The sequence below is a fragment of the Capsicum annuum genome, chromosome 3, assembly GCF_002878395.1.
Source record: "Capsicum annuum cultivar UCD-10X-F1 chromosome 3, UCD10Xv1.1, whole genome shotgun sequence".
Classification (NCBI taxonomy): domain Eukaryota; kingdom Viridiplantae; phylum Streptophyta; class Magnoliopsida; order Solanales; family Solanaceae; genus Capsicum; species Capsicum annuum.
The window spans coordinates 49,158,072-49,230,160 of NC_061113.1; the positions used below are offsets into that span (position 1 = coordinate 49,158,072).

General features: G+C 32.8%; 1 protein-coding gene and 1 pseudogene across 1 annotated transcript; one reads left to right on the forward strand and one right to left on the reverse strand.

Annotated features, from left to right (window-relative positions):
* The first annotated feature begins 32,914 nt into the window (after nucleotides 1-32,914).
* Nucleotides 32,915-37,599, forward strand: LOC124896652. The gene is made up of 5 exons (XM_047408289.1): nucleotides 32,915-33,076; nucleotides 33,293-33,352; nucleotides 33,506-33,790; nucleotides 33,908-34,268; nucleotides 37,325-37,599. The coding sequence occupies exons 1-5, from the start codon at nucleotides 32,915-32,917 to the stop codon at nucleotides 37,597-37,599; spliced, it is 1,143 nt and encodes a 380-aa protein (XP_047264245.1).
* An 8,521-nt stretch (nucleotides 37,600-46,120) lies between these two features.
* Nucleotides 46,121-46,206, reverse strand: LOC124897386 (annotated as a pseudogene).
* Nucleotides 46,207-72,089: the final 25,883 nt, after the last annotated feature.

Consider the following 72,089-nt stretch of genomic DNA (forward strand, 5'->3'; position numbering starts at 1 on the left):
TTCCCTTTGGCTTGGGTTATCTAAAGCCTTACTAATAATCACTTGTCTTACCATAAAGTTTGGAACTTCAAACACTCCATCTTGAGGCCAAGTATCTTCATTATATCCTTCTTCTTGTACCTCTTCCTCAACTTATTCTCCATCCTGGAACTTCTCATCATTCTCACCCTCTTCTAATCCCACATCTTCTCTAAGGTAATACACTTTCCCTTCCATAAAGATCACATTTATCTAGTTGGGATATTCATTTTCCTTATGTTCCCACCCTTGATATTTAAGGCATTAAAACCGTCTAGGATTAGGAGTAGGATGTTTGTTACCTTCACTTCTTGGTGGATAGTTTGGAGCGGTTTTCTCTACTGGCTTCTTATTATCGGACTTATAGTCTTTATTCTTGTTCCATCCTGAGGAAAGTTGAGCTACCTCTTGTTATTACCCTAAGAAGTTGTTGATAAGTACCTCTTCATTTTGTACACTACTCTTTCTTTGATTTCCCTTTCAATTTCCAAAGCCGCTTGGAATATGTCGTCTATGGACTCAAACTTGTGTATAGTCATGCATAAGAACATTTCTTTGTTCAACACAAAGCATATGATGTCGTGGTTTGCATTATTTCCTCGATGATCAAGCTTTGGAACTCATCATAATAAGCGATGACACTCTTGCTACCTTGCCTCAAGGTGTATAGCTTGGCAAAGAGCTCATGCCTATACCTCTTTGATAAATATCGTTGTCTCATGAACATCTTCAATGCATCCCATAGATGAGGTTGACCTTCATTCAACATATTTTTGAATCTCTTAACATAATCCCACCATATATTAGCATAACAATCAAAGTGGGCTATGGCATAGCAACTTTTCTTTTTCTCAGTGAGATCATTGACTTGGAAGATCCCTTCACAAGAGGATTCCCATGAGAGATAAGTTTTGGGATCGCTCTCTCCCTTGAAAGTCAGAATACTAACCTTGATGGAATTGATACCCACATCTCGATCTCGATTACCTTGTTGATTCCATTGATCATGACCATGGGGAAGGTTTCCCAAGTTTCCTCTACCATAAGGTATCATACTGAATCTTTCTCATCGACCTTCAAATCCTTTTTGATCTGTTGGTCTTCTTCTCATCTCTCCTACTATCATATTGCTTTACTGTAATCTCTATATTCCTCTTATTGTTTCTCCCTCTCTTTTTCCTTTATGTGGATAGTTTGGTTTTGGTTAAGTGGTGCTTGGGATGGAAGGACTTAATTTGTTGGGGATTGGGGCCTTTGTTTTTTAGGTTTTTCTTGTTGGGATTGATTAAATTAAGGTTAGGGTGGTCAAACGGGATTTTGGTTTTGTAGATAGGTGGTAGTTTGGTTAGTGGGATCTTGTGGTGGTCTTGGTGGGTTAAGCATTTGGTGAAGGGTTCCCGGGGAAATGGTAGCAGATGTATTTTAAGCATGCCCTCTTGAAGAAGCATGATAGTTGTGAGGAGTGGATAGGGTGAAGTTCAACTGACCTTTCATGTTATCTAGCATTCCGCCCATGGTACTCATACTTCCTTCCATCGATACCATGCAACTATCCATGGCATTAAGCTTCTCTATCATGGACGTTAACATAGAACCAAGGGCATTATTATCCATGGTTTGAGATCTTTTTCCTTCCATTGCCATTGTCCCTAAGAAAAGACACTAACAAAAACAATAAACAAGTTAGCATCAAAGAAAACAACCTCATAACTCTACACACCTTTGGATACCTTACATTTGGATTCACAAGTGTTGAATGTTGGTTTATACTCTGGTGCGAATTGAGGTGTAATATCTAATCTTTTCTAGAATGGATTTTTTTTTTGAATGACTCAAAGAAATCTTGTACAGACTTGAGCCAAGAAGTTACAATGATATAAAACGAAAAAAGTACTAAAAGAAGTGGGACGAAGAACAAATGGGCCCAAGAACTAATTCGCAACTAAGTATATGTATTACTAGTTGTTAATTAGCATTAGAATCAAGTAAAAAATGTTTAAGAATCAAGGAAATGAAACTAAGAGTCTAAAATGAGCTTACGGAACTTTGTCGAAGTGACTAAAGGAGCTACTGACCATCACTCTGGCCGTCAATCCTTAACCAGTAAGTGGTTGTGACTGCCTAGTTGTGATGGGAAGGCTGATTGGCCGTCAGGATGGTGATTAACCATCACTATGCTCGTCACCCAGCACCAGGTAAGAATTTTGTAAGGCCCTTGTTTCTTTGGGGAATATTCTTTGGGAATAAACAAGTACAACTCCATTTTCTTCAAGTCTTTTGGATCAAACTCTTGTTTTTGTAGATTCTTCGTCAACAAGTCATGAAGAATTTGAAGAACATTCAAATTTTTGACCCTCTATGAAACGAACTCAAAATCCAATAAAATTTGAACCCCAAACTCCTTTCAAGATCCCGGATGAACCCCACTAGTTTTAATAGCTCAAAACCCACCTAACACTTTTAGATTTTTAAACCCACTTGAATTTTCTTCCAACTTAAGCTTCAACAATGGAGGGTCACTCAAAACTTGTCGGATTAAGCTCAAATTTTAGATAACGACTCAAATAGTACTAGAGAACACTATTCTAGTACTAGAAACACAAAAGACACATAAATCAAAAACTCAAAATTTCAGCACAACCCAAAACATGGATAATTTTTTTTTGTGATATTTTCTAGATAACAAACCCAAGACTAGAATTGTGGGAACGATTCTAAACTTAAGTCTTATACCAAATGATGCAAGCCAAACTATGAAAATAAGAATTACACTACGGAAACTAAGGATAATAGATTAAAGATAAGAGATGGAAGATTGACATAATAAACTATTAAGAAATTAAGAATAATTTAGTGTTTCAAACCCAAAATCCTTAATCTAATAGAATCAGACACCAAATCTCTACGTGGACCAAGAGGGATTTGATACCCTCAAAACCCCTCTTTCAAAACAAGCATTCAATACAAGTTTCACCAAACACTCTCTCAAGAGAAATATCCATTCAATAATCAACAAATACTGATGAAAATAACCTAGAAGTTTCTATTTATAGTCTAACCAAGGACTAAAAGTGACCTAGACATTAAAAGAAACAAAACTCACGAACTGGACATGTTGTCTTCTACTGACGACCACAATGACGGTCAGTCACTAGGTTGACGGTCAGTCAAATTGGATGTTAACTTGAACCAGCAGGCTACTGCTTAGGGTTTCTTGGGACGACCACAGTGACAGCCAGTCACCTTGGTGACGGTCCGTCGCACCTCTAGTCATGCCAAACTTGTGAAGACCACCTTCTCCTTGTCATTATGGCCTCCCAAATCAATTCTCACCACATGGCATCTCTTGGTAGGCATCAACACGATGTCCAACACCTCTTTTTTTGTAAACATAGCTTACAATTCTTGTAATTCTTTGGCTTGGGTCAGAGTGAATGGCCTTGAGGGATTTTGGCTTGCATCACCCTACATAGGCAACACACCATATATTGTATCATAAGTCAACAATAATAAGAATATAATCCCCCACGCTGGCACAAAACACTAATAATTATCTCCAAATATAATTTTCATAGTTATTTTTCCAAACCCTATAGCATGTTTTCCTTATTTATTTACTACCCAGCCAATTCTGAAGAAAGTTAAGCCATAAACTACCTCAACGTATCAAAATCAAAGCCTAAAGTCCTTCGATATGGAGATTTTCCCTTCTGAATAGCTTCAGTATCAACTAGAATATATAAATATAACATCTATGCATTAAAATAAAGTTAATGATACTCATATTAACTATTTTTAAGGCAGGCACAAAATGAGTTTGAAAAATGAATTAAAATATAAATGGGTAAAACTGAAATTTTATTTTAAAAACACATTCTCAAGGTCATAGAATCTACAGTTGAAAAATCCATGTGACAGCGAGTTAAAAATGAGGTCCAAATTGAAGAAAAATCATTTTTAGGCTTAATCAGCAAAATCCTCAAAATCCCATGTTGAAATCAAGATAAAGAGTATTTTTTATGATATGATCAATGTAAAGTAATGAAAATATGATTTTGAACCTTATCCTATCTCAAATAGTGATGAAAACTCCAAAAACATCATCCAAACCTAAAGTTCAAAGGTTAGAAAATGAAGAAAACATGAAATTAGACTAAATATAGTAGCGATGGCCGCTTAAGTGGCTAAGTGATCACTTAAGCTGCCACCACTTAAGCGGTTGGGGGTCACTAAAGTGGCCATACCATGTACAACCGACTTTTGCTTAAGAGGTATAGAGCAGCTAAAGAGGATATGCTAAAGTGATGACTAGATGGTAAATCATCAACTACTTAAGAGGTCCCTTGGCCATTTAAGCAGCTGCACCGGATCCAACCACACCAACAACTTGCTTAGTTGCAAAGTTACCGATTGACTCCTCAAAATTCGTTTGGAACTCCACGAAAAGAAACCATATATGCTATTAGGCTATCTTTGATGTTTTGGACTCAATGAAAAGATTGAATTTTTGAAAAAAAAGATCATTTTCAATAAATTATTTCCTGGGAACCCTTTTTAGCAAAATTAACTAGTTTTCAAATGGCGGATTAAAATGTAAACTAAAGGTTTCGAACCCAAACCAACCCCACTACTTACTCAAATTTGATATTTTAGATCTAATAGAACTGTCTAAATCACCATCTAATATTCGAAATATCAAATATGGAGCAATGTCAAATTAATAACTTTTAAAGCCTCAAAGAGTCTCAAACTCCTTCAAATTAGTTTTGTATGTATTGGGGACTGTTCCAACCATCCCACATCCTAAAATATACATGTAGCAACTATCGAAAAGGACAAAGTAGTAAAATCACATAAAAATAAAAATTTCACAAATTAGGTTATTACACTAACTTTCGACTCGGGACCTAACCCCGACCCCGACCCAAGACCTGACCCTAACACTCTATCTGATACTCGACCCCAAATCATGACTCTCGACTCAAGACTTGACATGTGCCTCACCTTTAACGTGACTCCCAATTCGAGAATCTACCCAAATCTTGATCAAGGATCGACCTTAACCCTAACTCCTATTTCTCAACTCAAGAACTGACTTATGACTCTCGATTAGGGACCCGACTAAATTGCCTGACCTAATAACCAATCATGACTCTCGACTAGAGAGCTACCCGACTCCTAACTTTTGACCTTGGACCTAACCTCGACACTCAACCTATGATCAGACCATGAATCTTGACTTTGAATTCAATCTCGACTCTTGATCAAGGACATGACACAAACTTTTAACTCGGGACCTGAATCAAGGTTGGTGCTAGAAGACGAGTCCAAAGTTGGGGTCAGAGTCAGAGGTTGGGATTCTATTTGCAATTAGACCTTGATTTTTGTCTCGAGGTTGGATCCCCAGTTGGTGTTAGGAGCTATTCTCGAATTGGTTTCAAGGCATGATTGAGTTTAGGAGTCTGAACCTAGGTTAGGTATAGGAGTCGGGTCTCAACGAGGTCAGATCCTTATATTGTATCTTGAATTATCTTCGAGAGTTAGATGATGGGTTGGGACACGGGTGTTGGTGTCAGGAGTTATGCATCAAATTGAGTTCAGTAATGGGATCGCAAGTTGAGAATCGAGAGTTAGATTTAGGTTAGTCGTGAATCAGTACCCGAGACTTGAGTTATGTTGGAAAGTTCGGGTGTGAGGTTGAAAGAAAATTTTGAAAATATTTTGTTTACTTTCTGAAAGAAAGTCATTTCTTAAATTTGAGGAAAATAAGTTCAGTTGAAAAATATTTTATAAAACATTTAAGACAATCAAACATAAGAAAATTGTAAGACAATTTCTAGAAATTATTTTTGTCCATACTAAGCACACTATTTCAATTAAACCACAAATAATAATATTCCTTTCAAAATTTAACTAAATGTTTTCCTAAATAAATGTTTATTTTATCTAAATATACATATAATTTAATCAACTTTTCAAAATTATCCACCGAAGAATGCTTTGTCCGAAAAAAATGCTTAATATGTTTCGTATAGCATTTGTGTCCTGAATAAACATATCAAAGTTTAGGCAGATAATATATATATATATATATAAGTATTTTCCAATTACCACACACCCTCACCTTTTTTTGGAAAATGTATTGGAGAAATACACAACATACCCATCAGTATATTCCTACAAAGTGGGATCTAGGCAATCCAAATCACTATCTCAAAGGTGAGATAGAGAGGTTGTTTCTGATATAGATTTCTGGCTCAAAAAAAAATAATCTATCGAAGGTATGGTATAGGAACAAGAAACAATAGGTATTAGAACAACAAATAATGAAATGAACAAAAACATCACAAAGTAATATGATACATGATTCATCTGAAATAACAAACATCACTAGCACTCTAAAATAAGTCTAGCACTATGATTGCTAGCTAGCACAGCTACCAAAACAAAGCACTCTTACCTACTAACAAGGATGCACTCTTTTCTACTATCCTTCTACTATAATTCACATCCTCCACTTATTTCTATATAGGGTCATGTCCTCAATAAGCTGAAGCTACTCCATGTTATGTGTAATAACATCCCTCCAATATTTTTTTGTCTACCTCTACCTTACTTGAATTCATCCATTGTCAACCTCTCACACCTCTACATTGGGGCATCTATGTTGCTTCTCATTACATGTACGAATCATCTCAACCTTATTTCCTATATCTCGACTTCCACCAGAGCCAGTCTCATCTTATCTCAAATAACATTATTTCTAATACTATCTTTCCTAGTAAATTCATAACTCCATCGTAGCATCCTCATCTCCGTCACCTTCATCTTTTGAATATGAGAGTTCTTGATTGGCTAGCACTCTGTCCCATATAATATAGTTGGTCTAACCGCTACTTTGTTGAACTTGCCTTTAAGTTTAAGGGGCAGATTCTCATCACACAATACTTTGGATACGAGTCTTTATTTCACCCACCCTTCACCAATGCAATGAATGTCATCTTCATCAATCTCACCATTTCCCTGGATCATCATAAACCTAAGATATTTGAAATTGCCCCTCTTTTGGATGGCCTGATTGTGCGGATAACTTGGGTAACTTAAATAGATCCATTATAGCCCTAATGGATCTATTTTTAGTTGTGCGTGGATATTTCTAAACTTCTCTAAACATTTTTATTTTTAATGTATTTATTTTAATTTTATTAATGTTCATATCTTGGGGGGTGATTAGATGGTATTTGATTAAATGTTTTACTGTAATATTCTTTAGTTTTTTCTCTTAGTCTTTGTAATTCTTGTATATTATTTTAGAGGTATTCTAAATATTCTATATCTTTTATTCTAAAATATTCAATTAAATTCTCTTTCATAAGTATTTCTGTTAATCTTATTTCTTCCATATCTTGTCTCCAATATTTTAAATACTCATAGTCTATCATTTTATCCTAAAGTAGTTGTGATACTGCAAATTTCTTTATAATAATTTATTCTAATGGTAATATATCTGATATTAAATTCTAGGTTATCTATTTCGTTAATTATCCTTTCTTTTTCATCTATGAATAATTCCATGTCTAAATCATATTCTAAACTGTCTTTTAATTCTAGTTGTTTTATGGTTTTATTTATCCAAATTAATCTTTCTTTTAATTGTTCTCTTCCTTTTCTAAGCTGATTTCTATAATTAATTTCTTCGTATAGCCAACTTTGTTTTTCTCTAACTCTTTGAATATATTCTAGCATTTTTAATCTGTATAATATCCATCTGAATAATAACTATCTGAATTATTTCTACCATAGAAATCTATATTTTCTAATTCTTCTTCTATCCAATTAGTACTTAGTAAGTCATCTTCATAATCAAATATTTTTCCCATATTATTTTATTTATGACTTCTAATTCTAACTCTTTTATGATATATAAAACTAGTATCTTAGTTTTAGCAGATATATATCTTGTCATATTATCCATATTATGCTTCAGTTTCTACGAATAACTTGGATAACTTGGAATTAGATTCTAGTAATTAATTGCTTTATCATAGTATTTATTAGTTGTTTGTTTTAATCTTAATAATTTCTCTATATTTTCACTAAGGACTTCTATATATTTTATATCTTTAGTTCTCATATATTCTTCTAAATTTGTTTTCATTAGTTTTTCTATTAATTGTATATTTTTCATATCCATTTTCCAATACTCTAAATATAAATAATTTATCATTGTTGATGTGTAGGTTTGGTATGTAAGTGTTTGTAAGAATAAGTAGGTAGGTGAGGTATGTAATTTATTCTAGTCATAAAATATTTATCAAATATTTTTTTCAATATGATTTTTCTTATATCTACAATTTCTATATCCTTAAGTACATACAAAACAAGTATTTTAAATTTATCTACCATTTCATCAGATAAATAAATATTCATTTTTCATATGATGCTTTTTTAAAATATTCCCTTCAATCATACACATAACAAAATATGATCATTTTAGATTACTATATACTAGATTATTCTTAAATAACTTGTTCTTCGGTCACTATTAGCATGGTAATCTGGATACTTTTCCCTTAAACAGTGCCTCTACTCTGGCTACTCCCCTATCATGGCTTTCTTGCCTCACCGGTTTTACCTTTAGGATGGCATAGTTCTTAGAGATTTTTCTCCTTTTCCACTTTTCTAATAAACTTCTTAACATGCTATTTTTCAAATAATTCTACAATAAAGTAACTATCATGAACTTATTTTATCATATCATGATTGTCAGGAATTTATGAATTTAGCTATTCATAATCTTAAATAAATATACCTATTCTGGTAGGTTTGATAATTCTGGGCTTTGTTTATCCATAGTTTTTCCTTGGAAATATATCTGTTTTTTTATTAAATATTCAAAAGTTTTTTATTTACAAAAGGAGGGTTGCTTTCAACACATGAAAGTCTTGCCTCAAACTGAGCAAATGCTCTACTATTTATAATCCTAAAGGAAATGCGTAAACTTTTTACATCTTTACATCTGTCCTAATATAACTTTACACATTACCTATATACTATTTTTAGTAAAAAAACTAATAAAAACCAATAATGGTCCTATGTCTTTACATTTAATGGCAAGTGCCAAAAGTCAAAAGCCTATCCTAAAATAGTAAAGCTAAATATTCACATGATTTACGTATTACATATTTCACAAAGTTAGCTTTTTCTTCATATGTCACTTTCTTCACTTTGATGTTTTTGTCTCCTTATTTTTCCATTATTGCTCGATCTTCTTATCTTTTTGTCGTGTATCTTCCAGCTGTTGTCCTTATCTTCTTGCTATTATAGCATCATATCTGGGATAAAGTTATGTCTGCCACTACATCTGCTGCATATGTGGTCATCGTATCTTTGGCCAACCTATTTACAGAATTGATCCTTAGCTTCTTCTGAAATAATTCCTTTCATAATAGATCTTGTAAATAGTAATTCTTCTGGTTTTAGGATCGTTATGACCCATCTTCTTATCTCTTCTCTATCATTTTCTCTAATATTTTTACAAGTAGAGTAAACCAATAATTAATTTCTGTTATAGTAAATCCAAACTGGGTTTTGATTTATATAATTATTTGCTAACTCAGTCAATATACTGCTAAGTCCAATAACTCTCTTGTTTTGGTAGAAGTCCGGTATTTGATTTTTGGTTATCTCTTCTTGTTCGCATATTTCTTCAGGGATAATATAGTCTCGTGTCATTCCTATCTTGACAACAGTAATTGTCTGTTTTATTTCATCAAACAATATTTCTGCTGGTGCTGAGTAGAAACGGACATAGAATAACTATCCCTTTATAATCCATAAATTTTTTGTGAATATCTGGAATTTTTGTTAACTCTTCTCCAGTAATTGTGTAACCTGTAGATAATAGTTCATAATAGTAACATGGAGAAATTAAGTTTGCACTGGTGCCAGGCAAAGCAATAAATTTGTTATAGTTCTGACATTTTTGTGTAGTATATCCTTGGTTTTGTTTTACTAATTCTTCACTCTGGATAGGTTTTGTATTTAACAATTTTTGTAAGGTATAAATATTATCAATATATGTATGAGTGAACAGTTATAATTCAACTTTTGTTGATTGAGTGATTCGAAATATGTGTATATCTGGGGAGGTATAGATGACTCTGGTTTTTGTATATTTGGTGTATATGGTTTTGAGAATATCTGGTTGAAGTTATAATTCTTTTTCTTTGGTAGTTCAGGTTTATTTTGAGTGACTATATTCTTTCCCTTGGATACATCACTTGCGTCTACAGCTGTAACTAGAATTTTATTAGTGATTTGAGTTTTTAGGTGTTTCTCATCGTCACCTTCTAGGTCTAGTTTTTTAATGTGCTCTTCCTGCACAGTATATTTGCTAATAGCTTCTTGTTTTTTACAGTGCTCAACCTGCACTTTTACATATGTAACTTCAGTAGTTAATGTAATAACTCGTTCTTGTAATAACTTCATTTGTTCAAACACTTGCAATATTAAGTTTGTTTGGATATGTTTGACATCAGCTTCTTTTATTGGTAAATCAGTTTGAGTAGCTTTGTCTTGATATGTAATCTGCAATAACATTCTTGTTAGTCTTGATTACTTCAATCATAAATGTAAAATTTAATATATTCAATACTAATCTCCGAATTTTCTTTATTATACCTGAGTTTTGTATTTTTCTTGTTAACCACCATCGAACCAGGGTATTATCTGTTCTTATAATAAATTTGTTCAAATGCTAATAAACATTTATATAATGAACATAATTCTTTTCTATTTATTTTTCATTTTATTTCTGTTTCATTAAATGTTCCTGAATAATATCTACAATGATGTTCTATTTTTTCATTTTCGTATCTATATTTAAGTACTCCTCCATAACTAAATTCACTTGCATCTGCTTCTACTATAAATGTAAATTTTTTATTTTCGTCTGGGAATTGTAATTTTGGTAATTCTTTAGAAAGTATTTTTATTTTCTGAACTTATTTTTTATCTTCCTCGCTGTAATTATATTCTACATCCTTTTTAAATTTTTCTGTAAAGGCTTTAGGTTTTCTGCTAATTTTGGTATATATTCTCTTACTTGGTTTACTAATCCTAACAATGATTGTAATTTTTTGTTGTATCTAATTCTTCTTTTGAATTTATTATTTTTTGTGTTAGATGTTGTTGCATTTTTACTCCACTTTTATCTATTTGTATCCCTAAAAATTCTATCTGATTTTTCATAATTTTAGCTTTCTTTTCGCTTAAACTTACTCCAGATTTTTCTATTATATCTGTAAATTGTTCTAGTAATTTTAAATGCTCTTCTTTAGTTTTTGTATATAGTAGTATATCATCTACGTATACAATACAATTAGGAAATTGTTTAAAATAACTATCCATAAAATGTTGATATCTACCTGGTGCATTTTATAACCAAATGGTAATACGTTCCATTCATAAAATCTTTGTGGTATCGTAAATGCGGTTAATTCCTTAGAATCTTCATCTAACTTTGACTGGTAAAATTCGAATTTATAGTCAAATTTACTAAAGTAGTTATATCCTTGTATTTGTCTTATTTTTAATATCTTATTTGATATTTGATAATTATATGTCATAGTTTTTGCATTTAAATTTCTATAGTCAATAACCATTCTACTTTTTTCTCTTTTTTGTTCACTATGTTTATTTACTATAAATGCTGGACTATTGTGTTTACTATTACTTTTTTGTATATATTGTTTTTCTAATAATTCATCTATATACATTTTAAATTCTTTTAAATCGTCAAAATTATATGTTAATGGTTTTTGAGTTATTATGCTATTTTTATCTATTAATTCAATTTTTATAGTTGTTTTATGTTTTCCCATCCTTTTAATGGATCTTCACTATATAATTGTCTTAATTTTTTCTTTATTATTTCTACCTTATCAAGTGAAAATATAATTATTTCTTTTTTATTTATCAAAAATACAACTAGTTCTACTGTGTCTTCTATATTTTTTATATTTTTTAACTTTTATGTAATTTTTTCACTTCCTTCTATCCAATCAGTTTTCTTTCTTATTTTATTAATAACTCTTTTTGCCCTTTACTTTTTGTTTACATGGTGTTGTAAACCACCAATCCGTTTTAGTTATTATATGTGGATATAATTTATCTAAAAATGACATTTCTAAAAGCATATCTTTTGATATTAGTTCATAATTATAGATTTCTTCTATTGTTATTATTTTATCCCATATCTGTATTTTTACATTTTTAGCTTTATATGTAATTAAACCTCTTTCATTATTAAATCATTTGACTACTATTGGTATTTTTAATTTATCCCATTTACTTTCTGGTAAACAATTGTATCTACATAAGATTGCTCCTGCTCCTGTATCTATCATAGGTGTATAATACCTATTATGATATCCTTCTACTATTATTTTTACAAGTACATATATTTTCATATCAAGTTAAAGTTCTTTTTATGAATAATTTCTCTTTATTATATGTTATAGATAATTGTGTATATACTATATTGTATGGTTTTACTTGTTCTAACCATTTTATTCCTAATATTATATCTGCTTTTTGCATTTCTTCCTTTATTTCAAATTCTATTTTTATTTTTCTAACTTCTATTATTATTATTTCCTTTTCAGCTATATCTTTAATGTTTATTAGACTCATTGGTAGATCTGGGCATATATTACTATTAGATTTTATTTCTTCACTTTTTACCAGATATTTTGCTATATAATTTTCTTCTTGTCCTGTGTTTAAGAGTATTAAATGTTCTTTTTCGTTTATTGTTCCTGTTATATAATATTGATTTGAATTAACTGTTGAAGTTGTTTCATAACTTGTTCTTTTTGATGAGCTTGATGATTCTGGTTTTTCATGAGCTATTCTTTTTTATGTACTTATTCTATCATTTATTAGTTCTAAATCTTCTTCTATGTCTATATTTTTGTAAATATAATCATTATTATCAATTTTTTTATAAATTGTTCAAAAGGACTTTCAATTTGTATTTTATTAATTTTATTTTTTCCTGTTATTTTATGTTTTGTTGTTAATACATATAGATTTTTACATCTTGCTGTAAATATTTTACTTCCTGGGGTTAGTTCTATTCCTGATATTTTCCAATATAATACTAATGATTTATCTATATTTTTATCTATTATTGCTACTGAATAATTCACACTTATTATAAATTTAAATTTTTGGTATATTAAATTTCCTTTTATAGCAGTTATTATACTTTTTTCTATAGGTTTTATAATTCTATCATCTGCTAAGTATAATTCTATTGGTGTATCTATTCCTTCTCTAAAATATGTTTTTATCAATATCTCTGTTCATCCAAGGTGTACATATTTTATTGGGTCTTTACTTTTTATATTGTTTATTTCTTTATTAATTATTCTTTTTGTTACTATTGGTATACTAGCTCTTCCTTTTGCATAGCTACAGTCTATTACATGTTCCTTTTGGCTTACTACGTAGTATTCTTCCTTTTTTCTACTAAATATATTTTTTATGTTGGTATTTTAAATATTTTTTCTACACTTAAGTCTAACTCTTTTCCTTTTATTTCGTCAAATATATTACTATCAAATATTATTTTTTGATCTGTTTCTTCTTCATTTAAATATTCTTCCTTTGTTATTATTTTTTATCTTCTTCTGTTATTTGGTTCATTTCTATATCTTCTTCAGTCATTTAATTCATCTACTTCACTATCTATTTCATTATATGTTTCATTCTCTGAAATTTCATATATACTATCTCCACTTTCTAATTCATAATCTATATAATCTATCTGCATATATTCTGTATTTTCTATTTTTATTTTTGATATTTGTTTCTTTTTGGGGTTTTTGGTAATTTACAATCTCTAGCTAAATATCCTAGTTTTTCACAATTATAACAAGTACATTCTTTTATAGATTTTTTTTTCTATATGGTCTTTTATGTTTATAATTTTTTACATAATATCTTTTTCTTGGTTTCTTATATTTATATTTTGATTTCTTGTATTTCTTATATTTCTTATGTCTTTTTCTTTTCTTATAATATCTTTCTTCACATCCAAATTGAGGTGTTATTTTATCTTTGCAACATGTTAAATTTCTTATTATTATCTTTTCCATTTTTATTTCTTCTCTATATTTTTCACATAGATTTCTATACCATTGTTGTAAAAATTTTATTCTTGATCCTAGGGTATCTATTACTTTTGTTTCATCCCAACTCTTTATTATTTTTGAACTAAATGGTTCGGGTAATTTACTAAAATATTATCTTCTTATTTCTTTACTTTCTTCTTTATTATATGTTCCTTCATAATAATATTCTTTGGATGCGCACGTATACTCATCTATATAACAGATATTACATATTGCTAGTTTTAACTTTAAATTTCTATTTATATCTTTTTCTTTATTTTTCTCTTCTTCTTCTATTGTCATACTGTTAAATTCATCTCTTATAGCTATTTCATATTTTCTTAATATTTCTGTTGGTAGTATTTTAGTAGTTGTTGATGTTGCTTCTGTTTTATTATCAGATCTTAATACTTTTTTACTTGCTTCGGCTAGGTTTAAAAATCATAATTTTACTGTTCCTATTAATGTCTTTTCTATATATTTTAGTGTGTTTGTTGTTTCTATTTTAGTATCTAATAATTGTTTTGACATATATCCTACCCATAGTTGTATTATTTTATTTCTGTCTATTACACAGTCTAAATCTAAAAAGTTGTAATTAATTATTTGTTTTGGTGTCCATTTATTATATTCATCCTTTGGATTATATCTTTTAAACTTACTTTTGTAATTATATGTTGCTTTTCTTATTTCTGATGTACTAGATATTATATTTTTATCTAGAGTATTTACTTCTGTATTTATTAGTTCTAGATTTTTTTTAGTAATTACTTCTTGTTCTTCATTAATTTCTAGTTTTTCTATGTTTTCTAGAATTTCTGTATATGTTTCACTATCTTCCGAATCATAATTATCTGTTTCTTCAGCATCTATTTTATTTATTTCTAATTCTCTGGTTTCTGGTTCTTTAATTTTTATTTCTAATTTTTCTTTAAATTGATTTATCTCGTTTAATAATTTTTGTTCTTTATCTTTTTCTTCTTTTTCTTTCTATCTCTTTTCATATAAATCTTTTAGCATTTGTAGTTTTTTTTCTAATTCAGCAATCCTACTATTTTTAGTTTCTTCTATTTTTCGTATTTCTTCTGTGGTTTGTTGTTTTATTTTATCTATTTCCTTTTTCTATCTATTTCTTCGTCTTCTCTTTCTATTCTTACAATGGCTGCCAACTTATCTTCTAATTTTAATTTTCTTTTTCTAACATTAAATATAAATGCTCACCAATTTTCTTATATCTTCTTCCTAAATTAGAGAATACTATTTTTATTTTTAATTCTTCGTGATTTTCATATGTTTTTTCGTCTATTATAAATTCTTCTTTGTTCATTTTATTTAAACGTATATAAGTTATGTTGATATATATATTCTAGACGCCCTTTAGACTCTAGATTTGTATCCAAAACTTTAATTCTACTTAGTGTTAACTCCACTATGGGTCTCATCAATCAAAACTACATCATCCACAAATAGCATACACTAAGGCACCTCACCTTGTATTTTCCATGTCAATTCATCCATCACTAAGACAAATAAAAATGTACTAAGAACCGATCCTTGATATAACCCCATAAAGATGAAAAAGTTCTCTGAGTCGATCTCCTTGTCTTGGCTCCGTCATACTGTAGTACATCCATTGGAGAAATATCTTAAAACTAAATGATGAGGAGGGAAAATTTATTCCCTCTGTCCTATTTTATGTGGCCCTTTTTGTTTTTCGAGAGTCAAACAGTTTAAGTTTGACCGTAAATGGAAATGAAATTTTTTAATTTTTTGAAGTAAGTTTATAAATTTGAAAACTACGTAAAAATTACTATAAGGTATAATAATTGACAATTCAAAATATTTAAAATATATATCAGAAAATAATGGTCAAAGATAAATTTGTTTGAATCTATCTAAAAGATTTCACATAAATTGAGACGCAGAAGAATTACTTATAAGTAGCATCAGGCTTATGAAAATTTTGATGCAAATATTTACCAGTGACATCTGACAAATGAAGTCTAAAACGTGAGGTGAATATGAATTCTAGAGTGATTTTATTCACATACATTTGACGTAACTTCTCTGAAGTTGGTTATTTTACAAGGCCACCATCTCAAGGGTCAATTTTAACAACTAAACTACTGATGACTTGTCCAAATAATTCCTAAGTCATCTCATTATTTTCTGTATGAGACACTTTATCTTTCATTTATTAACTGTTCCATCAACTAAATAAGTTAACAATTATCTTTTTTGTTCTGCTTTGATAGTGATTTATAATTGATATACGCGAAAAATGCATTATTTTGGGATTTATGAAGCATTATAAGATAAGTGTTTCAATGAAAAGATGAAATATATGTATTACATTTTTGTGATTTAAGTCCAGCTGTCATATTCTTAATTGACTATAGTTGCTTTGGAAAGTAAAACCACTAAACCAGTAGTGGAGTGGATCACCCACTAAACCCCACATATTATGCATTCTCTCTAAACTTGTAAATCAAAGTTTTTATAAGCTAAGGGAGAACTTTTAAGTCTAAGACGTTTAATCTACTACTATAGAAGTCACTACAAAAAATAAGATCTTCTACGACGCGACTCTTGAGTCGCCACAAAAGTAAGATTTTCTGTCATTCTGTGACGACCTTCAGAAGTTGCCATGAATAAATCTGAGCTATTAGACTATTCCGGAACGAAATGACCCTCATGTTGGCCATGGGAAGTATTTTTCTGAGAACTTGTCCATTTTTTGTGACTTCAGTTAGTTGCCAAAAATCTCATTTCTTAGTGCGATTGTGGGTGTCACACTTGTCAGGATAAATGTTCCGAACGGATATTGGGGTGGAAATATTAAGTGCTTAATTATTCAAAGTTTTTATCTATTGCTAATTGGTTTTGCGTTAATTGGTTCGTACTACTATTTTGATAGATGAACCTTGTTTGGGAGCACCATAAACGTTGGATAGCTTAAATTCTTTGAGGCATTCCTGACCTAAATCACATTCTCTCAGATTTTTTTTCATCAAATGAGAAATTTTTTTTATTTAAAAAAGTAGATTTTAAGGTACTTTTTCTTCTAATAATCTTCCGCTCTGCTTGTGAGAGTTTGATTTAATTTGTTATTTTTGTCCCTCATGTTTCCCCTCCCTTCCAACTATTTATGATTACAAATAAATGATATTTCAAATTTGATGATCGAGTAGTATGCTAATTTATTACTCCATCCATGCATTTTTACCAATTCATAACGTATTTTGTACACTCCTTAAAAAAAATAATATGTGCATATTTTATCATAATAAATATATTAATTGATGTATAGTAATGATAAATTTGAAAATTAATTTGAAACAAGTAATTAATAATAAGAGTAAATCAATAAAAATAAATTATTTTTCTCTTTATATACTAAAATAGAACTGAAAATTTATTTTTAATATAGTGAACAATTAAAAGTGACCACAAGAGTTGCAACTCCTAAGCATTATATTGCATTTAATTTAAAGGTCTAATATTCTGTTTTTGGTGGAGTCTCCCACAAATGTTTTTTCATACCTCTTTCACCGGCCACATATGTTTTTGGCTACGTATTACTAAAACCGGTGTCTAGTACCAAACATCCTAATTAAGCTGCCTAGTATTTGATTAAATGATTTATTGTAGTATTTTTTAATTTTTCCTCTTAGTCTTTGTAATTATTCCAGATTATTTTTGAGATATTCTAAATATTCTATATCTTTTGTTCTAAAATATTCGATTAAATTCTCTTTCATAAGCATTTTTTCTAATCTTATTTCTTCCATATCTTGTCTCCAATATTTTAAATATTCATACTTTATCATTTTATTCTAAAGTAGTTGTTTGTTTACTAATTTCTGTGTAATATTCTATTCTAATTGTACTATAATTTATATCTGAATTAAGGTTATTAATGCTATTAATTATCTCTCTTTCTTCTTCTCTTAATGAGTTTTTTATGTTATATAAACTATTATCTGTACTTTTTTCTACATTTTCTAAGGTTTCTTTTATCCATATTAATTTTTCTTTTAGATTTTCTATTATTTCTTTGAGTCTGTTTCTATAATTAATTTATTCATATAAGTCACTTTGGTTTTCTCTAATTTTTCTAATATATTCTAACATTTTAGTCTGAATAGTATTCATCTGGGTAATTATCTAGGTATAGTTGTTCTATCCAATTTATAATTTCAATTTCATAGTCTAATAGTTTTTCTAATATTATTCTATTAATATCTATAATTTCTATATTTCTAAGTATATATAAGATTAATATTTTAAGATTATTTTTCATTTAAAATTGGTTAAATACTTCATTATAATATTTTTTAGTTTTTTGTTTTAATTTCATTAATTCTTCTATATTTTCACTGAAAAATTGTATATTTTTCATATCCATTTTCCAAAATTTTAAATATATGTAATTTATCATGGTTGATATGTAGGTTTAGTATATAAGCATTTGTAAGAATAGTTAGGTAAGTGTGGTATAAAATTTACTTTAGTCATAAAATATTTATCAAATATTTTTTCCAATATAATTTTTCTTATATCTGCAATTCCTATATCCTTAAGTACATATAAAACAAGTATTTTAAATTTTTCTATCATTTCGTCAGATAAATAAGTATTCATTTTTCATATGATGCTTTTTCAAAATATTCCATTCAATCATACACATAACAAAATATGATCATTTTAGATTACTATATACTAGTTATTCTTAAATAGCATATTCTTCGGTCACTATTAGCATGGTAATCTGGATACTTTTTCCTTAAACAGCACCTCTACTCTGGCTACTCCTCTATCACGGCTTTCTTGCCTCACCAGTTTCACCTTTAGGATGTCATAGTTCTTAGGAATTTTTCTCCTTTTTTCACTTTGCTAATAAACTTCTTAACATTCTATTTTTCGAATAATACTACTATAAAGCAACTAACATGAACTTATTTTATCATATCATGATTGTTAAGAATTTATGAATTTAGCTATTAATAATCATAAATAAATATACCTGTTCTGGTAGGTTTGATAATTCTGGGATTTGTTCATCCATAACTTTTTCCATTGAAATATACCTATTTTTAATAAATATTTAAAAGCTTGTTGTGAAAGAAGAGTGTTTGCTTCAACGCATGAAGGCTTGTTTTCATTCTGCCTTCGATGCTTTATATTTATAATATTAAAAAATGCGTAAACTTTTTACATCTTTACAGCTATAACTTTACACGTAACCTACCTACTTCAAAAAGTCTTCTGAAAAGATAAAAACTAATTAAATCCTATAAATGTCTATACAATTTAAGACTAAGCTATTACAAAAAGTCTTTCTACATGAAGACAAAAACCTAAAATATCAAAGACTAATAATGGCACATGTTTTCCAAAAGTCTTAAAGTAAATAGTAACTAATAAATAATTTACGTAAAGTTTTCAAGAAAAAGTATCTATTCTTCCATATGTCACTTTCAACTTTAATTAACTTCTCTCTCTATTATTGCTCCGTTGTTATCTTCTTCTTGTCGTATTTGCTGCTTTTCTATCTTCTTTCCAGCTGACATGCTCATCTTCATTCTAGTTGTACGTCTGGTATAATGTTATCTTCTTCTTTACATCTCGAACATTGATGGTCTGGATATTTGTGTCCAATTATCTTGCAATATCTTATTAATAATCCGTCTAAAATAAATTCTTTCTTAATTGCTCTTGCAGTAGATTGTTTTTCTGGGTTACGTAACGTCATTACCCATTGTCTGACATCTTCCATATCTGTTTGTTGTAGTTCTCTTGAATTTGAATAAATCATTTGATGGTCTCTTGAATAATAGCTCCATATTGGGTTTCCATTGATATAATTATTTGCTAATTCTTGATTAATTGTAGCTAGTCCAATAAGTCATTTATTTGCATAGAAATCAAGTATCTCAATTCTGGGTATCTCTGGCTGCTGTACAATATCTTCCGGTATAATCATATCTCTGGTTAATCCTATTTTTACAACTTGTATAACTGGTGCTGGTGCAGTATAAAACTTTATATAAAATAGATTTCCTTTGGTTACTCTTTTATAAGTGGTGAATATTTTATGTAATTCTTCGATAGCTGATAATTCTTCTCCATGTTGGGTATGTATGGTATTTAATAATCCATAGTTGAAACAAGTTTTTATTAAGCTTGAGTTAGTTTTGGGTAGTGCGATTAGCTTGTTATGACCTTGCAATCTTTGGGTTATATAGTTTGTGTTTGGTTCTTGAATATATGTAGCTCTTGGGTTAAGATTTAGAAAAGTTTGTACTTTGTAGATATTTTCTATGTATCCTCGGGTTAGATGGTTATAGGTTTTTTTTTTATCTTGGTTCAAACTATCTCGACATGTGGTAATTTGTGGGGGTATATACAAGGGGTCTTTTTGTATTTTTGGTATAAATGGCTTCTCAAATATCTTATTCTTGTTCATGTTCTAATATATTTGTACACTAACTCCTTTGCTTGTACCTGCAATTGTAGATTGATAAATGTTATGGGTTTTATGGAGTGTACCAACGTCTCCTTTTAGCTTTGGAATTTTAATATCTTCCGATCGACATAGCTCTGCACACTGCTGAGTTAGCTGATTTGTAGCATCAGACCTCAGTTTAACTTCATTAGTCTTTAGCTTTTCAATTTCATTACCCATACTGTCCACTTTTATTGAAAAAATAGTTAGGATTTTGAGTATCTTTTCTAAAGCATCATCTTCTATTATATCAGTCTGTGTAGCTTTGTCTTGATATGTAATCTGCAATAACATTTTTGTTAGTACTAATTACTTCAATTGTAAATGTAAAATTTAATATATTCAATACTAGTCTCCGAATCTCTTTTGTTGTAACTGAATTTTGTATTTTCTTTGTTAGCCACCACCGAACCTGGGTATTATCTGTTCTCACAATTAATTTGTTGTATACAATAGATGGTTTAGATGCTAATAAAGATTTATATAACGAATATAATTCTTTTCTATTTATTTTCTATTTTATTTCTGTTTCATTAAACGTACCTGAGTAGTATCTGCAATGATGTTCTAATTTTTCATTTTCGTATCTATATTTAAGTACTCCTCCATAACTATATTCACTTGCATCTGCTTCTACTATATATGTAAATTTTTTATTTTCATCTGGGAATTGTAATTTTGGTAACTTTTTACAAAGTATTTTTATTTTTTGAACTTATTTTTTTATCTTCTTCGTTGTAATTATATTCTACATCCTTTTTAAATTTTTTCTGTAAAGGCTTTAGGTTTTCTGCTAATTTTGGTATATATTCTCTAACTTGGTTTACTAATTCTAAAAATGATTGTAATTTTTTTTGTATCTAATTCTTCTTTTGAATTTATTATTTTTTGTACTATATGTTGTTGCATTTTCACTCCACTTTTATCTATTTGTATTCCTAAAAACTCTATCTGGTTTTAATATTTTCGGCTTTTTTTTTTCAATTAAACTTATTCTCAATTTTTCTATTATATCTGTAAATTGTTCTAATAATTTTAAATGTTCCTCTTTAGTTTTTGTATATAGTAGTATATCATCTATGTATACTATACAATTAGGTAATTGTTTAAAATAACTATCCATAAAATGTTGATATCTACCGGTGCATTTTTATATCCAAATGGTAATACATTTCATTCATAAAATCCTTGTGGTACCGTAAATGCGGTTAATTCCTTAGATTCTTCTTCTAACTTTAAGTGGTAAAATCCTGATTTACAGTCAAATTTACTAAAATAGTTATATCCTTGTATTTGTCTTATTTTTTAATATCTTATTTGGTATTGGATAATTATATGTCATAGTTTTTGTATTTAAATTTCTATAATCAATAACCATTCTACTTTTACTTCTTTTTTGTTCACTGTGTTTATTTACTATAAATGCTGGACTATTGTGTTTATTATTACTTTTTTGTATATATTGTTTTTCTAATAATTCATCTATATGCATTTTAAATTCTTTTAAATCGTCAAAATTATATGTTAATGGTTTTTGAGTTATTATGCTATTTTTATCTATTAATTCAATTTTTATAGTAGTTTTATGTTTTTCCCATCCTTTTAATGGATCTTCACTATATAATTTTCTTTTCTTTATTATTTGTACCTTATCTATTGAAAATATAGTTATCTCTTTTCTATTTAACGAAAATACAACTAGTTCTACTGTGTCTTCTGTATTTTTTATATTTTCTAAGTTTTGTGTAATTTTTTCACTTCCTTCTATCCAATCAGTTTTCTTTCTTATTTTATTAATAACTCTTTTTGCTCTTATTTTTTGTTTACATGGTATTGTAAACCACCAATCTGTTTTAGTTATTATATGTGGGTATAGTTTATCTAGAAATGACATTCCTAAAAGCATATCTTTTTTATGTTAGTTCATAATTATAGATTTCTTCTATTGTTAATATTTTATCTCATATCTGTATTTTTACATTTTTAGCTTTATATGTTATTAAGCTTCCTTCATTATTAAATACTTTGACTACTATTGGTGTTTTTAATTTATCTCATTTACTTTCTGGTAAACAGTTGTATTTACATAAGTTTACTTCTGCTCCTGTATCTATCATAGGTGTATAATACCTATTATAATATCCTTCTACTATTATTTTTACAAGTACATATATTTTCATATCATGTTAAAGTTCTTTTTATGAATAATCTTTCTTTATTATATGTTATAGATAATTGTGTATGTTTTATATTATATGGTTTTACTTGTTTTAACCATTTTATTCCTAATATTATGTCTGCTCTTTGCATTTCTTCCTTTATTTCAAATATTATTTTTATTTTTCTGACTCCTATTATTATTTTTTTTCTGCCATATCTTTAATGTTTATTAGACTCCTTGGTAGATCTGGGCATATATCACTATTAGATTTTATTTCTTCACTTTTTACTAGATATTTTGCTATATAATTTTCTTCTTGTCCTGTGTTTAAGAGTATTAAATATTCTTTTTCATTTATTGTTCCTGTTATATAATATTGATTTAAATTAACTGTTGAAGTTGTTTCATAACTTGTTTTTTTATGAGCTTGATGATTCTGGTTTTTCATGAGCTATTCTTTTTGTTGTGCTTATTCTATCATTTATTATTTCTAAATCTTCTTCTATATCTATGTCTTTGTAACTATAATCATTATTATCAATTGTTTTTACAAATTGTTCAAAAGGACTTTCTATTTCTATTTTATTAATTTTTTTTCCCGTTATTTTATGTTTTGTTGTTAATACATATAGATTTTTACATCTTGCTGTAAATATTTTACTTCCTGGGGTTAGTTCTATTCCTGATATTTTCTAATATAATACTAATGATTTATCTATATTTTTATCTGTTATTGCTACTAAATAATTCACACTTATTATAAATTTAAATTTTTGGTATATTAAATTTCCTTTTATAGCGGTTATTATACTTTTTTTTATAGGTTTTATAATTCTATCATCTGTTAAATATAATTCTATGGGTGTATCTATTCCTTCTCTAAAACATGCTTTTATCAATATCTCTGTTCCTCCAAGGTGTACATATTTTATTGGGTCTTTACTTTTTATATCGTTTATTTCTTTATTAACTATTCTTTTTGTTACTAGTGGTATACTAGCTCTTCCTTTTGCATATCTAAAGTCTATTACATGTTCTTTTTGACTTACTACGTAGTATTCTTCCTTTTTTCTACTAAATCTATAGGGGGTGCGGATAAACTTTAATAGATCCACTTAGAGGATTTGAACTTTTTTTTTCAACTTTTGATCATTCCATCTTCGAGGCTTTTTGGGCAAAAGTAGGGGCATGACAACGCATGTTCTATCATGCCACTTCGAAGACTTGAACCTTTTACCCAATTTGACATCGAACTTTCGATTTGGCTCCTTGGGTAAAGGTTAACACATCAATAGGCCACTCATTGTACATCGAAAGTTATGTTCTTTTCTCTTTGATAGATAGGGTTCCAATTGCTCTTTTGGAATGTCAAATTCCAAAATATATGAATCGAACTTTGTCTCCCCACAATCCATCATTCGTCTAGGTGGATTGATTCTCTTCATATCCTCTAGGAATAATGTTGAAAAGTGGGTTGAATGAGGTCCAACCCTTAATTTTGTAATTTTCTCCTCCGTAGCACTTTCATCCCAAAATGAACTAGAGTCATCATAAGAAATGTGCTTTGATTCTTCTTTTGACTCTAGTACCATTTCCTTTATTTTGGCATCTTTTTCATCATTTGATTTCGTTAGTTGGGAAGTTGAGGGTTCTTTGTTTCCAAAATCATCATCATATCTTTGTTTCTTTTCTTGATTAACCTCATCTTGGGAAGTGGGTAGGGCAATGGCATTTGCAAGATTTGTTTCCTTGTCCATTTTCTATACCTTGACAATCTCTCTTTCAAATTCCTTATTGGATTGATGTATATCTTGCATGTTCTCCCCTATTGTAGCTAATCGATCCAAGATAGTTTGAAGCATCGCTTCAAAGCTATTGGACCCGGTATGTTGCTCTTCCTTCTTCTTATCATAAGACCTATCAAACTCATAAGAAGAACTAGCATTTGGGTTAGCATCGCGAGGGGAGAGGGTATTTGAACAATCACTCCAATGTTCTAATTTATCCTTTGTTGATTTCGCTTGTTCTAATATACGTTGAAGCATTGCTTCAACACCAATATTTTTCGTGCTTCGTTCTTCCCTTGCTTCCTCATAACACCTATCAAAATCATGAGAAGGACTAGCAGCCGAGCCAGTATAATGGGGGGAGGGGGCATTTGTAGAATCGCTCCTATGTTCATTTCAACCACCACATAGATAACAAACATACTCCCTATAAGATCGAGATGGTGCACACATTTATTTCTGAGGAAAATATCTACGTTCTTCTCAAAAGTGGGGTCCACCACAATATGGACATGGATTATCAAGATATTCTTTCCAACCACCAAACCCAATTCATTCCTTGATGCCATAGTAAGAAATAAACAAAAATAAAGAAAATCTACCTAACACAAGAAACAAAGAAAATCACAAACAAATATTTACAAGTTTGAATTAAACCAAGTAAGATAAAATTCCAAATTAACTCAATACACCAAATTATTTTGCGATAACGGCACCATTTTTATAATGCTCAACTCACTCCCATAATTAAGGGGTGAGGCGATTGTAGTCAAATAACCCAAATATGAATTGGTGTCGAATCTCAAGGAGTGAATTATAGACTTCAAACCCTATGGGCGCTCAAATTACTATGAAGTTACCTGAAATGCTAAAAAAAGGACATGTAAAATAAAGAGAGAGGGATTTGGTTGGAAACTTTTCATACAATCTTAAGCAGATGATCAAGAAATGACACTTTTATTTTAAGCAACAATGTTTGGGGAAATCTTGGGATTATGTCTACCTGAAGGTAATACATGTGGGTTGATGTTGGTTCAACATGAAATTTAGTTGTTAACTAATGAATAAGTTAGGTTGAATATCATTAGGGTCAATCTTTTAACAAAACCACAACGATTTTACCTGTTGGCTCCTTCGAGCACCTAACAAGTGTGCAGTTTTTTTTTCATAATCACCCAAAACCTCAATCAAGTGTCTCCATTTCTAGGATAATGCTCTTGACATGATATACACTCTCAATACACTTATTTCTAAGATTGCAAAAGACAGCAAACCATAGACTTAATTGCCCACCATTTCCTTGTCCCCCTATAACCCTCTTTTGGGGATGTTATGGGTTACCTAATGTTCACCTTCATCCCTCTTTTGAGGATTATAAAGGGTTTCTAGAGTTTGGGGTTTTCACCCATCAAACCCATTTGGAGATTTGGGGTTTTCACCCATCAAATTCCAACCCATAAGCTCAAGCAACGGTGGCATCCATACTCAACAACAAAAATTCATGCAAACTTGACAATACACAGACACAAATTACACTCTAGTTTAACATAATTCCAAGACTAAAGAAGTTAGCTACTCATTAGATAGGATAAAAGAATTTTACCAAGCAGTGCATCCATGGAGTTCAAAATAAGAGAAGGTAAAAAAAATCTTCAATCCCACACTTCAATTTCACTAATTTTCCCTTGGAACAATAATTAAAAATAACTCAAAACAATCAACATTTTCCCTCTCAAATTCTAGGGTTCCTTCTCTCTCAAAGTGTTTTGAATCCTTCATATAAATCTTAATTCAGCTCGAATTTTCCACAATGACCTTTACACATTTATCCCGCTATGCCGCAGTTGCTGAGCTTTGGTTGCGATCGCGCGACCGCGGTCGTGGCTATGATTGAGCGATCACATTGTATTGGCTAACTTGTCTGACCGCAATCGCATTACTCCAACCGGATTGTGTCACCTGAGGCTAGATAGGTTCTCTGCTTAGATGACAACGATCGTAGTGCTCAGATTACAACTGCGGTACCCGAGGCTACTCTGAGTCTTCAGCTACACTTTTCCTGCTTCTTTTTTATCATTATAAGCTTCAATCCACATCTTTCAACCCAATCAACTCTATTCTTGCAAAGAGTAGATATTGGTGCATTCACTCACAAGTATGTCTCATTTATTCATTCAAAACAAGGTAATGTACATGAATGTTGAGTGAGAATGAGTGGTAAAATCACCACTCATCAGCACGATCAAGAATCATAAACATCCATTAAGAATCATAAGGATGCATTAAGAGTCAAACTACTACATAAGATGTTTGAGAAACTTTGCTTATTAAAAGTGAATATATAGATTGATTGTTGGAAAAAAAATGAAGATTGTTTAGATATCAAAGATTAATTCAACAATTTTTAGATATCTCTTTTGTTTAATTTTTGTATTGTCTTCTATCTTTATCTAATTAGAAAAGCAAAATTCTCATAGGATGCAATTGTGCTTAGTATTTTTTTCCTTTTTCAATTTAGTATTGATGAATTTTATATGTGATTATTTTTCAAAGTTTCATAATTCTTTTTTACTCTTCATTATATCTACGTCAGCTAACATAAAATTTCATATCTATATTAAATAAATATATGTATTATCTAATGTGTTTTACATGGAAAAATCCTCTATAAGAGTATGATGTTCTATAATTGTTTGACTCAAATTCTGTGTTTTGCATGTTTCTAGGTTAATTGAAAACAATTGTCGTTATTAATTTTTCTTTTGTAGCAATTTTTTTCTAATGGTGGTAACGACATGTGCGTAATTTTTTTTGCGATATTACCTTCACAAGAAAATAAAAATGTCTGGAAACAAAGTGAAGATGTGACATTTACTTTAAATATTAGAGATAATAAAAATATGCATAATGACGTATAGTATTAAATATTCCATATCACATTAACTAAGAATTTGTATTAAGTAAACTGTAAAGCTTTTAATCTTAAAATAAATTAACCAGAATATTGACTTTAAAATTTATAAAAGATAGGTCGTATTTTTTTTTAAAAATAGTGGATATAATATTAATCTTAGTTTAACTTCTATTCTTGAATTAATGTATCATAAAAATAACTGAAAAAAGATACATCTCAAAAATTTCATTTCGTAATTGTAGGAGTTTTCATAACAACTTTCTATATGTGATTTTCCACTTATCGTGATTTTAGAAGTTTTTAAATTCAAAGTTACTTTTTGTAAGGGCTTATGATAATGTTGCTAAAATTTAGGGATAGGAAATTTATAATTAAAAACACAAAAACACATATTCACAAATCACTTTTAAAGAATGAGAAAATGAGAAAATGTTACTAATTTTGTCTAGATTTATTAAATAAACAAGTAATTTATCACATGTATTTATAATAAGGCAGTCAACTAAAATGAGCCGCAAGGAGTATAAAAGTGCATAAAACTATTTTGACTTAAAAACATTTACAATTTGTCAATTCAAATATCCTCACAGAATTTGACGTTCTCGATTTCAATGACACCAATCAGTAACTCGATAATATATGTAGTCATTATTTGTTATTCTGAATTTCTTATTGATTGAATTGATTCAAATTCAACATCATAGATGTTTTGCATGATTTATATAGGTGTGAGTTTTACATATTCAAAAAATAGGAGTTTCATGAAGTCGATTAAGTTTCTAAAATCGCAATGGTGTTTGCAATTGTATGTACGATCGCGAAAGTGAAAGCAAATAAGATTAGTGCAAGAGACTTCAATTGTAATATCTAATTCATGGAATGAGTGACTGAAAATAATTTTTTATCTAAATCCTTACACTAGCAAAGCTAAAATCAACAAATGAATTAGATACATGGTAATTTCAGTATGTATGATCATACATTTGTTAAAGTTCGCAGCTTGAATCTATTGATATTTTAGTGATGTAATGCTTAATAGTTTTTACAACTTGTGAGGTTTTAATGTCTATAAAAAAATGCGTATAACTTAAAAAGTTCAAATTACATGTCCAAAAAAAATAAGATTTCATCTCAAAAACTACTTATCATGATTTGAAGTTGTTCTTTCATATCGTATGGTCAAACAGGACCTAAAAAATAAATGGCAATAGTGTTAATTAATGCTGTTGGAAATACGTTGAACATAAAGAAATTGAAAAAAAATTCTTCCATAAGTTTGATAACACAGTCTTAGAAATAGAGAACAACATCATTATGGAAGAGTGAGATGTGAAAGTTTAAGAGCAAAAATTGAAACGAGTAAACCTACAATATCTATTAGAATAGTTATATTATTTATTAACAAATCTTCAAAAAGGATATATGCAACTTAGAATAGTCATATCTTCTTATTCAACAATTTATAGGAATTCTTTTCTTATTATTTATAAAATGATTTGAATTAAATAAATGACAAAATAGCCAAAAAACATTGTAGTATGATCAAGTAATAAGATGTACCTTTTTATGATTTAATTTTTCTAAAATTTCTGGACATCGCGCGTGTACGTATACTAGTTTTTCTTAATATCGAAGGATGTATGAAAGTTACTTGCAATAACACTCGTGAGTTATGATTGCACTCTTTTCAAATTATTACCAGAAAAAATCAATATCCAAAATGTACTTTCATATACAAGAAAGATAGTAAAATATCAATGAACAAAAACAACACAAAATTGAAATATTCTCAATAAAAAAATTACCATGGTAGAGAGATTAGAGGATGAAACTGAGCTAAAAGAGGATGTTTCAGCAAATTATTCATTTAGCTTCTCTTCTTCTTCTGATCATAATTTTTTAAACATTAATTTGTAAACTATAATTGATTTACCATCAAAAATTGCGAAGGTATGCTTCATTATTTTTAGGAGTCTGTTCATAGTTTAAAAATCCTTGCTTTATCAAGATTCTTTTCATATATTTTAGGAGCAACACACATTTTACGAGAAGTAGTGCTATTTTGCCAAAAATAAACTACTCAATTTGAATTTTCCAAAATAAATTTCTACAAAAATTTTTGCAAAAAAAAACCTAGTGTGATTATTTTTGGAATATAATATTATTACAATATATTTAAACTTTTAATAGCATATTAATGTCCAATTCAAAGATAAAATCTTACCTTCCATGATTAAAAAAAGAGAAAAGTTTTAATCCTCCCCTAAACTTGTAATGTTTTATTTAGTATACACCTAAACTATCATTTTTCTTAAATACTGCCCCCCCTCCCCCCAAAGAAAAAAAGCTTGTTAATTTAATATGTCGAGTATCTCTTTTTGGTTCAAAGACCACAATCGTGTAAACACACGCATACACGATGGAAAACTTTCTTACGTGTTTGTCAACATGAGCAAATAATATCCACACCCCTCATCTTTATTTTCCTGTATATCAAAAAAATAGAGAAACCCACTTTTACCCTCAACTCTTTCTCTTCTCTATTTCTCTCTAAGTCTCTCTTAGAAGTCAAACCATCACTTTAAACTCTTTCTTTCTTCATAATCTTATTGCACTTTGAACGTTATTTAGGTAAAGATTTTAGTGAAGATTTTGATGAAGGTTGTGGTGAAGGTGTAGTGATTGCCTTGGCGTAAGCTTTTAGTTAAGAACAACGATAAATTTTTAAAATTTTTCTCTACTTCAAAATAAAGAGGTTGAATTTTCATCCATCAAGTAAGTTATTATCTAAAAAAATGTATTTTTTTATTTGTTTTCTTTGTGTTAAAATATGAAATTATTTTTTTAATTAGTATTGCATAGTAATTTTTTATTACTATTTCGATTAAAATTTTGATTTAAAGCATAGAAATCATATTATTTATTGTTAGCTAGTGTGTTACTAACTATATTACTATGAAACTATGAGAAATCTTATATGCATGGCTACTAGAGTTTCTCGTAATTAGTTCAGAATTAGAACTTTTTACTAAAATTATTTTTTATTCTCACTTGTGTATTATTTTGATCGTATTGTTGAATTTTGGAATTTTCTGTAAATTTCTTAATGTATTGTTGGACTATTGGGATTTTTCTCTAAATTAGTTAGGTATATTGTCTTGTATTATCAAATGCTGAAATATTTGTATAATTATCTTGTATTATTAAATGTTGGGGATAAATTACTTATGCATTGTTGTCTTGTTGGACAATCTATGCACTTGTGTCTATTTGACTGACTTTTATTATGGTTACAGGTTACATATGGCCAATAAGTTTCTGAACCTAAGATTTAAATTTGAAGGTATCTTGGTGAGTAAGATTGGTCCAATCTACATTGGTGATAGAATTTAACATGTATTCAACATGGATGAAGATCACTTGTCAATTCCTGAAATTGCAGATTATGCAAAGTCATTTGGTATTATTAAGTTGGGGAAGACTTATGTTGTGTCATCTTTGGGGGGTAATCTAATTGAATTGAAAAAATATAAAAATATTTATGACACTGCATTATTTTTGAAAGGTGAGGACATAATAGATATATATGTGTGAGGACTCAATTGTAGAGTATGTGGGTCAATTAGGAGGACAAATGAGTCAAGTTATGAGTATTGGTAAGACTTTTAATGCACCTGTAGCTGGTAGGAAAGAATCTGTGGTATGTTTTGTTCCATGTGAAAATATTATGTGAAAAAATTACGATCTAGGATTATCTTCTTTTTCTATTCCTATTATTCCAAATAGTTGTGAAAGATATATATATATATATATATATATATATATATATATATATATATATAAGAAAAAGTTAGGGTTGATAATTGTTATATTTCAATAGATGGGACTGATACTGAAGAAGAAGTTGAACCTGTTGTCCAAGAAGAAGTTAAACTTATTGTTCAAGAAGAAAAGGTTATAGACAACGATGGTGATTCTAACCTATCTATTGACTATGGAAATGATGTGCATGAGGAGTTGATGATAGTAGAGGAAAGTGTGAGAAAGTTTAAGAGAGAAAATATGACGAACTAGAAGAAATAGAAACCAAAAGATTTTTTGGGTGAAGTTGGACTGGATGATGGGTATGATGATATCGATAAGGGCAAGAAAAATTACAAGGATAAATTGATAGAAGATAAACCATACTATGATAGTTTTGATTTTGATGCTTTTTAATAGAAATAAAAAGGATAACTCTAACTCTAAGAGCTCACCCATTCTCCGAAAGCAACTTTGCGCGAACATCAAATCAGTGGCAGCAACTAGTACTCGGATCTGTACCAAAAAGGTACAAAAGTATAGTAGGAGTACCAAAATCATGGGTACTCATTAGGCATCATCAGTCGATTGAGATAAATCATGATATAAATATGATAATAAACAGGATAACATAAGTTAAGTCAAGATAATAAGGGTAAAATTAGAAATAAGCTCCGGCTTATCATTCCACACTTGAAAACAATAAAAGAGAAGGTCAACTATATTACAATCACTCATCAATCTACTCTTAATATTCATGAATTGCATTATTTATAGCAAAAATCTCATCAATACCCCATGCATCCAGAATACAACTAAGATTTATTATTCAAAAGGGGAAAATATTATCAAAAGTATAGCAATAGGAATTTAAAAGTTCAAGAATTGAAACATAGGGTAAATATAATGAATTTATCGTATTATAGGGTTAAATATAACTTTTTCTCATTTATAATTGGAAAATAAAACATTTGTAGCTGGTATTTGCACTAATTGCATTCAAAAATTCTACTAAATATTAGTCAAGATTTCATACATAATTGAATTTAGGATGCAGAGATTGTGTAATATTTAATACCACAACTTATTTAATATTACACCACTAATTTAATATAGTGGTGAGAAATAAGGAATCAAACTTTATCTTAATGATGGTTGAATCACCTGACTTTAACAAAACAAACCATTATCGACTTGTCCAATCATATCATCTCAGAAATGCATAATGAGTGATTCGAAAAATACACATGAATAGAACAAATAAAGGAGTAAATCTGTTGAAAATATGTCTCAAAAATAAAATAAGAATAGATATTTTTAGTAGTTTTTATTATTAGAGTCCTATGTGACTTAAGAATTAGTTGTCTTTAGAAATTTAGCTATAGATATATATTTTGAGTTATTAATAAAAAATAATTCTCTTTGACAATACTATTGCCGCATTTTATTTTTCTACAACTCTTTCTATGTTATTTCTCCAATTTCAAAGCTAAAAACCAACAATTGGTATCAGAGAGCTAATTTCTTGAGGGATCTGTGAGAGATATGGATTCTGAAAACAACTTTTCTCAAATATCTCCTCCTGTCTTTGATGGTGAGAATTACCACATTTGGAAAGTAAGAATGGAGATTTATCTTGAGGCTTTAGATCTTTGGGAAGCCATGGAGGAGGATTATGATGTTCTTCCGCTATCCGATAATCCCACGGTAGCCCAGATCAAAAGCTAAAAGGAAAAGAAAATAAAAAAACCAAAGGCAAAAGCAACTTTGTTTGCTAGTCTATCTCCAATAATTTTCATGAGAATTATGGCCCTTAAATCACCAAAAGAAATTTGGGATTATTTGAAGGAAGAATATACCGGAGATGAAAGAATACGAGGCATGAAAGTATTGAATCTAATAAGGAAATTCGATTTGCAAAAGATGAAGGAATCTGAGACTGTCAAAAAGTACTCAGACCGTCTTCTTGGCATTGTTAACAAGGTATGATTTCTTGGCACAAAATTTAAAGATTCGAGAATTGTATAAAAAATTCTTGTTGCAGTGCCTGAAAGATACAAAGTATCAATAACTACCTTGGAAAACACAAAAGACCCGTCCAAGATTATCTTGGAAGAATTATTAAATACGTTGTAGGCGCAAGAGCAAAGGAGACTTATAAGGCAGGATGGTATGGTGGAAGTAGCTTTGGCAGCCAACCACAAGACTCAAAGCAAGGGTAATAATTCAAGAAAAAATTACCCATCTTGCCAGGACTTTGGCAAAATAGGTCATCCTCCATTTAAATGTTGGAAGAGACCAGATGCACAATGTAAGATTTGTAATCAACTTGGCCATGAAGCCGTGATTTGTAAAAATAAATCTCAAAAATATGAAGCAGATGCTCAAGTCACTAAAGAAGAAGAAGAAGATCACTTATTTGTAACAACATATTCTTTAACCAAGAAATCTGATTTTTAGATGATTGATAGTGGTTTTACAAACCACATGACATATGACAAAACTCTTTTTAAAGAATTTTTGCCTTTGGAAAATAAGAAAATCAGAATTGGGAATGGTGACTATATTTCTGCGGAAGGACAAGGGAATATTGCAATTAAAACAATTTCAGGTATAAAAATAATTTCAAATGTCCATTACGTGCCCGATATTGATAAAAGTTTGTTAAGTATTGGTGAACTAATGGAAGAAGGATTTAAACTATTGTTTGGAGATAACTACTGTCGAATCTTTGATTCCACTGATCTTGAGATTTTACAAATTGATATGAGAGGCAAAAGTTTCTTATTTAATCCAATAGAAGATGCACATAAGTCATGCAAGAACAAAGCTGAATTGGCAGATTTATTCAACAGGTCAAATTCAGCCCAAGCGGAGACAATTTCTGATCCAAGAAGAAGTATTAAAAATATGTCTCAGAAATAAAGTAAGAATAAATATTTTTAGTAGTTTTTAATTATTAGAGTCCTATGTGACTTAGGAATTAGTTGTTCATTTATTATTTAAATAGGAATTAGCTATCCGAATTTAAGCTGGAGTGTAGTTGAAAATTTAGCTATAAATATATGTTTTGAATTATTAATAAATAATAATTCCCTTTGACAATACTATTGCCGTATTTTATTTTTCTACAACTCCTTCTCTTTTATTTCTCCAATTTCAAAGCTAAAAACCAACAGAATCTCTGCTAAAGAAAATTATAAACATTCGATTCAACATGTGCTTGAATCATGTTTTACAAGAACAACTAAGTAATAATTATCCCAACAAATAACATCAATTAGAAGCAAAAATTGTAACAGAAAGCATAAAGGTAGAGTAGTGGACGAAGCCTAAATAGAAAATCTCTCAAATAAACTACGTATGGGAGACTTTATTTAACCGATTTCCTATTTAAGTTTCAACCAATTTTCTATGATATAACTGAAAAGTAAGCTATAACTAATTGAGTCAACTCTCTTTTTATCTTCATCCTTCACTTAAAGGATATAATAGAAGCATATCAGGACTATATAACCCTAAAATCAATAACCAAATCCATAAATATACATTAAGAGTTGGATAATACCTTTTGCAAAATACTCCATGATTTCATATCAAATTTAACCATGTGACTTGTTTCAAGAAGTATGCAAAATATTTTATACACCGATTAAATTATTAAACTTAAATAATTATAAGTAATTATTCTTAATATAAAAGGATGTCTGAAAAGTACTTATAATAACACTCGTGAGTTACGATCACACTATTTTCAATTATTATTATCAGAAAAAATCAATATTCAAAAAGTACTTTCGTATACAAGAAAGACAATAAAATATCAATGAACAAAAACAACACAAAATTAAAATATTACTCAACAAAAAGATTACCATGGTAGAGATATTAGAGGATGACACTGAGATAAAAGAGGATGTTTCAGCAAATTGTTCATTTAGCTTCTCTTCTTCTTCTGATCAGAATTTTTTTGGAAATTAATTTGTAACCTATAATTGATTTACTGTAAAAAATTGTGGATGTATGCTTCATTATTTTTTGGATTTTTTTCATAGTTTAAAAATACTTATTTATCAAGATTCTTTTCATATATTTTAGGAGCAACACACATTTAATGAGGAGAAGTGCTATTTTGCAGAAAATAAAACCACTCAGTTTGTTTTTTTCAATAGAAATTTTTACAAAAATTTCCGAAATAAAAACTTTGTGGGATTATTTTTGGAATATAATATTATTACAATATATTCAAACTTTTAACAACATATTAATGTCCAATAAAGACAAAATCTTACCTTCAGTGATTAAAAAGGGAGAGAAGTTTTTATTATCTTCCTAAACTTGTAACGTTTATTTAGTGTGTGCCTAAACTATTATTTTTCTTAAATACCCCCTTCCTCGAAACTTGTTAATTTAATACGTCGAGTACCTCTTTTTGATTCAAAGACCGCAATCGTGTAAACATACGCGTACATGATGGAAAAATTGCTTATGTGTTTGTCCATCTGAATAAATAATATCCACACCCCTCATATTTATTTTACTATATATCAAAAAAATAGAGAAACCCACTTTCACCCTCAACTCTTTCTCTTATCTATTTCTCTCCAAGTCTCTCTTAGAAGTCAAACCGTCACTTTAAACTCTTTCTCTTCTTCACAATCTTACTGCACTTTGAATATTTTTTGGGTAAAAGTTTTGGTGAAGATTTCAGTAAAGGTTGTGGAGAAGGTGAAGTGATTGCCTTGGTGTAAGTTTTTACTGATGAATAAGGATAATTTTTTTTTAATTTTTCTCTACTTAGAATAGAGAAAGGTTGATTTTTTGTCGATGAAGTAAGTTATTACCTAAAATATGTATTTTTTGTTTGTTTTCTTTGTGTTAAAATATGAAGTTATTTTTTTCCGTTAGCATTTCATAGTAATTTTCAATTACTATTTCAATTGGAATTTTGATTTAAAGCCTAGAAATTATATTATTGATTGTAGTAGGTGTGTTACTAATTATATTACTTATGAAACTATGAGAAATTTTACAAGCATGGCTACTAGAGTTTCTCATAATTGTTCAAAATTAGGACTTTTTAGTAAAATTATTTTTGTTATTCTAACTTGCGTATTATTTTGCTTACTGTTGGATTGTAGTGTTGAATTTTTTTTTTTTTTAAAATAAATTTCTTAATGTATTGTTGGATTATTGGGGTTTTTCTCTAAATTAGTTTTGTATATTGTCTTGTATTATCAAATGCTGAAATGTTTGTATAATTGTCTTGCATTGTTAAATGTTGGGGATAAATTACTTATGTATTGTTGTCTTGTTGGACTATTTGTGCACTTGTGTCTATCTGACTGACTTTTATTTTGTTTACAAATTGACATATGGCTAATAAATTTCTGAACTTAAGATTTAAATTTGAAGGTGTCTTGGTGAGTGAGGTTTGTCCAATCTATATTGGTGATAAAATTGAACATTATTCAATGTGGATGAGGATCACTTGTCAATTCTTGAAATTGTAGACTATGCAAAGTAATTTGGTATTATTAAGTTGGGGAAGACTTATGTTTGTCATCTTTGGGGGATAATCTGATTGAATTGAAAAAAGATAGGAATACTTATGACATTGTATTATTTATGAAAGGTGATGACACAATGGATATATATGTGTGTGAGGACTCAATTATTGAGTATGTGGGTTAATTCAGAGAACAAATGAGTCAAGTTACAAGTGTTGGTAAGACTTTTAATGTACCTGTAGCTGGAAGAAAAGAATCTGTGATATGTTTTGTTCCATGTGAAAATATTATGGGAAAAATCAAGATCTATGATTAGGTTCTTCTTCTACTAATGTTGTTCCAAAAAGTTATGATAGATCTGAATATAAGAAGAAGTTGGGATTGATGATGGTTAGTTCAATAGATTGGAATGATACTGAATAAGAAGTTAAATCTGTTGTCCAAGAAGAAGTTGAACTTGTTGTTCGAGAAGAAGTGGTTATAGACAGTGATGGTGATGATGATGATTCTGACCAATCTATTGACTATAGAAGTGATGTGCATGAGGATTTGATGATTGTGGAGAAAAATGTGAGAAAGTTTAAGAGAAGAAATAGAAGGAATAAGAAGAAAGAGAAACCAAAGGATTTTTTGGGTGAAGTTGGACTGAATGATGGATATGATGATATCGATAAGGGAAATAAAAATTATAAGGATAAACTAACAGAAGATAAGCCATAATATGATTGTTTTTAAAGTGATGATGATTTTTCACCTATTTATGATGATGAACTTGAAGAAGGGAAGTTAAGGAAAAAATAAGTACTGTAGTGATATATGATTCAACTTGTGAAGTAGTTGTGTGGCAACTAGGTTAGTATTTAAAAGTGTAAACAAGTTTAGGGAAAATGTTACAAAATATGCTATAAAGAAGGGATTTAGTTTAGAAAAGTATATGAATGGGAGTTATAGAGTAAGAATGAGATATAAAAGTGATTGTCCATGATTGTTGTATGCTAGCAAGGAAGGGAGGAGTGAGAATTTCTCTATCAAGACCTATAATCCAAGGCACAAATGTACCCTAACCAACAATAATTTTCTTTGTAATTCAAAATTTCTGTCAATGTATCTCAAAGATAGGATTACATCCCAACCAATTATCAAAGGATGAGAGATTTAAGAATGGATCAGAAAAGAGTTGGGTGTTTATGTTGGAGGGGTAGCGTGTTTAAAGATAAGGAAGCTGATTCAGAAAAAAGTTATAGGGGGACCATGTGGCTGAATTTAACAAAATTCTAGTCTACAAGGATATGTTCCTCCATACAAATTCTGGTAGCACTTGTGTTGTGAAGCTAACTGATTTAGATAGTGGGATGAAACAATTTCACTCTTTCTACATATGTTTTGATGCTAAGACAATAGTTTTCAAGAGGGATGCAGAAAATGTATAGAATTGGATGGGTTCTTTTTGAAAGGATTTTGTAAATGTCAACTGTTGATAGTTATTCTCAAGGATGAATACAATTAAATGTTTCCAATATCAGGGGAAATGGTTGCTATAAAAAGAAAGGTTACATAGAGATGGTTCGTGATGATATTGCAAGATGATCTCAACTTAGGATATGGTTCTCAGCTCACTATTATCAGTGATATGCAAAAGGTAACTATATTTATTAATTTTTTTCTAGAATTTAATATAGATCAAAATTAACTAACTTCATCTTTTTATTTTGAAAATGCAGGGATTAATTATTGATGCAGAAGAAATACGTCCTGGATGTGAGTACAGAATGTATGTGAGACACATCTTAGCTAATAGGTCAAAGAAGTGAAGATTCATAGAGAGAAGAAAGAAATTTTGGGCTTGTGCTAGATCATGTTTTGAGGCATAATTTAAGCATAATCTTGATTCTTTAGCCAGGTTAGGCATAGGTATTGTTGAAGATCTTATAGGTTACAAGAAAGAGAGATGGTGCAAGGCTTACTTCAACTTCCTTTTCAAGTGTGACATTTTAGGTAATAACATGTCAGAGAGTTTCAATGCTTGAATTTGAAATTCAAGAGCGGGAGGGGTGAATTAAAATTCTTTTGAGTCGACTGGTAAGCCTTCGTAGTTGACTTACCTGCAGATCAATATACTTAATAAAATAAATTAGATTTAAATGAATGAGAAAGCAAATAAGTAATTGAAATAGAGACACGGAGATTTATCCTGGTTCGGAACACTAATGTGGTGCTTACTTCCAGTCCCTTTGGGTTTCAAAGTTCCCTTAGAGTTTTTCAAAGTAGGGTCATAGTACAAGTGTAGTGAACAAGTTCTGAAGCTTATTTTGATTTTTCAGATCTTGTGAAATAGCCTCAATTGGTATGACTAAGTTGAATTGATCTTACTCTTTCTTAACTATTGTAAACTAAGAAGTAAAAATCTTTATTGAGACTAAGATTGAGACACACTAATTTCCTTTGAAGTTCTGTGCGTGCTTCAACCTTCAGTCTTTTTTATACCCTTTAGTTACTTTAACTTTATTTCTATATAAGGAAACCCAAGGGATTTCTTCTCGATCAAATATTTGAATTGATTCCTTGATTGAGGGATTGCACCATATGGTATGTCCATACTTGGTGTAGTCTTCTTTTTACAACCATACATGTCCATATCAGAAATATCTATATAGAGGGTATGATCTTCTTTCTTTTTTTATCTAACGTGATAGATGTTGTTGTGATTGGTTTGTTAGTCATCTGCCTTATATTTTGGGATCTAGTGAGATCCATGATTGATGCTATTCCAAGTTCAGCATGGGTTCCTTTATGAGTGGATACTTGTTTCACTGTGAGAGATATTCTTGGAGATTCTAAGAGATCTTAGATTGATTCCTTAGGGATCCTTTTGATGCGAACATATCTTCGGTGTATCTTGCAAGATATTTGCTTATTATTTTGTCGTTATTAAACATATTATGAGAGTATGGGGCTAACTATCTCCCTCATTTTGATAATGACAAACAATAAACATTACTTTACTTTCCTATTCCTGTAGTTGATCTGCTCCCCCTTTCTTGATGGCTTATTGCCATTTCTATCTTATCCCCCTCTTGACATAATAAAAAAGAGCAACACAACAAATAAAACATACATGCATATAGAAACAATATGCACATACAGATAAGCAGTCAAGGTACTTAACTAAAAACCAAAAAAATGAGGCAGGCAGTGTTTAAAAATCAGTTTACAACCCAAAATAAAAAGGACAGAACCTCCTTTTGAATAGCAGCCATCATTTTAATGCTTGGAAAGAAAGTAGGCAAGAATATTATGTATGTTGTGATAGAACCGCTCATAAGATTTCTCAAAATTCTTTGAGAGATATTGCAAGGTCAGTGTTTGAGGAGTTAGTTTCGGACTTTATGCATTCTATGTGAGTAAACAACTTATTAAACATCTTGATGACTTCCTGCTTGAATCCGTCAATAGTCAGTCGTACCTTGACTACATTAGTGCTTGTGTCCTTCTCCAGCTGTAGCAGTTTGGAAGTCGACTTCTGAAGTAGCATTAATCCCTTTTTAATAATCTTTAGTCGATCCTTGAGCTCCTCTAATTCCTTCATCATAGGAAGCATGGGGTTAGATACCGACTTGATTACCTTAGAAAGATTTGATTTTGCTTTTGTAGAGTCTTTCTTGTACTATTTATTGTTCACCAAGTCGTATCCTATACTGGCGAAAGTTTAGGAATCATAAGTGGCAGAGACTTCCATCATTGGATATGCAGATAAATCAATGGAATAATATATGAGGATTATGGTAATCAACAGTCCATAAGGCATGCTAGCAGAGGCATGAGGATCTGCAACACTTTCAAGCATATATTCTCAAAACCAAATGACCCAATTTATATTGTACTTTTTCACCATGTAGTGTAACATAAACACATCTGGACATGTTACATTACTAAGAAAGCCTTTTCTAGAAATTAGTGTGGTGGTGATGATATGAGCCATGATATGGTTTTTAAAGCAGGGAGACAAGGGACCAAAGTTGGATGAAATTATGTCGGGGTCGGACAGAACCATTTTTTCTTCCTCGAAGTAGACTTTGAAATCTTTGGGCCAGGAGCTATTCATAAAGAGAATTAACCCAGAGAATTTTGTATCAAAAACCTTTTCAAAAAGGAAATTGTTGAGTATGATTCTTGTGCCAAGCACAAGAGTTTCCAGTTCACCACTGTTTGGAGAAAGGTAAGGTTTGCATAGAACATGTGAACAGGGTCCTCATACACTTCAAGTTCACTGAGACAAACAACTAGAACTAAGTCTTGAAATTTAAAAAGGAATTTACTTTGTAATGTGCCTCCTTTAATTGGGAGAGATTCACTATTTGACTGGGCACAATTGAACAATTTTTAAAAGCTGTAAACTTGTGTTTTTGTGAACCAGTCCAAAATTTATGCATGTCCTATGGAGGGAGAGGGTCTAGAGGAAGTGAATGAGGTTTTTTGATTGATGAATTATGGCTTGGGGCAGAGCAATTTTTAGTAATAGATGAGTATCGAGAATGCGAAGAGGTTTTTATCAGAAGATCTGGAGATAAGGACAAGATCATGATTATCAGAGTGATAGTCCAGAAGGGTTTTGGTGAGATTGTCCATGAAACGAGTTCTGGTCATTTGACAGAGATAGAATTTGGATAAGGTTTTAAAAGGGCGGAGAGAAAGATGAAGGGGTGGATAATGAAGCGAGGTGAAGTGAACTAGGGGGAAGGTGAAATTATATAAAGTGAATAGAGGAGACTACTGAAGTAAAAGGACGATGAAGTGTGTTGAGAATATAAAAGGGTAAAGAAGTGGTAATTGAGGAGAGAGAAAAAAGTGGGTGGAACAACGTAAAAATAATGATGATGCTGATTCAAAAATAAGTTTACCAAAATTTAAAAAAAGTCTTTAAGGGGTAAAAATAATGACGAAGTTAAAAAGAAATTTACCAAAAATAAGGGTTACATGTCATTAATGCTGGTAATACAAAGCCTTTTTCGTAAGGAACAAAATATTTCTTTTAACAATAGTTTAGTAAAAATATTTGCCAACTACTTTTCGAAATCAATAAATGTTAGGGAAAAGTTGTAGTTTTCTACATGATCTCAAATAAAATAATGTTTAATATCTACGCTCTTAGCTCTAGAATGATCCACAATATATTTAGACATGCTAATAGCACTAGTGTTGTCACACGTTATAGGCACAAATTCAAATGACAAATCAAAGTCAAGTAATTGATGCATAATTCATAGAATTTGAGTACCACAGCTTCCAACGGCTATGTATTCAGCTTCAATAGTTTATAGTGAAACTGAAGTTTGCTTCTTGATATACCATGAAATCAGGGCGTCGCCAAGAATTTGACATTTTTCACTAGTGTTTTTTCCATCATTCTTATCACCATAAAGTCAGCATTTGATATCCAATTAATTTAAAATGAGAGGAACGAGGGTGCCATAGTCCAATATTTTGTGTTCTAATAAGCTATCAAATAATTATTTTGACTGTAGTCAAATGAGACTCTTTGGGAGTCGACTGGAATCTTGCACGCTTACACACACTGAATATGATATTTGGTCGACTGGCGGTCAAGTAGAGGAGTTATTCAATCATTTCTCTATATTTATTTTCAACAACCTATTTTACATATGAGTCTGAATTAAGATTTGTGGAGGGAATCATTGGAGTTCCATACGCCTTCTCCTTTTCTGTACCAAACTTTTTTATCAGTTCCTTCGTATATTTGGCTTGACTGATAAAAGTGCCTTTGGGATTTTGATTGAGTTGTAATCCCAAGAAAAATGTAATCTCTCCCACGAGACTCATTTCAAAATCTTCTTTTATTAGGTTTGCAAAATTCTCACACAATAAAACGTTAGGACTACCAAAGATAATATCATCAGCATAAATTTGCACAATGAGTAAATTAGAGTCAAGATTTTGGCTGAAAAGAGTTGTATCAATTTTACATCTTTGGAAATTAATGTTTACAAAGAAAGTACTCAACCGCTCATACCAAAATTTTTTATCTTGTTTAAGATCGTAGAGTGTTTTTGATAGTTTAAAGACATGGTTTGGATAGGATGGAATTTCAAAATTGGGAGGTTGTTTTACAAATACTTCTTCACGAATAAACCCATTTAAAAAGGTATTTTTTATGTCTATTTGATATAATTTAAAGCATTTGAAGGCAGCAAAAGTTAACAAAATTTCAATTGACTCTAACCTTGCTATAGGAGCAAAGGTTTCATCATAATCAATACCTTTTTGTTGGGAGTAACCTTGAGCTACAAGTCTATCCCTGTTTCTTATGACCTTATAGGAGCAAAGGTTTCATCATAATCAATACCTTCTTGTTGGGAGTAGCCTTGAGCTACAAGTCTAGCCTTGTTTTTTATGACCTTACCTTGTTCATTCAATTTATTCCTATAGACCAATCTGGTTCCAACTATGGAGAAGTTCTTGGGTATTTAAACTAGATACCAGACTTGATTTAATTCAAATTGATCTAATTTTTCCATCATGTCCTCAACCCAGGACTTGTTTTTGAGGGAACTATCTACCTTATTGGGCTCAATTTGAGATAAGAGAGCAACAAACACTTGCTTTCTCAATGAGGTTCTTGTCTGTATTTTATCATATAGGTTTCCAATGATAAATTTATTTGCAAAATTAATATTTTTTCTGTATTCTCTTAGAACATTTATTTTTGTTATTTCATTAGCGGGAGTCGACTCTGGAGGGGTTGTAATCGAATTATCGTTTGGAAGCTCAGGAGTTGTATTTGCTTTGGCTCCTTATTGTAGATCATTTAACTACTCTTCATCATTACTCAAACTCATAGGATAGTGGTTAGCTTCATCAAATACAATATGAATAGATTCTTCAACATATAAAGTTCTTTCATTATAGGCTCAGTAGGCACGATTGGTGGGACAGTATCCAAGAAAAATACCTTCATCATTTTGTGAGTTGAATTTAACTAAATTATTCTTATTGTTATTGTGTATTAAGAGTTTACAACTAAGAGAATGAAATTAATTGATGTTAGGCTTTTTCCCTCTCTATAGCTCATAAAGAGTTTTCTTTCGGATTGTTCTGATGAGACAACTGTTGAGAATGTGATATGCTATGCTTAGTGCTTCTTCCCCAAAAGTGATATGGAAGATCATGTTTTAAAAGCATGTTCTTGCAGCGATCGGTTTTTTTATCCACCACACTATTTTGTTTGGGAGTGATGAGTGGTGTTTTACCGCTCATTCATACTCATTATTCATTCACAATGACTTGATTCAAATGCATAAATAAGACAAACTTGTGGTTAGATGCACTAATATCCACTTGATATAGGTAAAAAATCTAAGGAGATTAAAATATATGGATTGGAGCTTAAAATGATAAAAAGAAAGCAAAGAAGAGTGCAGCTGAAGACCTAGATTGCATTAGCCTTGGTTACCGTAACCGCACCTCTAGCTTTGATCGTGGTCAGTCAAGATGGTTAGAGCAACGTGGTCATGAAATCTAACCGCGGTCTCATAGGCATGGTCGCAGTCAAACACACGCAATAGCAGATCAGCGGGAACTAGCCTGAAGGCAGAATTTTAAAATATTATGGACGATTCCCAAATCATATATAAGGAAAAACCCTTTCTTATTTGGGTATTTCTTATCTCATAAGTTAGTTTTAAATTCTAAACTTGAAACCCTAATTGGGCAAGTGTGTAATCAACTTTGGAGGCTAAATTTCTTAGGTTCTTATTGAAGAATGAATGGTTTGATTGACCCGCATGGTATATCCCTCTTTACTTTCTTCATGAGTAGCTAAATAATTTAGTCTTGAGATTATGTTAAACTAGAGTGTGATTGTATTTGGGTATTGTTGTGTTTGCATGGATTTTAGTTGTTGAGTATGTATTTCACCATTGCTTAAGCTTATGTGTTGGAATTTGATGGGTGAAAAATCCAAATATACAAATGGGTTTAATGGGTGAAATCTCTGAGCTCTAGAAACCCTTTTTCATCATCAACAGAGGAATTTAAGTGAGTATTAGTTAACCCATAACATCCTTGAAATAGAGTTATCGGGGGACAAAGCAATGGTGAATAACTAAGTCTATGGTTTACTACCCTGTGAAATCTTAGAAATAAGTGTTTAGGGAGTATAAATCATATCAAGAGCATCATCCTACAAATAAGGATGCTTGGTTGAGGTCTTGGGTGTCTATATAAACTCCACACTTGTTAGGTGCTCGAAAGGGCCAATATGAAATCGTTGGGATTTTGTCAAAAGATTGACTCCTATGATCTTTGACCTAGCCTATCCATTAATTAACAAATAAATCCCATGGTAAATCAACATTGTCCCCATGTTTTACCTCTAAGGAGACATAAGCCCAAAATTTCTCCAAACCATGAATTCAAACCAAAGATAGTGTTTATCACGAACTTGTTAAAGTTTGTGTGAAGATTTTTCAACCAAATCCCACCATTTACTTAGACGTGTTTTTTCCATTAGCATTTCGGGTAACCTTATAGTAACTTGAGTACCCATAAGTTAGAAGTCTATAGCATTCACTCCTTGAGATTCAACCCCAATTTACATTAGGTTACTTGACAATGACCGCCTCACCCCTCAATTATAGGAGTGAGTTGAGTGTTATAAAAATGGTACCGTTTCCGGGGAGTGAAATATAGATTTCACTTGTGTGGTGCTATTCTTACTTGGGAATACCCGGAGTGGGGTAATTTACTTTATTTGTTGTTTTTGACTATTTTGTAGGTGATCAAAGTGTTAATGGAGCGATGAGCGATAATACAAGTAATTTTGCCCCCTTTGATGCCTCACTAGATGATGATGGCCGATTAAATGAAGCAGGGTAAACAAGCGCTATCCGCATCCCACCAACCAATGGTAATGGTGTGTTTCATGTGACTAGAGTTATGCTTCACATATTGAAAATGAAAGGATTATATGGGGGTTAAGCATATGAGGACCCAAATGTTCATTTAAAAATCATTGTGGAAGTTTGTGCGCCATTTATAATAGTGCATATTACATAAGAATTTATCTGGCTTCGACTCTTCCCATTTTTACTAACGGGCAAGGCGGTTTTATGGCTCCACTCACTTCCACCTAGCTCAATTATATCTTTGGAGGAGCTCACCACAGTGTTCCTTGATAGATACTTTCCACCATAAAAAAATGCTTCAAAAGCGGGATGAGATTGTAAACTTCAGACAATGTAATAGAGAACCATTATTTGAAGCATGGGAGAGATTTAATTGAAAGCTAGCCCAATGCCCAAATCATGAGGTCCCAAATAAGATGCTCCTTGAAATTTTTTATAGAGCTCTTGACCAATTGAACAAAATGGTTATGGATAATATGGTGAGTGGCTCTATTATGAAATTTCATCATCTTGCGGCTTTCCGTTTGATAGGTGGAGTATCTAAACAAAATTGGGGTGGCACACCCATGATGTCGATGCTCCTAAGACCCCTATAAAGAAAATGAGAAGAGAAGAAAGAGGAGAACATGGCCAAGATAATGACCCAACTTGAGTTTCTAATGAAACATGTTATGGGTGTACCCGCGAAAACGGTAAACGCCATAATATCAAAGCCTTATGAAGATGAAGATGAGGCAAAGAAGTTGGATGAAGAAATTCGGTACTTGGCAAACTACTCAGGGGGTTCCTGCCCCGCCTACAAAAGGCAAGCTAGGAACCAAAATTGGATGGATCATGATTAAGATAGAGATTGGAGAGATAGGGAATATGACTTTGACCGCTACGTTCCTCCTCATGATAGGGCTAATTCCAAAGAGTAAAATGAAATTGACCTCGAAAAGATCAAGACCGAAGATGTTTTGGCTAGAGTAGAGTTTAAGGTACGAACAAAATGGTCCATGAGTTGAAGGGTGACTTCTATGTACTATCCCAAATAGTGGTGTATCACTCCACCTCCATCAAAAAATTGGAGACCCAAGTCAGTCAAATCTCCTCGCAACTAAATGCAAGGGCTAAAGGTGAACTTTCGAGTGACATAATTGCTAACCCAAAAAATAAAGCACAAGTCCTAACAATTGTCACTAAAAGTGGGAAAGCACTTGAAGAGACCCTTATAGGAGATCTGAGTAAAAATATGCCCAAGACCAAGGCAAAGGAGGTGACACCTCAAAGAAGAAAAGCAAATGATGAGAAAGAGATAGATGAAAGAAATGAGGAAGTGGTCAAAGTTGAAAAGCCACAGGGAGAAGCAAAGCCAACCATCTATATTCCTTCTCCGTTCCTTCAACGGTTGCATAAAAAGGAAAAAAGTGACCAATTAAGAAAATTTATGACAAAACTTAGAAACCTCTCAATAAATATCCCACTACTCGAGGCGATACAAGAGATTTCAGGATATGCTAAGTTAATGAAGAAGTTAATGTCCAAGAAGAAGCTCGTTGAGGGTGATACCATTGAAGTTACTCATGGATGTAGTGATATCATAGATTGCAAAGTTGTGGAAAAGAAAAACGACCCCGGAGCATTCACTATCCTTTCACTATTGGGACTCGTGGGTTTGTAAAAGCTCTTTGTGACCTTGGAGCAAGAATCAACCTAATGTCATATGTCATCTATAAGAAAATTGGCTTGGACACTCCTACACTAACCTCGATGTGACTTTTAATGGTGGGCCAGTCCATAGAAAGGACGGTGGGTATATTATTTAATGTCCGCATAAAGGTGGACAAATTCATTCTCCCAACGAATTTCATTGTATTATATTGTAAGATGGACCAATAGGTTCCTATCATTCTTGGTAATCCTTTATTCACCACTGGGAGAGCCATTGTCGATCTAGAGTTGGGGGAGATGGAATTTTAGGTACAAGAAGATGAGGTCTTGTTCAAAATTTACAAGTCAAAGAAGAAAACCATGGAGCTCCAAGTAGTATATGTGGTGGATGTTGAAAATAAGACAGTGAAAGATGAGGGGTTTGAGGACTTTTCATGAGATTAAATGAAAAAAGACGTCGTACCACGATGATAATAAGGCGCTAGGTGGGAGGCAACCCACAAATGCCACGAGAGTGGCTTGTATCCTTTTTATTATGTTCTCATAGTGTAGATATTGTCTTTTCATTTGAATAATCCATAGATTTGTGTCACTTTGGATTTCATTGAATGAACTTTAAAAGGGGCAAATGTGAAAGTCTTCTTTTAAAAGCCAAACAGGGGAAATTTTGTGAAAATTAAGTAAAATACTGAACAGGGGAAAATACGAGAGTAAAAACTGTTCTCAATTACCACGATTGCTGCCACCATACATGATCGTGGCCACACGGGTGTTTGTGATCGCGGATCCTAACCACCGACCCCTAGTCTCCTTCATTTCTCTTACACTCCCTTTTTAAGATTGTACTGTCAAATCTAAGCTACATTGTTGGACAAGTTGTAAGCTCTCAAATAGTCTTAGTGCACATCCCTCTTGCATCACAACTTCGGTAGGTGGTATGAATCTTTGCTTTTATTTTTGAACATAGGCAATTGAGTGCATGATTAATGAAGGGCCTAAAGTTTTAATTGTTATGCTTTACATGTTATCATACTTGTTATTATTGTGGTGTTGATTTCTTGATTGAGGTGTGCACATAAGTAGGGAAACCTTGAGTACCCAATAGTGTGTAAAAAAGGTAGACAAATATGATATACACACTTTGTATTTGACAAATTGCTCAAATGAACTTTCAATAGTGGCATTTACTTTTGGAGGGCACATTCACACACATCGGTAGCATTGTTCACATGACCTTCATTTGCACCCATATTATAGAACAAGCTACTAGTCTAGAATTGGGAGGCAGTTGAACATGCAGAACTGACATGGAACCAGCCTCAGGTGTCATGATCGCGATCATAGACCACGACCGCGATAATGTGAAAGCAATTATGATCTGCGATTATGGTAACTGAGGACAGGTTCCTGTCATTTAAAAAATCCTATAATTCCAATTTTTTGTCAGGCAACCCCAAGCACCTAGTCCAATGAAGTTTAATAATCAATCTAGCACATCTTGCATGATTGAAATAATGTTGAAAGATATAATATGTGTTTAGTGCTTTGAGGAAAACCTCTTGGATAAGTTTGATCATATCAGATTCATGGCACTCGAATGCCACACTTACTACTATAGTGATCTTTCAAAGACAAAGCTGTTTTTGGAAAGAGTAATTTGTTTGGATAATGTACCGAAGAAACTACCAGCTTTTCATGACAAACTTGAAGCCATAGGGTGGAAGTGCTTTACCTCGGATCCCTAAATTTCAAATGAACAATGGGTTTGTAATTTTATGCCAATATCAGTGAAGTATCTTTCTCAGACCCATTCAATATAATTATAAAGATACGGGGAAAGCTGGTGAAAGTTGGGGCTAAGTAAACGAATTATGTTTAAGGGCTCAAGCAGGCAGACATGGGTGAATTCAAAGTAAAGGGGTGTAAATTGGGGATTTGGTTAGAACAACGATTATGTACCAGAAAGGAAGTCTTATGGACCAATACTAAAAGCAACATCTCCATGAATGACTTAACTTTCAAGGCTCAGATATGGTTGCACATCATTAGTAGTCGAGTGTCTCCTTGCACCTACATGACAGTAGTCCTAAAATTGCATGCTTGAATGGTTGTTTGTATTCGAGATGGTATCCCATTTGATGTTGGTTAACTTGTGGTCAATGAGATAGATCATTTTAAGAGCCAAGGTGGTACACATCTCTTTTTCCCCTCTTTAATACTAAGCTTTGCAGGAGAGCAAAGGTGAAAAAGTATGCAAGTGACACATGGGTACATCCTAGTGCCCCTATTTACCCCTTGAGGATTTAAGGCGAGGGTGTCCTAGAGAAGAGTAAGAAAAGAAAGATCGCTTTAAAAACGCCGGCATGCAGTGAGCCCAAGTTTCATAGGCCAACCACCACGGTACCTCTTGAAGAGATTGAAGTAAATATTACAACAATCAAAGAGCTTGTGTCTAGTTTGCCCCAAGGGCCGGGAGAATCTTCCACCATTCAGCATTTCTATGTATCATGTGTCAATTATGAGAAGTATAAGGAGAACCAAAGAAAGCAAGAATCTATAATTGATAAGATTGAAAAGGCCTACTCCTCCTTGGTAGAGTTACACCGAGACCTTCGGATCGCACATGACAAAATAGTGATAAGGGAGAAGAAGAGGGATGAATTCTTTAATAGAATACGGTAGGACGTAAAGAAATTATGGAAAGTCCTAAGGCCTTGAGATGGAATTCTTTCTTCTTGGATAGATAGTAATGATGATTCCCCAGCTAAGTGGTCCGACCGTGAAAAAGATGGCGATGATATAGAATCCAGTGATGGTAGACCTTGATGCAGTTTTAGGGAGCACCATTATCTCTTTTACCCTTGATTATTTATGCAGTGGGGACACTTCTACCTTGTTAGTTCGGGGTGTTTCCTTATTCATGACATTTTTGCCTGTATTTATTGATATTTCTACATACTTTTTTGCTCTTTTGGATAATCCTTACCTTTATTTTTATTTGGGCTATAATATCTAGGCACTCTGATGGTGACCATATTTGCATGGACTAGTTATTTGTTTTTAGCTGGATATTTTAGTTTGAATTACACTAGATGAGTCTTTCCATCGTGATTGGGCTTCTATCAGTAGGTGTAGGGAAAGTCTGAGTACCATGGCATTCAGGCTATAAAATATAAGAAAAGTCTGAGTACCTGTAGCATTGGTGTTTTGGGATCACATTAATATCTATTGGTGAAGTTTGACTAACCATATGGGTAGTTCATCCATACTATGATTCATAATGTGAGACTATGGCTTGGGTTGTTTCCATAGTTACCAAATTATGCATGGTGCAGATACGAAGGCAAACAACCCCTTCCGTCTAAAACTTTTTACAAAATTCAAAGACATGGACGTAAGCAACTTTATAATGATATTTTTATTCTTTTTATGACTCTGAGATTTGACGTTGGAAATTTAATAAATACCCCATCTTTATCTCGATCGGGCAGAATAATTGAACCCTCTTGACGATATTTACATACCATTGTGTGAGGTTGATTGTCTTCATCTCTTGTGTACTTGTACTATCTAGAACTCTCCCCTTTATTCTTTCAAAGCTAATTTAGATTGTACTTGGTTGGAGAAATAATCTTAGGTCATCTTTGTGATTTTGGTACCCACTTTAAGCCTAAAAAGCCTACCCTTGCATAAGTATAATCCCTAGTACCCACTTTGATCCTTTGGACCTTTCTTTGGCAAACACATTACAAGCCATGAACCATTCTTTTTAACCCTCTTTTGAACCATGCCCTTCTTGAACTTGAGAATGTAATTTGAGGCAAAAAGCCTAAGTTGGGGTTGGTAAAGATTGAAGGAAGAAATTTTGGCACCATAAAGAGTTAGTGTATGCCCAATATTCCTATTTTTTTAAAAGAAGCAAATAAAAGACGAAAGGACCCAACAAAGGAAAGATAGCTTTAACATTGTAAGAAAATGAGATAAAAGAAGTTGGGTGAGCAAAGGAAGCAAAAAGTAGGCATGATAAAAGAAAGAAATCAAGGAGAGTGGCCCATAGTTGTAAAGGAAAAAAATGAATTTTGAAACGTGTGATGTAGATGTTCAAGGAAGGGAATAGCTATGTTGTTTCCAAAATAATATCCTACCTTAACCCGACCCTACGTTATAAGCTTAGAAAGTCCTTCGAGATCTCTAACCATTTACTTTTTTTGTAGTGGCTGTTGAAAATTGGGTAAACCTATGGTATGGTGCTTGTTAACATGGAGAATTTCATGAGAGAGTGAGAGTTTGCACTTAAAATTCCTTGTTGCATTATTAGTAACTAGGTGTGTGAAATTTTTCTTTCTCGTCAAAAGGCATGCGAGAGTAAAGGTGGGTGATTTTATCATAAATGAAGGTATAGCATTTTTAGAGTGTTAGTAGTTGTTACATAGTTGCACCGCAAATTCTATTGCATCCTTTGCAATTTCACTTTATAATGAGGGGAGTGATTAAAAACTTATTTGCCCATATGTGAAATGCTTTTAGTGGTGGCACTCAAGTTAAGTCATTATGATCATTGATTGATAAAATAAGGGCATATGTTGTCTTATAATATAGGGGTAGTGTTGCTCGAGGACAAGCAAAGTCTTAATTGGGGGTCTTGATGAGTGATATTTTTACCACTCATTAATACTCATTAATCATGAACAGTGCCTTGATTTGAATGCATAAATGAGACAAACTTGTGGTTAGATGCTTTAATATCCACTCGATACAGGTAAAAAAGCTAAAGAGGTCAAAAGATGTGGTTTGGAGCTAAAAATGATAAAGAGAAAGCAAAGAAGAGTGCAGATGAAAACCTCGATTACATCAACCTCGGTTACCGTAATCGCAGTCCTCTAGCCATGGTCATAGTTAGTCAAGATGGTCAGACCAATGCGGTTGCGAAATCAAACCACGGTCATAGTCAAACACACGTGATCGCAGATTAGCGAGAACTGGCCTAAGGGCAGAATTGTAAAATGTTATGGACGAATCCCAAATCATATATAAGCAAAAACCCTTTCCTAGGTATTTATTATCTCATAAGTTAGTTTTGAATTCTAAGCTTGAAATCCTAATTAGGAAAGTGTGTAATCAACTTTGGAGGCTTAAATTTCTTAGTTTCTTGTTGAAAAATGAATGCTTTGATTGACCCACATGGTATATCCCTCTTTACTTTTTTCATGAGTAGCTAAATAATTTAGTATTGGGACTATGTTGAACTAGAGTGTGATTGTGTATGGGTATTCTTCTATTTGCATGGATTTTAGTTTTTCAGTATGGATTTCACCATTACTTGAGCTTAGGTGCTAGAATTTGATGGGTGAAAACTCTAAATATCCAAATGGTTTTGATGGGTGAAAGCTCCAAGCTCTAGAAATCCTTTTTTATTCTTGAAAAAGGGATTTAGGTGAATATTAAGTAACCCATAACATACTCAAAAGAGGGTTATCGGGGGACAAACAATGGTGAATAACTAAGTCTATGGTTACTACCCTTTGCAGTCTTAGAAATAAGTATTTAGGGAGTGTAAAATATGTCAAGCGCATCATCCTAGAAATAAGGATGCTTGGTTGAGGTTTTGGGTAGCTATATAAACTCCACACTTGTTAGGTGCTTAAAACGGCCAATTGGTGAAATCGTTGGGGATTTGTTGAAAGATTGACCCCTATGATCTTCTACCTAGCATATCCATTAATTAACAACTAAATCCCATGATAAACCAATATTGTCCCACATGCTTCACCTCTAAGGAGACATAATCCCAAAATTTCTCCAAACCTTGAATTCAAACCAATGATAGCATTCATCACGTACTTGTTAAAATTTTTGTGAAGAACTTTCAAACAAATCCCCCCATTTACTTATGCATGTTATTTCCATTAGCATTCGGGGTAACCTTATAGTAACTTAAGTACCCATAAGTTGGAAGTCTATAGCATTCACTCCTTGAGATTTGACCCTAATTTTCATTAGGTTACTTGACAACGACTGCCTTACCCCTTAATTATGGGAGTGAGTTGAGCATTATTAGGGAGATCAAGGAGATGAGAAGTTCTGAGAGTAGCCGTTTTGAGCACAATATTCCTCAAAAGCTTTGTTTTCAAATTCTCCTCCTTGATTACTATGAACATAGGTAATGAAGTGTCGTACTTATCTTTGTACTTTTCTATAAAAGATCTCATAATTAGTGAATGCTTCAAGCTTGTGGGCAAGAAAAATTATCCAAGTAAATCAAGAATAATCATCAATAATAACAAATACATATCTTTTTCCACCAATATATGCGATCTTGGTGGGGCCAAGAAAATCTATGTGGATTGTTTGAAGGGGTTTGATGGCACTGACGACAATGTCTTTGACTTTGAACGATGCTCAAATTTATTTACCCAGTTGACAAGCATCACAAATGTGATCTTTCTTCAAACTAGAGTTTTGGCAGACCTTTCACTAGTCAAGTCTTGAGAGTTTCTCAATGGCATGTATACTTGCATGTCCAAGATTTCTATACCACAAACAAGTGTTGTTGGTTTGCACAATCATACAATTTATAGTTGCAAAGTCAATATTATTAAGAACATAAATATTGTCAACATTTTCACCGATAAGAGAAATATCTCTCTTTTTATATTTAATGGAGCAACTCTCAGCTTTGAAGGAGACTCCAAATCCTGTGTCACAAAGTTGACTGATACTGAGCAGGTTGTGTTTGAGTCCGTCCATGAGATATACTTCAATGAGTTTACAGGAGGAGTTGAACTTCACTAAGTCGACTCCTATAACGTCATCTTTGCCTTTATTACCAAATTTGTTTGATCCTTCTTCTATTTCCTTTAGAGAGCAAAAAATTTATTTTTTTCGGATCATATGTCTAGAATATCCGCTATCGATGGCCCACATTCCTTTCCAATATTTTTTTGCGGAGATGTCCCTGCAAAACAAGAAGATCAATTTTGTTTAGGTACCCCATTAGTCTTAGGTCCTTGAGGGTTATATTTATTTCCTTTGGGTCTCTAAACCCACACACCTTTATATTTTTGTCTACAATTGTATTATTTGTGTCCCTTCTTACCACAGGTGTAATATATTGATATTTGAGAATAAAAATAGGTGTTAGCTAAATCAAATAAACTTGATGAGGAATTTACAACAACAACAACAACAATAAAAAACCTAGTGTAACGCCCCGAGTCTGTACCCCAAACGCTACACGGTGTTTGTAATATGAGGGACCACAAGCTAACCCATGACTGGTACCTCCTCCAATAACTGAATAATAATATTGTAATTATACAGAAATTAGGCAAAAAGTTTTCCATAAGGTTAAAACTGAAAGTAGATACTGAATACTGAAATCTGAATACTAATACATCTGTTTGAAATACTCTAGTTTGATGATCCTCTATAGGCTGAATAAGGGATTGATGGGATAAGCCCCCAACTAACCCCAAATATTGAAAACTGATAAATTAATATACTGAAGTAATAATCATGTCCTCGAACTATGAGTACTCACCACTAGTCTGCTGCTGATGGATTGGGCTACTAAGTATGATCGGGAGCCCATGTGTTTGAACCTATGAAATAGGGTATCATAGCGCAAAAGAAAGGTATGCGTCAGTACTTTGAATGTACTGGTATGCTAAGTGAGGTAGGATGATATGTGTGGGTTCATATGCATGAACATAACTGAATAAGAGTACATGTATGAATACGTAAACTGTAACTGAGGTCATGATAACACTGGATAATTAGTTTTGACTTACTGACTTACTAATATCTTTGTTTACTGATACTGTATTACAGTTAACTGAGTGGCTTTGTGTGATAATCCTAATTTTGTGGAACTATTCTGAGTTCCATACTGAATTGAGTGACTGTGTCTGATAGTCCTGATTTCTATAGAACTAAACGAAGTTATATTATGAAGTCTTAAACTAAGACTATGAGAGGTAATCATCTAACCGACATACCCCTTTCTGAATGGATTAGGGTCCAACTTGTAACCCAGTTGGAAGGGTGTCAGTACTGTGCTATGGGTAAGGACAAGCTGAGTCACCCTCATCAGGTAGGTGCTCTGAATAAGAATGGTGGTACCCTCAACTGGCTGGTAGGATACCTCATCAACCCTCCACTGGCAGGTTGATCTCTCAATCTACGCTGGCTATAGTTTTGGAACAAAGGACTTCTTCTAAGGATCGCACCCTCTACTGGCAGGTGAGTCCCCATCCTTGGGTTCACTCGGTGCTGAATCCTACTCCCAACTGAATAGACACTAGACTGAGTTCTTAACTGTACTAGGCTGGACTAAACTGTTACTGATCGTACTGTCTAACTTAACTGATCTGAGTTCACTGAATTTCCTTAACTGATGGAGTACTACTAAATTGTTAACTAATGGAATACTACAGAGTTCTATTGACTAGCTGGATTTACTGAGGTCTGAACTGAATGCTAAACTGTAACTGTGACCGATTACTGAAACTACTACTCATGACACTACTGAGACTGATCTGTAACTACGAAAGCTCTATGTAAACAACTAAGTTTTGGGGTATTGAATACACCCAGGACTCGATAGCATGAAAAATAAATCATAGCATAAACTTAAAAGGCATAACCATATGCACTGATCATAACTCATTCATAGATACATTCCATTAAACACTTGCATGATGTAACTTGCACATAAGCTAACATGACATGATTGTTTTCCCCCTTTTCTTTGTTTACATGAGCAATTTATCAAACACTTGGAGAGCATCGGTATTTCACATATCAATAAACATGTAGTAATATCAAAAATTCTACATTCAACTTGCAATTCAAGAGTTTAATATGTGGTTCATAAAAATTCAGTTCACAATTAACTAGTTTGCGTGAAACTTGGGACACATCATGGAATTAGACCACCATTAACATCATAATCATTAACACATTCAAGATCCAACATGAAATCCATAAAATCAATTAACTTGTATTTAAAAAGATTTTCTTGAACTCCAAGGGTGGAAGAAAATTTGCGAAGAATGATGGAGTGTTCTTAAAGGTTGAATCTTAAATTAGAGATCCTAGGGTTTGCTTCTTGAGAAATTTTGAGAAAAATGAATGGATTTTGCCTCTAAAGGGGCTTAATCTTGTATTTTGGGGGCTGACATAAGGTGGGTAAAGACCCAATTAGCCCTGAGGATGCAGCCTTTTTAATGAATGAAAACTGATTTAGTGACTCACAGACCGACGTGCTGAGTTGTTGGCATCGATACGATGGCCAACGCGCCATCTTGAGTATACATCGATTCACTGGAATTTTTACTGGAAGCTGGAGAAAAATATTCATCAATGCAATGGGCAATACGGCACGTCAAGATCGCATCGATCCACTGGTTTGAGCTTTCAAAGGTGTTTCAAATGAGGTTTGAAAAATTTGAAACATGTTCGTGAACACCCACTGATATTCCTAAACATGATTCAGTTTAAAAATCATTACTTTAAGGTCATGAGGGTCGTGAAATAGAATTTCCAACCTTCTAAGGCTAAAATAACACTAAGTCTGAATACATAACTAAAATTTTCTAAGTCTGGGACCCTTTAACAAGCATTAAAGGACAAAGTTAAGCTCATGATTTTGCGGGTCTTACAATATCTCCCCCTTGGGAACATTCATCCTTGAATGAGGATGAATAAGCTGAGAATACTGATAGACTGGATTTAGATACAAAACATGCACAACTGTAACATGATTTCACACTAACACTACTAATATTCTGAAATTTCATACTAAACATGCATATCTGATGCATGAGTACATGACTGAACATAATTCAAGAATGCATGACTGGAATTGCTGATAAACTGAATTTCTCTTGCTGAAAATGCATATCCGATATGTGTATACATAACTAAAAATGCTATGGTAACTGATACCAAGTCTATGAATAAAAATCTGAGCATGGAACTGAGCAAATCAAGGGAAAACTGTTACCTTGGGTTGAATCTGAGTTTGCGGAGAAGAGGTAAGGATACTTGGTCTGTATATGTGCTTCTGCTTCCCAAGTAGCTCCCTCAATAGACTGGTTCTGCGGAAGAACTTTGACTAGAGGGACATCTTTGTTCCTCAATCTGTGAATCTAATAATCAAGGATTTTTATTCGAATCTCCTCATAAGATAGGCTGTTCTGAACGTCTATACTCCCTATAGGGGCTACAACTTCTGGGTCACCTATGCATTTCTTTAGAAAGGAGATATGGAACACTGTTTGGACTGAAGCTAAATCTGAAGGCAACTCAAGCTCGTAAGCTAGCTTTCTGAAATGGCTGAGAATTCGGTAAGGACGATATATTGGGAACTGAGTTTCCCTTCTTACAAAACCTCTTCACTCCTTTTATAGGAGATATTTTTAAATACACATAATCACCAATATCGAACTCGAGATCCTTTCTCTATGGTGTCAAACACCAAGACAGGCCCTACTACTGTGGCCTCTCCTACTTTAAATCAACCAATGGGAGGCCTACATCTCCTTCTATAGAGCGCCTCAAATGGAGCCATCTGAATACTGGAATAATAACTGTTGTTAGATGCGAACTCAATCAAAGGCAAGTGATCATACCAGCTACCTTTAAAGTCTATTGCACACGCTCGAAGAATATCCTCTAAAGTCTGAATGGTCCCTTCTGCTTGACCATCTATCTAAGGGTGAAAGGCTATACTGAGGTGAACTTAGTTACCAAGACCCTTCTGAAATGCCTTCCAAAAATAAGAGGTGAACTATGTACCTCTATCTAAGATAATAGATAATAGAACTCCATGTAATCTGACCAACTCTCTAACATAGAGTTTGGCATAGTCCTCGGCTGAAAAATAGGTATGGATTGGTAGGAAATGAGCTAATTTGGTTATTATGTCTATAGTGACCTAGACGGAATTGTGTTGATGCTAAGTACGAGGCAAACCTGTCACAAAATCTATGTTCACCTCCTCTCACTTCTAAGTGGGAATACTAAACTCCTACATAGACCCACTGGGTTTTTTTATGCTCGATCATAACCTGCTGATATGTTGATCACTTGACTACAAACTCTACTATGTCTCTCTTCATCCTACTCCACTAATAGATCTCCCATAAATCATAGTACATCTTAGTGGCCCCCTGTATGGATAAAGTAACGTGTACCATGTGCTTCTGTAAGAATCTGCTGTCTTAGGTCATCTACATATGGCACACATAGCCTACCTTGACAACGCAAAACACTATCTCCCTTTAGGACAAAACCTCTACCTTCTGATCTCTGACTGATTCTTTCAACTTAGCTAGAATAGGATCCCTATCCTACTTTTCCTTTACCTCGGAAACTAGAGATGATTCTGAACTACTTTGTACCCATACACTACCTTCTATTGAATCGACTAAGAGAATACTTAGTCGGGCAAGCTGATGAACTTCCTGATCTAACTTTTTCCTACCATCCTACACATGAGCAATACTACCTATAGACATCCTACTAAGAGCATCAGCCACTACATTGGCCTTGCTCGGATGATACAGAACACTTATGTCATAGTCTTTCAACAACTCCTACCACCTTCTCTAATAGAGGTTTAGGTCTTTCTAAGAGAACACATACTGTAGGCTCTTATGGTTAGTGAACACATCAACATTCACTTTATACAAATAGTACCTCCAAATCTTTAAGGCAAATACTACTACTTCTAACTCAAGGTCATGAGTTGGATAGTTCATTTCATGGGGCTTAAGCTATCTAGAGGCATAGGCTATAACCTTACCTCTCTGCATGAGGACACAACCTAAACCTACTTTGGATGCATCACAATACATAACAAAGTCGTTCGAACTATCTGGAAAGGTAAGAACTGGGGCTAAGGTTAGCGTGTCTTCAACTCCTAAAAACTCTTCTTGCATGAATATGACCAGTGAAATTTAACCTTTATCTGAGTCAATATAGACATAGGGGATGCAATAGATGAAAATACCTCAACAAACCATTGATAATAGATAGCCAAACCCAAGAAACTCTGGATATCTGATGGAGAGATAGGTCTGGACCAGTTTCTCATTGCTTTGGTCTTTTGGGGATCAACTCTAATGCCATCACTAGAAATGATTTGGCCGAGGAAAGCTGCTGACCTTATAAAAAATTCAAACTTTCTGAATTTGGTGAATAGCTGATGGTTTCTGAGAGTCTGTAATACTATTCTGAGATGGTTTGCATGATCATGCTCACTGCGTGAGTAGAAAAGGATTTCATCTATGAAGACTATGATGAACATGTCGAAGTACTACTTGAACACATGGTCCATCAAGTTTATGAAAGCCGCTGGGCATTAGTAAGACCAAATGACATGACTAAGAATTTAAAGTGACCATACCGAGTTCTGAAAGCTATTTTTAGAATTTCACATTCCCTAACTCTGAGCTGATGATAGTCAGATCTGAGGTCTATCTTAGAAAAGTAACTGACACCCTGAAGTTGGTCAAATAAGTCATCAATTCTGGGAAGTGGATACTTGTTCTTAACTATGACTTTATTTAACTGAATGTAGTCTATATATATTCTGAGAGAACTGTCTTTCTTATGCATGAATAAAACTGGTGCACCCTACGGGGACACACTAGGTCTGATGAATTCCTTATCTAGGAGATATTTCAACTATTTTTTTAATTTTGTAAGTTCTACTGGAGCCATTTTGTATGTCGGAATAGATATGGGTTGAGTGTCTGGAGGAAGCTCGATTTCCCTTTTGGGAGAAACTTCGAGAAGATCTTCTGGAAACATGTCTGGGAATTCACATTCTACTGACACTGACTCAAGAGTAGGGGTTTCTAATCTAGAGTCCTGGACTCAAACAAGATGGTAGACATATCCCTTAGATATCATTTTCCTTGCCCTAAGGTAAGAAATAAGCTGACCCCTAAGTGCTGAAGTGCTACCCCTCCACTCTACGATGGGCTCATTCAGAACTTAAAACTGGATAATTCTATTTTTATAATTGACTAAGGCATAGTATGAATGTAGCCAATCCATACTGAGAATGTCATCAAAATCGATCATTTCTAATTTGACTAAGTCTGCTGAAGTGACTTTCTAAGACACCATAATCGGACAGTTCCCGTATACCCACTGGGCTATATGGATTTACCCATTGGGGTAGAGACTTAGAAAGGTTCTTCTTGGATTTCAAGACTGACAGCAAAGTCGATAGTATTTATAGAGTTACAAAGGATAAAAAAGCTCTTGGATCTAGCAAAGAATAAATATGTAAATGATAAACTTGTAACGTACCAGTGACCATATCAAGAGAACTTTTCTGATCCTATCGAGACTGAAGGGCATAGAGCTATTTCGACATTGCCCACCGGTATCAATGGAAGCAGCACCCTGCTGATTCAGGCGACTGGACTGAGCTAAGGGACGGTTATGCTGACCTTGGGAACCTGACTAAGGAAAATCTCTGACTCTCTGACCTGGCTTGCCATACTCAAAACATACATCACTACTATCCCTACAGATACCCTGGTGGTTTCTGCCATATTTCTGATAAAAGGGATTGGTTTGAGCGCTACAGACACTAACCTGAGGCTTAGCGCCTAGTGCCCTATCTCTGTTGCCGTCTCTAAATTTCAGCACTAGAACACTGGCTAATGAAGGAGCTGGAACTAAGGATTTTGAGCAGAACTAAGAATGATTCCCACCCTCTAACTTTGGCTAGTAAAGTTGAAACTACTTATTCTTTCTATCTTGTTGTCCCTATTCTTAGCCTCCTCTATCTAATGAGCATGGACCATAAACCTGGATATGTCCATCTTCTTAATCAACATTACGGTCCTACACTCCTTGACCACACTATTAGACACGTCAGACACAAACTTACTCGTCTTAGTTCTGTTATCTGCTATCACATGAGGAGCATATCTAGCTAATTGAGTAAATTTAAGAGAATACTCTTTCACTGTTATGTTTCCCTACCTCAGGTTAATAAATTCTAGAGCCTTCGCTTCCCTCAACTCCAACAGGAAGAACCTATTCTGAAAAATAGTGGTAAAACTCTTCCCACTCTATGGGCCCTGTATCTGTGACCTTTTCTATTTTCCACTGTTTAAACCATGAGTGAGCCACATCCTGCAACTGATATGCAGCTAACTCGACACTCTCACTATCTGTCTCCCTCATAATATCTGTAACTTTCTGCACCTGATCAAGAAACTTCTATGGGTCCTCATCTAACTTTGAATTGGTAAAAGATGAAGGGTTTATTTAGGTGTAGTCCCGAATCCTGGCTGCAATAGTATTGGCCACTGGGTTGGCTGAAATGGCAACTGTGCATTCATTCTGGGATACCACAGAATGAGCTAGGGTAGTGAAAGCTGCCCTAAATTAAGCATGGGAGACATGTTCATCCAGGGGATCTGCCTGAACGAGCTGAGGTGCTGACTAATTTCCAGTTCTTCTTTTATTAGTCTTTTTGGGAGGCATTTTCTATAAATAAAAAGGAGAGAATAGATTAGACTGAGATTTTAACTTGAGCTCATGGTCACTCGCAAGATATGAATACTGAAAAAAGGGAAACTTTTCCTAAAACATCTAATAGCCTCATGTCCATAAGTGTGCCGCGCTACACACCCATGCACAAGACTCTACTAGATGCGGCTTTTAGACTTCCTAGGACTATGTTGAGGCTTAGGCTCAGATACCAAGTTTGTAATGCTCTGAGTTTGAACCCCGAATGCTACACGGTGCTTGTAATACCGAGGGATCACAAGCTAACCCATGATTGGTACCTGTTGTAAAAATTGTATAATAATACTATAATTATGTGGAAATTAGGCAAAAACTTGCCTTAAGGTTCAAACTGAAAGTAAATACTGAATACTAAAAACTAAATACTGATATATCAGTCTAAAATACTCTAGTCTGATAAGCCTCTACTAGCAGAATAAGGGATTAATAGGACAATACCCCAACTAACCCCAACTACTAAAAATTGATAAACTAAGATACTAAAGTAATAATCATATCCTCAAAATATGAGGACTCACCACTAGTCTACTGCAGATGGATCTTGCTGCTAAGTATGATCGGGAGTCCATGCGTCTGAACCTCTGATATAAGATATCATAACGCAAAAGAAAGGTATGCGTCAATACTTTGAATATATTGGTATGCTAAGTGAGCTAGGCTAATATGTGTGGGTTCATATGCATGAACAATAACTGACTGAATAACATGAACATAACTGAATGAGAGTACATGCATGAATACATAAATTATAACTAAGGTTATGATGACACTGGATACTGAGTTCTGAATTACTGACTTATTGATATCTGAGTTTACTAATACTGTATTACTATTAACTGAGTGACTGTGTTTGACAGTCCTAATTCTATGGAACTATTCTGAGTTCCATACCGAGCTGAGTGACTGTGTTTGACAGTCCTGATTTTTATAGAACTGAACTGAGTTCTATTCTAAAGACTAAAGCTGAGACTGTAGGAGGTAATCATCTAACCAACATGCCTCTTCCTAAATAGATTAGGATCCAACCTGCAACCCCAGTTGGAAGGGTATCAGTACTGTGCCATGGGTAAAGATAAGCTGAGTTGCCCTTATCTGGTAGGTGCTCTGAATGAGAATGGTGGTACCCTCAACTGGACGGTAGGACGCCTCATCAACCCTCAACAGGCAGGTTGATGTCTCAACCTACGCTGGCTATAGTTTTGGAACAAAGGACTGCTTCTAAGGATCGCACCCTCTACTGGCAGGTGAGTCCCCATCCTTGGGTTCACTCGGTGCTGAATCCTACTCCCAACTGAATAGACACTAGACTGAGTTCTAAATTGTACTAGGAAGGACTAAACTATTACTGATCGTACTATATAACTAAACTGATCTAACTTTACTGAGTTTTGTTAACTGACGGAGTACTACTGAATTCTGTTAACTGATGGAATACTACAGAGTTCTATTTACTAGTTGGATTCACTGAGGTTTGAACTGAATACTAAACTGTAACTGTGATTGATTACTAAGACAACTGTTCATGACACTACTGAGACTGTTCTGTATCTACCACAGCTCTAGGTAAACAACTAAGTTTTTGGGTGTTGAATACCTCCAGGACTCGATAGCATGAAAAATAATTCATAGCATGAACTTAAAAGGAATAACCATATGCACCGGATCATAACTCATTTATAGAGACATTCCATCAAACACTTGCATGATATAACTTTCACATAAATTAATATGACATGATTTTTTTCCCCTTTTTCTTTGTTTACATGAGCAATTTATCAAACACTTGAAGAGCATGGGTATTTAACATATCAATAAACATGTAGTAATATCATGGATTCTACATTCAACTTGCAATTCAAGAGTTCAACATGTTGTTCACAAGATTCAATTCACAATTGACTAGTTTGCATGAAACTTGGGACAAATCATGGAATTAAACCACCATTAACATCATAATCATTAACACATTCAAGATCCAACATGAAATCCATGAAATCAATTAACTTGTATTTAAAAAAGTTTCTTGAACTCCAACGGTGGAAGGAAACCCTTGGATGAACACTTCACATACCTTGGTATTCAGATTCGCAAAGAATAATGGAATGTTCTTGAAGGCTGAATCTTGAATTGGAGCTCATAGGGTTTGCTTCTTGAGAAATTTTGAGAAATATGAATGTATTTTGCCTCTAAAGGGGATTAATCTCATGTTTTAAAGGCTGACATAAGGTGGAAAAAGACCCAATTACCCCTAAGGATGTGGCCTTTTTAATCACTGAAAACTGATTTAGCGATGCATAGACCGATGCACCGCGTCATTGGTATTGACACGATAGCTAACCCACTGTATCGAGTATGCATCGGTTCATTGGAATTTACACTGGGAGCTGGTTAAAAATATTCATCGATGCGATGGGCGACGCGGAGCGTTAAGATCGCATCGATCCACTAGTTTGAGCTTTCAAAGGTGTTTCAAATAAGATCCAAAAAATCCAAAAATTATCCAGAAACACCCACTGACATTTCTGATCATGATTCAACTTAAAAATCATTCCTTTAAGGTCATGAGGGTCATGAAATAGAGTCACTCACCTATGAAGGATAAAATAACACTAAGTCTGAATACTTAGTTAAAATTATCTAAGTCTAGGACCCCTTAACAAGCTTTAAAGGACTGGGTTAAGATTAGGATTTTGTGGGGTCTTACACCCAGTGCATTCCCACTTAGTGGGGTTTGGAGAGGGTAAAATGTACGAAGTTCATACCACTACCTCCGGAGAAGTAGGAATGTTACTGTACACAGTCCATACCACTTATTTTAAAAGAGTTTGATCTTATGGAACTATGAATTGGTGATTTTCTAATGCTATTTAACAGCATTTTCACGTCATCAAGTTCTTCTTGAAGTAAGTCAGTTTCTATTTGACATCATTCAAGCAGTTTCTATTTGACATCATTCAAGCTTAATTTGCAAAATTCCTTCGTTTTTCTTCAAGCTTTCATTTTAACCAAGCTTTCTAGTTCTTATTTTCTTGATCAAGTTCATTGTATTTATCAATAAACTTTTGAAGTTTACCAGTAATAATACCAAGATTTGTTCGAAGAATGTTGCAATTATGACAATTATAGGGTCTTACCTCACTTGATTCACCTTTTGCAATGAAGCATATGTTGGCCGCTTCTATTTCTTCATCTGTTTCATTTTCATAATTCCATGCCCCAATGTTTTTGTTTCTTCTGGATGATCTTCTCCTCAACTTTGTATAATTTTGCTTAATGTGACCTAGCTTTCCAGTAATAACAATGATCATCATTCCTTGTGAATTTATTAATTTTGAACCCTTGTGGTCTCTGTTGCCTTTGTGTCAAGATCTTACTTACTCTGCAGTTTATAAGAGCCATACCCTTACTATTGTATCCTTCCAGGGATCCTTCTTCTCCAGTTGATACAACATTGAAGGCCACTGATTTTTTTCCTCCTTGTTGTACCTGTTGATATAATTTTGTTTATAGGTAATTAGATTACCTCGTAGTTCATCGTAGTTCATATTGTGGAGATCTTCATCTTCTAGAATGGCAACTTTAGTCTCTCATGCTTTTGGAAGGCTTCTTGTATGTTTTTAAACTTGCAAATGGTATGGATAGATCATCCCTAGTGACTTTAGTTCACATATAATTTTACTGAATCTAACAAACATTGATTCCACACTTTCATTTTCGTCCATCTTAAAGAGCTCGTACTTATTGACCAGATCACTAATTTTTGCCTTTTTGACTTTGGTGGTTCTTTTGTAAGTTGCTTCTAATTTGTCCCATATTTTTGTTGTATTTTCATAGGTTGATATCTTTGTATATTCTTTACCTCTAACTGTATAAAAAAGCAAACTTATAGCTCTTTTATTAGTTTGAATTACCTCTGTGTCTCTAGAAGATTAAAGTTTTCAAAGTCTTCTAGAGACATAGAAATTTATCCTAGCTTGGAACACTAATATGGTGCCTACTTCCAGTTCCCATGAATTTCAAAGTTTCCTTAGAGCTTTTCAAAGTAGAGTTGGAGTACAAGTGTAGTGAATAAGTTTTGAAGCTTATTTTGATTTTCAGATCTTGTCACACAGCCTCAATCTATATGATTACATTGAATCGATCTTACTCTTGTGTAACTATTGTAAACTAAGAAGTACAAATCTTTATTGAGACTAAGATTGAGACACACTAAGAATTTTCTTTACAGTTGTGTGAGTGCTTTGACCTTCAGTCTTTTATTTTATACCCTTTAACTGCTTCAACTTCTTTTCTTCATAAGGAAATGTAAGGGATTTCTTCTCAATCAAGCATTTGAATTGATTCCTTGATTGAGGGACTGCACCATATGGTATGTCCATACGCGGTGTAGCTTTTCTTTTGTAGCCATACATCTCTATATCAGATATGTCTATGTAGAGGGTGTGATATTCTTTCCTTTTTGCTTTGCCATGATAGATGTTGTTATGATTGATTTATCAGTCATATACCTTATATTAGGGGATCTAATGAGGTCCATGATTCATTCTATTCCAAGTTTATCCCTATCTTCTTTGTGAGGGGATACTTGTTTCATTGTGCAGGATATTCTTGGAGATTCTAGATTGATTCCTTAGGGATCCTTTTGATGTGATAGTATATTTAGTGTATCCTACAAGATATTTGTTTATTAGCTTATCATTATTAAAATATATTAAGAAAGTCTGGAGCTAACTACTGAAATATAAGTGGGTTGCACCACACTCTGAGGGACCAAGTCCTTTAGAGTCAGAAACAGACAATAAAACAGTAAAGCACTGAGAAACTAAAACCTTGCATGAAAGTAAAGAACACAATGGTTTAATATGGAAACCTCCTTGCTCAAGGGAGGAAAAACCACTACTTACCGTCACAAGCTCTCAACAATCCACTATAATCAAACTCTTGATTCCAGACTCAATTTGAACCTAACTCTAGGCTCAACTAGTTTGTAACAACTCTATAACAAACCTACCTTGATAACTCTGCTAAGAAATCACCTTGATTTTGATTAAATCTAACCAATATCAAACTCAGGTAACTCTACCCAAGCACTCTCAAGAACACAAAGAAATAATTACTCTTATAACATGAGTAGTTCAATTACAGACCATGACTTGACTCAAGAATACTCACTCTTTCAGTACATACAATATTTAAGAGCTTAAGCAATGTTACAAAGTTGAGTTTTCACCTATTTCCCTCTTCTATATTTTTTGTTTTGCAAAATCTCACCAATTGAGAAGCATTCTTTTCTATTTATAGTGTAATAATGATTAGTGTATAAATATGATTGGGCCAGGTGTCTTGACTGGTACGCATTTTGCCTGTACAGTTTGTTACCCAAGGCAATAAAATTTTGCAAGTCATATGATAGTTGTATATTTCCATGAAGACCCAAGGACTTGGTCCCTTATTGTCAGTTGTTCATCATCAAAACAAGATATAGTAATTTCCTCCCTTTTTGATGATGACGAACCACAAAACTTGGAGCATCAAATTTATTCACCTTACTTAGTTAGAGTAATTACCACTACTGCCAGTGAATGTTCCGCTATCACTATGGACTATGCTTCTTCCTATAAATATATCATGTAACCTAAGGACCTAGTCTCTTATTGTCAATTGGCATCAAAATTCTTTCACTATGTTTTAATATTCCCCTTATTAATATACCTGCACTCATTAATATTTATTTAGTTTATTTTTCCACCAACAATATTCAACATTCATTCCCCTATAAATATTCCATCATCATTGCCATCAATATTTATTTAATACATATGCACCTGGTACCTGGTCCTTAACATATAATCAAATCATGCAACACACCTGGTCCCTGCCACACGAATTTAGTATTCCTCCTTTTGGCATCATTAAAAATTGATAATAGTAAACCAAGAGTAAAATATGGACAAGTTAGTTAACTCATGGCCACTGGGGCAACACTAACATGAAGAACAACTTCAAAATAAAGAAGAAACTGATAAAACACATACATAAAAAAGATTCATTCATTTTTAAGTTAGATCAGTTCCATTACAAACAAACAAAAATAGATATAAAACTTTACTTTCAAAAGCCACAGTAGAAACAAGAACTTAAAACTAACACAGGGATAACACAATGACATAGGGATGATAGGACTTAGATATAGGGGGACTTAGGGGAGAAGGATGAAACACCCCAGATTTTTGGCCCTTGAAAATTTCTTGAGCTTTGAGCTCACTGCCTTGATTACGACTTGACCATATGAGTCATATGGTGTCTTGACAGGTTAGGTTGACCTAGTCGTAGGGTGTCCAATGGATATTTTTTAGGTTTCTACCTTATTTAATACTTGGAGATATGATTCGTAAGGTCTGGTAACAGGTTATTAGGATGATCCATAACCAAATCAGTAAGTTTATGGCTTGATTATGCTCTAAGAGCGGCTTACTAAGAGATGTAAGGATAGGTTACGAGTCATGAGGTAAAATCGTAGGTTGTCCAATGTATAACCCATTTGAGTTTTGTGTTGACTACGATTGGACCTTATGATTCGTAGGGTATGGTTACAAGTTGGGTGGTTGAGTCATAAGGTTGACAGTGTATGGGGGTCTTAGTCACTGTCTTAGTTGCTACTCGTGGTCACGAGCCATAAGAAGTAGTTCTGAGTCAATGGTTGACTCGTAGTCATAAGGTTGACAGTGTATGGGGGTCTTGGTCACTGTCTTAGTTGGTACTCGTGGTCACAAGCCATAAGCGGTGGTTATGAGTCAACGGTTGACTCATAGTCATAGGCGATACTTTTTTAGCTTTTAAGTTGGAGTTACTTTGGAAATTTCCCACTTTATCCCCTTAGACCACATGACTTAAAACCTTTCTTGGGACTTCATTATCACACAATTCCCAATAAAATACTCTAAAAATTCTCTCTCATACTCTCTGTTCAAGCTAAGGCTAGGATTTTAAATAAAGTCATCATCTAGGGTTTTATAGGTGCTACCTTTTCCAAATTCCTTGATATTTTAGGCATGTTACTCCTCCCTTATTGTTATTTTATAAAAAGCACATGTTTTAATATATGGCTTTCATGGTATGGTTATGGTTTTGAAATAAAGGTTGGGGGTTTTGAATGCTTGTTGAATAATGTTTTTTCATAGTTTAATTACGGTTTTCATGTTTTAAATATGGTTTTGAACATGTGGGTGCATGGGTATGGTGGTTAAACTTGAGAATAGTAATATTCTCTAAACTTGTGACTTTTGGAGTGGTTATGACCCCAACCTTATATTGTAAAATTTGTTTGTAGATATAAGATAGGTGGGAATTTGAATTAGGGGTACAATGGAATCCCCAAAGTGTTTGGTTTGACTTATTTCTTGAAACTAATGCATGGAATAAATGTTTAAGGATTCTTTTGAAAACCTTGTGGGGTACACTGGAATCACCCAAGTGAATAATTTATGAAAACCTTGTGGGGCACATAGGAATCCCCTAAGTGATTTTAAAAATATATTTTGTGGGGTACATAGGAATCCCCTAAGTTTTGGCTTAATGACATTACTTGCAAGTGATAGTTGGTATGACGATACCACTTAAAAATGCCTTAATAATTGACTTCTGAAATTGGTGGTTCAGTTATGTGTTAAATATTTTAATTAGGCTATTATAGGGGTTATGATAGTTAGCCGTGAAGGTGTGAATCTAAAGGATAGATACTGGAAACTCTTGTTTGCCGACATGAGGGTTGGTCTTGATGACCATGTTCTTGTGGGGTACAAAGAAATCCCCCAAGACTATACACGTATATATGTATCATGGAGGGTGAAGGGTATAAGGGAATCCTCGGCCATCTATGATATCTCTGGTTTGTGCGGCTACACGCACTGTGGCCCATTTAGAGGGTAATACTGGACCCATATAGACTGTGGGTGGATTTATGACGGTAAAGCTAAGAAACTTAGGCTAATGTTTTAAAATACATGCTAAACCTTGTTCCCTATCCCAGCACAGTATATACATATATATATATGTAACTGGATATGGTTATTCGCATTATTTTTGATTTGGTTTTGAATTAATGGCAGTACTTTATCTTTATTCCTGAATTACATGCTAGAGTTTACCTTGCTAACCATCTTTGGGTGTTGTATCCCTACGCGATGCAGGAATCGACCATACGTCTACTCCTCTTACTCAGTGACTTGGTGATTAGGGGACAACTTTTGAGTCAGACTAAAGTGGTGAGCTTCCATACTCTGGAAGACCTCATTTCATGCTATGGATTTATTTATATCAGTATTATTTCTTCTATTTTGGTATTGTCTTTGGTCGGGGACATGTCCTGACTGGATATTATTTGTCTTTGATTAGAGGCTTTGTTAGACTACCATAGGCATGGGCGGTGTCGGTATCGGTATTAGCATTGGTATTGGTATTAGCATTGGGATTGGGATTGATATTGGATGGTTAATTGGTTGTGGATTTTGATTTTGATCCTAGAATTGTTATCATGTCTTTAAATTAAATTCTCTCATCTTATAATATGTTTGGAATTAATCCAATATGGGGTGGAGGGTAGTCAATGGTATGGATATTGGGGGTGGTCTCTGGTCCCGATTGGACTTGAGATACCCGACACGACCAGGCCTTGGTTTGGGTCATTCTAGATTGGTACCAGGGATTAGGTTTATGGTTAATTGGGTGTCCACAAAGCCGTGTCTAGTAAAATATGTTTTAAGGGTGTGTAGCACGCCACACTCATGAAGGAAAGGCTATGAGGAATTTAGGGATGTTTCTTTTTCTTGTGTTCTGTTTTCTGGCTGTAGAGTCTAAGTTCTAGAAATGTTCTCTAATTCTCGTTTGTTCACTTTTAAGATCATGTCTCCCAGACGATCTGAATCTCACAAAAACCCCTCTTTCCCTCCCGAGGACAACGTTGATGGGAAACGCCTTGTTTATAGGGTCCAGACCCGAATAACCCGATAACGTGTCCTAATATCAAGTTTCTTAGCATGTTCAACAAATCTTTTGACAACTTCAATAAATTCCTCCCTAATATCCATTCTATTATCATTGTTCCGTTGATATATCTATCTATAATCAGGTTCCATCTACGCAATTAATCAGATTCAACTAATTAGATCAAGTCACAAAAATTTAACCATTTTCAAGCAACTAAGTCACCTAACAAACCACAATCAAAACAAAAAAAATCCCCTTTAAGGTCCCTAGACTAAACTATTTTCAAGCAACTAAGTCACCTACCAAACCACATTCAAAACCAAAAAATCCCCTTTAAAGTCCCTAGACTTAACCATTTTCAAGCAACTAAGTCATCTACCAAACCACATTCAAAACCAAAAAAAAATCCCTTTAAAGTCCCTAGACTTAACCATTTTCAAGATACTAAGTCACCTACGAAACCACATTCAAAACAAAAAAATCCCCTTTAAAGTCCCTAAACTTACCAATTTTCAACCAACTAAGTCACCTACCAAACCTCATTCAAAACAAAAATATCTCCTTTAAAGTCTCTAGACTTAACCATTTTCAAGCAACTAAGTCACCTACCAAACCACATTCAAAACAAAAAAATCCTCTTTAAAGTCCCTAGACTTAACCATTTTCAACCAACTAAGTCACCTACAAAAACCACATTCAAGAAACAAGCAACAACAAGGCCTACAAGATGTCAACAGCAATGCTAGTGAATCGAACAAGGTCACACACGGCTTCACTAGACTTCAATATAACCAATAAAAAGAATATAACAACAATGCTAGTGAATCAAGCAAGACTACACACGGCTTCACTAGACTTCAATATGAACAATAACAAGAAGATAACAACAATAGTGAATTGAGAGAAATTAACTTACCTTTGCTTGACCTAAATTAAAGTGAAAGAGATAACCGATTACCAAATCAAGAACCTAAAAAAATCAAGATAAAATATTACAACTTTGAGTGATTTAGCAAAACTCATATAAAAAACAAGAAGCTAAAGTGCTAAATCATAAAAGTAAATCCATTTACTTTAAAGACAACAAGC

What these genes read in the sequence shown, in the direction of transcription:
- LOC124896652 (XM_047408289.1), top strand. Translation starts at nt 32,915, where the DNA reads ATGGATTCTGAAAACAACTTTTCTCAAATATCTCCTCCTGTCTTTGAT. An exon ending in CGCTATCCGATAATCCCACG is followed by an intron (nt 33,077 to 33,292) that starts GTAGCCCAGATC and finishes GATTTGCAAAAG; the next exon opens with ATGAAGGAATCTGAGACTGT. An exon ending in AATTTCTGATCCAAGAAGAA is followed by an intron (nt 34,269 to 37,324) that starts GTATTAAAAATA and finishes CTGTTGTCCAAG; the next exon opens with AAGAAGTTGAACTTGTTGTT.